The sequence below is a fragment of the Carcharhinus amblyrhynchos genome, chromosome 4 (genome assembly GCF_965287045.1).
Source record: "Carcharhinus amblyrhynchos chromosome 4, sCarAmb.v2.hapA, whole genome shotgun sequence".
Classification (NCBI taxonomy): domain Eukaryota; kingdom Metazoa; phylum Chordata; class Chondrichthyes; order Carcharhiniformes; family Carcharhinidae; genus Carcharhinus; species Carcharhinus amblyrhynchos.
This window is the reverse complement of record NC_137327.1, coordinates 34,246,445-34,318,533: the sequence shown is the minus strand read 5'-3', so window position 1 is coordinate 34,318,533 and position 72,089 is coordinate 34,246,445. Positions and strand designations below refer to the sequence as shown.

Here is a 72,089-nt window from a genome sequence, read left to right as displayed (position 1 = left end):
GGGAAGTTTGCACTTCTGGATAATTGCCGCATAAAGCCTTACTTGGGAGCTTCCAAGAGGGATTCCCCAGTGCATCTTTGAGGTATTCCCTAAATCCAATGCTGGAGAGCCAGGAAGTTTCAGGCCAAAGTTAGTTTTGGGAAAGCAATGAATTTTGCTTTTGGAGTTTTATAGTTCCAACACTGTGAAGAAACAGATAATGAGGACATAGAAGAGGAGGAAGATGTGCCAGCAACACATAAAGAGGCAACACCCAACCCACAGATACCCACACCAGAAGGTCTACAAAGCAAATAGATCAAGGCTGATTTTTTTTGTTAAATGTGTTAGCATTCTGGTTTCCTTCAGATGCAGTTAACTGCCAACTGTTGGCACCACACCTGTAGCTTCTTTCTACTAGGGTGGTCTTGTTAATGATTGTAAAGGTGCATCAAGTGACAAGTGATAAGTTGATCTGCAGTGCATCTAAGAGCCCTGTTTGCGGTTGGGCATGGCTATCATCCAGCTCCCTTGACTGCTGCTTGTCTCCACTTTGTTTAACAAAGTATCTGTTTCGTCCTGATGCTGGCAAATCTGCATCTCACATGTCCTCAGTACAGTTAAATCCAACATCAGCTTCTTTTTATCCAATTCTTTACTTTTCATTTCATTCCAACTTCCTATCACTTGCCTCAAAGTTATGCATGTGGAAGCACACTACCCTAAAAGTTAATAAACTATCCTATTTCAGAGGAGGGATTAGCTTTGTGTTTTCACAGTCTATAACCATTCATAAGCATTTTGATTGGCAGGTCCAGGCTAGTTCAAAGAAGGGATTTGTTTGTTTTTATAGCACTTCATAATCCATTAACTTTTGGAGTGCTTCCTCTTTTGAGCAGATCTAACTGCAGTTTTCTTTCAGGGAACTTTTCTGAACCGCTTTTACCTGATCAGAATGCCTGTACTGAAGATACACTGTGCAAACCAGCTGGCACCACGCAGACATTAAGGTGCAGGCATTTCTCAATGGAGACCATCTTGCAGCCACTGTTGAATTCTCAGGATAAATGTGATGACCATGCCTGGGGGCTCAGAGGTAATTGTAGTCCTCATTTGGTCAAGTATATGGCTGGGCAGTACTCTTGCATAATGTCTGGGGTTAGGGTGTTGGCAGGTCATTAACTTAGCTATGTTTCCTGCTAGATAACACAGAAATTAGCAATATTCTGGGACATTTTTGCCTTAGATCTTTTTCTTATGTCTCTAGAGTGAGACTTGAACCCACAACTTTCTGATGAGAGGCAGAAGTGTTACCAACTAAGCACAAGTGACATGTGAAATTGGCAATAGTGATCTGGAAGCTAACCTTGTAGAATGTTTCTTGTGACAGTTTCCTGGAACAATACATTGTGGGATCAACTAGAACTAAAGCTATTTTAGATCTAATTAGATTAGTGTCTGGGATGAGAGATCCTGTAACGGGAAACTGAATAAACTGGGCCTATAATCTCTGGAGTTAAGAATGAGACCTGATCCCATTGAAACAGTTGTGAAGGGACGAAGTGGGGTGTAGACAAAGAGGTTGCTTTCCTAGGCTGGGGAATCAAGAATATGTGGGCATAGCCTCAGGATAAAGAGTTTGTCATTTAAGACCGAGATAGGGAAAAATTTATCCACTCAAATGTCAATATTTTGTATTCTCTACCACAAATTATGGGTGCTCCATCATTAAGAATATTCAGGGCTTCTGGTAATATATCAGCAATTGTATTCTTTTGTAATTACACTGTTAAGCTAATTGCATTGTTAAAACAGGTGATGTTTATTGGCTCAATCCCCAAAAGAATACAAATGGACACAGCTGGGACAGTTAGAGTTGGAAGAGGAATCATAAGAAGTTTTAAAACTCCACTGGACTGTACAAAGAATAGACTTGCTGAAGGTAAAAGACAATCTGTTGCATTGTTCTTCTAACATATACTCTTATTGATCTTAAAAGCTGGGATACATGTTTAGGTTCTTGGGGAACTAAGCAAAATGAAGAGAGAGTCAGGGAATTGAAGCACACTGGCTGTGATTGTACCGAATGATGAAGTAGATCCATGGAGCTGTATGATCTACTGCTCTTCCTCCTTATACTCTTATGGCTGAACACACCTTTCTTTCAGCTGAGGACAATGAGCATCAATTGGGTCAACACAGTATCAGCTCTTTAGTAAGTCTACCATCAGTGTTATAAAGTTCTAGTTTAGGTCAAGGCAGGAGCTGCATTGCCCCAAAAATATAAAAACATCAAAGTCATAAGCCAGTAACTTTTGACCTCTGTATTAGCAGCATGATAAGCATGAGGTGCCCCAAATGATACACTGGGGGACAGCCTAGATGTCCCACTCAAAGACTGCATGAGGATTGCATAGAAAGTTCAAACTTCTGATGGAAATTATCTTGCACTGGGAACCATCTGATACTCCAATTTAAATCAGAGACTTTGGTTATTCTGAATGTCTTAGCTGAACAGTAATCCAGGGAATGTTAAAATGATTAAAAATACTTCTAACTGCTGGGTAACTATTGTACTGACACCATCTTCCCACCTTACTGACCACCCATCACCAAAGACTCACTCCACCCTTCACACTGGCCATCTGCCCCACATCTCCTACTTCATCATACTGACCACCTGACCTAGCCTGGATCTCCAGCCCCAGATCTCCCCAACCACGCACCCAATGGTCACTTAAGGGCCTTCTCTTAATACTGCTGGGCTTTTCTCTGTGTTGGGAGAGACCAGCAGCAAGTGTGCTATCCTTCCAGTGAAACCTGGCAGACTGATGGTCAGGTTAGAGGTGGACCTCTTTTCTGGGCCCCTGCACCCATCACCATTCCCCATTGCTCTGTCTGCCCTAATTCCCTCACCCCCTCATTGGGCCCTGCCAATCTGGCCATCGTTTCTCTCTGGAACTTCCTGTAATCTCAGCAGTAGCCCAGTGGTGCTACTGGGACAGAGTTTCTTAAGGGGACAGAAATCCCACCTCAGGCCAATTAACAGCACAATGGTAATTGTGGGATGCAGCAGCCAAGCTCACTTGACCCCACCTTGCAAACCAGTGAATGAGAATCCCTTCCCCAGCAAATAATTCAGCCCTTATTTCAGTGTGGATCCAGGAAAATTCAGACTTGATTTCCCTCCCTCTCTAAGAAACAAAAAAAAAGTCTGTCAAATAGGGCCAGAATATTTAACAAGTTAAAATCTTGCCACCTTGGATGCTTCCCATTTTTGCACCAGATGACAATAGCGCTGTATCTGTTAATTCTCAGATACTTCCACTTACTCTGAGGTTTTACCCTTGTGCCCTTATTTGCAAGATGAACAAAGGACAAACACAAGTAAAGGTTCAACAAATTAATTAACCCTTAAGTTACCCATATAAAACAAGAGGATATCCCAGTTTCAAGTATACTACCTGCAAAGATGGTTTGGACACTCTCTCACACAAACAGTCAAGGTTGCCTCCCTCAGAGTGTTCACTCCTGGTGTGTCTGAGATGTGCACCTTTATCCCCCTGCCTGCTTGCCTTTCCAGAAACTTCTCTGGCTAATGAGATCCCAGGAGGGGGTTCCAATACCCAATGGGTTTCTTGATGTCTACCTGACAGGACACCAGGGTCCACCCCCCTCCCCCCCCCCCCCCCCCCCCCCCCCAAACCCGGTGTCCATCTCCATTCTGTTGATTACACGTGACCTGTTATCAGATAAGGTAACTGCAGGAACTCTCAGTGACAGAAAGTCTGGCCCAATCTGGGCTTCTAACAATAGGCCAGTACATTTCAATGGGGTGCAATGATCTCCTGCTAAGTATCAGTAGAGTGCAATGACTTTTGATGGGTCAGGCCTGGACATGTTTGTGTATTTGTACAATTGGCCTGCCTAAGATTTGATTTTGTTTGATTTTAATATGCCCGATTCTTAAAATTGGATATCCTAAATTAATCAGCCTAAAAAATAGGCCCTGATTATATTACCACAATAGTCTCTGATGTGAATTAGAGGCTCTAATCCGAGGAGCACCGAACACAATCAAATGACTTATCCAAAACACTAATGCAACAATCATTCTGCTTCTGCATAACTTATCTCAGGCATTTTCTTCAAGATTGCTAGTACTTGTGTTAAAAATGTGTGACCAAAACAGCATACAAGGTGGGCTCAATAATTTACCAACAAAATTCTAAGTACTACCAGTGCCTTAGAATGTGAAATTGTGAATTCCATGAGTGATGCCTATGGATTATTTCATGCAGGTATGGAATGCAACATTAATGATTTCTAGAATGTCTTTTTCAGAGGTGCTTGGCAGAAAATATGAGTTAGGTATGAAGCATGCAAAAAAGGAATTCAGTAAAGTGTTCAATTTGCTCTTGGTAAGCAGTTTATCTGCTGCAAAATTGTAAGAAATGACGGGGTGAAAGAAACAGAAGGTCACTGGTTCGTTGATTCAACCATGCACGAAGAACATGGGCCTTGAAGAAATCTTACAGCAGGGTGACTGGGAGGGTTTCTGACCATCATTAAAAACATTTGAAGAACATTTGACAGATACTGCCTTAATAGATATAGGCTATAGCACACTGGGGAGTTAATTACTGTAACCACAAGTGAAAATGGCTACACAGCCCATTGCTTTCTGGATAACAGTCACTGACATTAGGAAATTGCCATCTTGCCTTGCCCTAATCAGCATGAAGAATTCTGTTTATTTAACAGATGTCACTTTTATTATAAAATATTCATTCATTAGAAGGATAATGAACAGTAATATAATAAAACAGATACCAAAAAAAATTATTCACTTATTATATGTAGTTTGGTATAATTTCTGGATTAATCCAGTGAAATGCTAAGACAGTTCGAATCTCAAATTATTTATCATGAGCAAATTGCATTTGACGTGGTGCAACAGTCTTTTTTACCGTATGAACCAACAGATTCACAATTGCTTGCTCGCGCTCAGGGCGGCAATCTGTCTAAACTGCATTTGTCAGACTAGTACAGCTGTGCTTGAACGTCTTCATGTAGTTCAGGTTTTGGGTTAACTTGCATCCCCAAAGAAACTGTCCTCCTCACAACCAGCACTCTTGCGTTGACCTTATGTACCACTGCCCATCCCACATTGCTTGGCACCAAACCTGCTCTCTAATCTGCCGACAGGAACATATAGCACTGGGTAACCAATGCAATGTTTCCTGCCCCATGAAATGGCAACTGTGACGAGGGCTCAAATTTAGTTTCCCGCCCAATCAGCAAAAAGTTATCATTTCTGATTGAAAAAAAGGTATTCTCTTACATGATTTACGGGAAATTTGTTAGAATTTATTTTCCTGTAACCTTTCTGAACAGTTATTTGCCAAACCACCAAAGATCAGCGTAACATGAGCTCAAAAGGTAAACTGTCAGAGAACCCCTACAGTGCAGAAGGAGACCATTCAGCCCATTGAGTCTGTACCAACCACAATCCTACCCAGGCCCTATTCCCGTAACCCCACATATTTACCCTGCCAATCCTCCTGACACTAGGGTCAATTTAGCATAGCCAATCAACCTAACCCACATCTTGATTTATTATTGTCACATGTACCAACATACAGTAAAAGAATTGTTTCTTGCGCGCTATACATAGAAAGCATACCATTCATAGAGGAGGAAACGAGAGAGTGCAGAATGTAGTATTACAGTCATAGCTAGGGTGTAGAGAAAGATCAACTTAATGCAAGGTAAATCCATTCAAATGTCTGACAGCAGCAGGGAAGAAGCTGTTCTTGACTCGGTTGGTACGTGACCTCAGACTTTTGTATCATTTTCATGACAGAAGAAGGTGGAAGAGACAACGTCTGGGGTGCATGGTGTCTTTAATTATGCTGGGTGCTTTGCCAAGGCAGCAGGAAGTGTAGACAGAGTCAATGGATTGGAGCCTGGTTTGCATGATGGATTGGGCTACATTCATGACGTTTTGTAATTCCTTGCGGTCTTAGGCAGAGCAGGAGCCATACCAAGCTGTAATACCAACCAAAAAGAATGCTTTCTATGTAAACATGCATCTGTAAACATTAGTGAGAGTCATAGTTGACATGCCAAATTTCCTTAGTCTTCTGAGAAAATAGAGGCTAGTGGGCTTTCTTAACTATAGTGTCAGCATTGGGGGACCAGGACAGGTTGTTGGTGATCTGGACACCTAAAAACTTGAAACTCTTGACCCTTTCTACTCTGTCCCATTGATGTAGACAGGGACATATTCTCCTTTATCCTTCCTGAAATCAGTGACGATCTCCTTCATTTTGTTGACATTGAGAGAGAGATTATTGTTGCCACACCATTCACCAGATTCTCTGTCCCATCATTGTTTGAGATCCGACCCAGAATGGTGGTGTCATCAGCAAACTTGAAAATCCAATTGGACGGGAATTTGACCACACAGTCATAGGTGTACAAGGAGTATAATAGGGGGCTGAGAACACAGCCTTGTGGGACACCGGTGTTAAGGATGATCATGGAGGAGATGTTGTTGCCTATCCTTACTGATTGTGGTTTGTGAGTTAGGAAGTTCAGGATCCAGTCACAGGAGGAGGTGCCGAGGCCCAGGCCAGAGTGTTTGGAGATGAGTTTCATGGGAATAATGGTGTTGAAGTCAATAATGGTGCTGTAGTCAATAAATAGGAGTCTGACATAGGTGTCCTTGTTATTTGGGTGTAGGGCCAGAGAAATGGCATCTGCTGTGGATCTGTTGCGGCGATAGGCAAACTGTAGTGGATCCAGGTAGTCCAGGAGGCTGGAATTGATCCATGCCATGACTAGCCTTTCAAAGCACTTTATAATGATGGATGTCAGAACCACCGGCTGATAGTCATTAAGGCACACTGCTTGGTTTCTCTTAGCTACTGGGATGACGGTCATCTTCACGAAGCAGATCGGGAACTCGAATTGTTGTAAAGAGAGGTTGAAGATGTCTGCGAACACCTCTGCCAGCTGATCCGCACAGGATCTGAGTGCTTGTTCGGGTAACATATCTGGGCCAGTCGCTTTCCGTGGGTTGACCTTCGAGAAGGCTGACCTGACATCCGCAATGGTGACCCCAGATACAGGTTCATCCAGGACTTTGGACTGAGGGAGGAAACTGGAGCACCCAAAGGAAACCCATGCAGACAAACTCCACATAAACAGTGACCTGAAACCATAGAATCATAGAAACCTTAGTGCAGAAAGAGGCCATTCGACTAATCAAGTCTGCACTGACCACAATCCCACCCAGGCCCTACCCCGTATGCCTACATATTTACTCGCTAATGCATCTAGCCTATATTTCTCAGGACACTAAGGGGCAATTTTTAGCATGACTAATTGACCCAACCCACACATCCTTGGAACGTGGGAGGAAACCGGAGCACCCGGAGGAAACCCACACAGACATGAGGAGAATGTGCAAACTCCACACACAGTGACCCAAGCTGGGAACCAAATCCGGGTCCCCAGAGCTGTGAAACAGCAGCGCCAACCACTGTGTTATCATGCTATCCTTGTTAATATAAACCTACTTGTGCCTAATAAGAAAAACTTAAGTGCGTCTGTCTTTCCCAAATCTTTGTACATTTGTTTTCCCATTCTAATGCAAAATCCTGTTTGCCGTTTCTGGCTGCAAATCATCCCATGAGGACAATGACACCAATTCTGTTGAGGTGCAAATCCATTCACCTTGTACAGGTGCCATTTCCCCAGAACTGGTCCCTATATCTCCCAAGAATCTAAAGCTCTCCCTCCTGCACATCCCTCCACACACATTCATCTGCTATTTCCTCAAATTTCTGTACTCATCAGCATATGGAATATTCTGGAGATTCCATCTTTGAGTTCCTGCTAACTATGACACGAGGGCCCTAAAATCATCATGCAGGACCTAATGCTGCTTTATGGTTGGTACCGGTATGGACTATGACCTCTGTTGGCTCATTTACCTTCTCAGAGGGCTATGCAGCCACATTGTGGCATCCTGGACCCTGGCACCATGGAGGTAACATTTCATCCTGGAATCATGTTTGTAGCCATAAAAACATTTGTTTTCTCCCTGAACTATTGAATTATTGATCGCTCTTGCTTTTCTCCTGGCTCCCCATACAACTATGGTGCCATGATCTTGGCTACTGAGAAGGTAGAGGCATTGGTGAGCCTTCTTAACTACTGTGCCAGCATAATTTAAAGTGTGTAGAAAATTACAGCATTGTACAAAAAGTGAAACCAGAAATCATGGAATGTCATGGTAACTAGATAGAAATATGATTTACGGAAAAGCAGATGCCTAAGTTAATGAATCACTTATTTTAAAAGATATCTTCTGTGAAATGGGTTCAAATCTTTCTACATTTTATAAAACTGTCTGTGAAGCCTGTAAAAACTAACAGCCTCACCATGAGCCATTGCATCTATCACTGGCTGGCATACTTCAAGTATCACAGACATCAAGAGCTGGTTAATCATATGTTCCATGTGCCATTCTATGTGGAATATTCCATAGCTAGGAAGTGTCCCAGTAAAGTTATGGCCAGCGATGATGGAACCCATTGCAACAGAGGCCAGCATACTTGATTGCTGAATAGTTCCAGGACATAATTTGTGTTAACTGAGTTGTTAATCTATGCATTCCTGTGATTGTGATTTCAAATACTTTGTGTAAAACAAGAAGATTTTCTTGATTTCTGAAAATACTTAGCTCTAATTTTAGGATATTTCCCCTCCAAATGAAATCATTTCTTTGCATCTAACTTCTCCTGTAATTCTTTCCAACACTCCAATTAGATGACTATTCAATCTTTTATACTCAAAGCAATACAAAGTGTGTGCAAATTTCCCTGATAATTTAACCTTTTTGGTGAATCTGCACCAAGAACAATATATGCTGAGGTTTAGTGCCCAGAACTGAACGTCATTTCAGATGGGGACCTGAGTTTTTAGTCTGCCTAGAATCCAGCAGCCCCAGTGCCCTTTTACAGTCTAATGAGTGATTGTTATAAGGCAAGACTTTCCTCCTCACTCAGGAGGAATTCCCACCAATCAGATTGGCTGGGAGCTTTCCAATTCCTCCAGTCACAGCACTGCAGTGGCTGGAAGAGCCACAGCAGGGAGCTCCCAAGCACTAAGTCCTGGTACCTGAAGGACAGGTAAGTGGTAGCGGTCCCAGGGCAGGGACCATGAGGGACGATCAGTCTCAAGGAATAGGCTGGGAGAGAGACAGAGGTTAGGAGGTCACAAGCCCTTAAAGGGGAGTGTACGCCCGGTTGGAAGGGGCTTTCTGATAGAGCTGTCATCCATCCGCAAGCCCAAAAAATTGAGACCGGGCAAGAAAAGGCCCTTAATTGACCATTCAGTATCCACTTAAGGACTTTAACTGGGGCAAGGCCGGAGTTTCTAATCTTGAGGCCCTGCCCACCCCAGCATGAAATTGCAACAAGATTGGGATGGGCAGGAATCTGGAGGGAAATCTGTCCTGCAATTTCACTCTCCCCTGTGTAAAATTCTAGCCAGAATTTATCAAGCTTGCTGTACAACTGAAGTATAAATCTTTGCTTTAGTATGCCAACTCACATGAGATAAAGGCCAGTGTTCCTTTTGTTTTCATGATTACTTTTTGTATCTCTACACTAGTTTTTAATGATTTTTCCACCTATACACCTAAATCTTTTTGTTCCTTCACAGCTTCTAACCCCTCTCCATTGAAAAGAAATCTGCTTTGTCTTTTCAGAACCCAAGGTGGATTCACTGCATTGAACTCCACCTTTCATACTTAAGCCTTAGTCTATCTTCCCCTTTGGAACTTTCCACTTGCAACTAGATAATTCACTTTGTCTCCTAACAGTGTCATCTGCAAATCTGAATATAGAACTCTATTCCTCATTCAAATAATGAACAGTAAGAAGTTTCACAACACCAGGTTAAGTCCAACAGGTTTATTTGGTGTCACAAGCTTTCAGAGTGCTGCTCCTTCATCAGGTGAGTCTTGAGGACTCACCTGATGAAGGAGCAGCACTCCAAAAGCTTGTGCTACCAAATAAACCCATTGGACTTTAACCTGGTGTTGTGAGACTTTTTATTGTGCCTACCCAATCCAATGCTGGCATCTCCACATCATCAAATAATGAAGATAATGCTGAATTCACTCGATGTAGTTGCATCCAAGTATAACCAGGAGTATAATTACCCCACACTTTGATCTCTTACAAAAGTCCATGGAAATTTTAATCTAGTGAGACCCACATTTGTGTAACATATTCTACATTATAGGAAGGCAGTGGCATAGTGCTATTGCTACTGTATTGGTAATCAAGAGACTCAGGATAATGTTTGGGGGAGCTGAGTTCGATGGCAGATGGTGGAACTTGAATTCAATAAAAATCTGGAATTAAGTCTAATGACCATGCAACTATTGATTGTCATGAAAACTCATCTGGTTCATTAATGTCCTTTAGGGAAGGAAATCTGTTGTCCTACATGAGTCCAGTAATATGGTTGACTCTTAACTGCCCTCAGAAATGGCGAAGCAAGACATTCAGTTGTATCAAAAAAGCTAAAAAAAATCAATACAAAAGAATGAAACCAGATGGACCACCCGCATCAACCTAAGCACTGGAAATGATAAAGGCAAATCCAGCCTTGATGACACTTCAAAGTCCGTCTGACCAATTACTTTGGTCTTATACCAAAATTTGGAGAACTTTCTCACAACTAGTCAATAATCTTAGAATTATACCTTTTGGATAATGTCCCAGATGCTGCTACCATTATTCCTGGGTATGTCCTGTCCCACTGGCAGAACAGGTCCAGCAGAGATGGCAACACAGGTGTATAGTTGGAAGGAATTGCCATGGGGGTCCTCAATGTTGAGTCTGGCCCCCATGAAGTCTCATCAATGGCGGTGGACAATTAAACAACTAACAAGGGGAGAGGATTCCATAAATATCCTCAATGGTGACAGTGCCCAGCATATCAATGTAAAAGGTAAGGATTTGTAACAAATTTGAGCGAGAAGTGTCAGTAGATGATCTGTCTCAGGCTCCTCCTGAGTTCCCCAGCTTCTACCTATTCGATTCAATCCACAAAGTATCAAGAAGCAGCTGAAAACACTAGATATCGCAAAGGCAATGGGCCCTAACAAGATTCCAGCAATAATCCAGAGGGCTTGTTCTCCAGAACTTGTCACACCCCTAGCCAGGCTATACAGATACAACACAGGCATCTACCCTGCAATGTATAAAATTACCCTGGTATGTGCTATACACAAAAAACATGACAAACATAACCCAACCAATTGCCATTCTATTAGTCTATTTTTGATCATCAGTAAATGATGAAAGGGGTCATCAAAGTGACATAAGACATAAGAAATAGGAGCAGGAGTAGGCCATCTAGCCCTTCGAGCCTGCCCTGCCATTCAATAAGATCATGGCTGATCTGTTGTGGCTCAGTTCCACATTCCCGCCCTCTCCCCATAACCCTTAATCCCCTCTCTTATCAAAAACCCATCAACCCGCGTCTTAAAAATATTTAGCGAGGCAGCCTCCACCACTTCAATGGGCAGAGAATTCCAGAGATTCACCACCCTTTGAGTGAAGAAGTTCCTCCTCAACCCTGTTCTAAACCGCCCCCCCTTTATCTTGAGGCTGTGCCCCCTAGTCCTACTATCCTTTCTGAGCGGGAAGAGTCTCTCCACCTCTATCCTATCCATCCCATTCATCATCTTATATGTCTCAATGAGATCTCCCCTCATTCTTCTAAACTCCAACGAGTACAAGCCTAATTTATTCAGCCTCTCCTCATAGCTCAACCCCCTCAACTCCGGCATCAGCCTAGTAAACCTCCTCTGCACTCCCTCCAAGGCCAAAATATCCTTGTGTAAGTACGGCGCCCAAAACTGCACACAGTACTCCAGCTGCGGCCTCACCAACGCCCTATATAGCCGCAACAAGACCTCCCTACTTTTATATTCAATCCCCCTCGCTATGAAGGCCAGCATCCCATTCGCCTTCCTGACCACCTGCTGCACCTGCAAGCTGGGTTTTTGCGACTCCTGCACAAGGACCCCGAGGTCCCTCTGCACCGTCGCCTGCTGCAGTTTTTCGCCACTTAAGTAATAGTCCTTCCTACCATTATTCCTACCAAAGTGGACCACCTCGCACTTGCCAACATTAAATTCCATTTGCCATTTCCTGGCCCATTCGCCCAGCCTATCTAAATCCTTCTGCAGACTCTCCACACCCTCTGCACAATTTGCCGTTCCACCAATCTTGGTGTCGTCAGCAAATTTCGACACCATACACTCGGTTCCCTCCTCCAGATCATCTATATAAATGGTAAATAGCTGAGGCCCCAGCACCGACCCCTGGGGCACTCCACTAGTCACCATCCGCCAATCCGAATAGCACCCATTGACCCCCACTCTCTGCCACCTATTTGACAACCAATCCTCTATCCACGCTAACACCCTACCCCCAACTCCATGCCCCCTGACCTTCTGCAATAACCTCTTGTGAGGTACCTTGTCAAACGCCTTCTGAAAATCAAGAAAGACCACATCCACCGGCTCTCCTCTATCCACCGCCCTAGACACATCCTCATAGAACGCCAGTAAATTTGTCAGACACGACTTCCCTTTAACGAAACCGTGCTGCGTCTGCTCTATCAAGCACTTTCTCTCAAGATGCCTCGCTATTTCCTCCTTGATGACGGATTCTAACATTTTACCTACAACAGACGTTAAACTAACCGGCCTATAATTCCCTGCCTTTTGCCTGGCACCCTTCTTAAACAACGGCGTAACATTAGCCATTTTCCAATCTTCCAGCACTTCCCCGGAATCCAACGACGTCTGGAAAATAACCACCAAGGCATCCACTATCACCTCCGCCATTTCTTTCAGAACCCTCGGATGCATTCCATCCGGTCCTGGCGACTTGTCCACAATCAGCCCCTCCAGTCTGTCGAGCACCGCCTCTCTAGTAACAGTAATGTCATTAAGACCCTCCAGTCCTACCATCTTTCCATCTCTAACACTTGGTAAATTATTCACGTCCTCCTCCGTGAAGACAGAAACAAAAAAGTTATTTAAGACCTCAGCCATATCCCCATCCCCTACCACTAGGTCCCCTTTCTCATCCTCTAAGGGACCAACGTTCACCCTAGCCAGCCTCTTCCTTTTTATATATTTATAAAAACTCTTGCTATCCTTTTTTATATTAAGCGCCAGCCCAGCTTCATAGTTTCTCCCACCCTTCTTTATCAACTTCTTTGTCAATCTTTGTTGACATTTAAACCTCTCCCAATCCTCTTCTCGCCCACTAATCTTAGCTACTCTAAACGCCTCCGCTTTTAATTTAACACTTTCCTCCACCTCCTTCGTTATCCATGGCTTATTACCTCTCCTCCTACGGTCCTTTTTGACCATTGGAATAAATTTCTGCTGAGCACCAAGAAAGATCTCCTTAAAGATCCTCCACTGCTCCTCAGCAGACCTACCTTCCAACGCGCTCCCCCAGTCCACATTCGCCAATTCTTCTCTCATCCTACCATACTCCCCTCTGTTCAAACAAAGGACGCGCGTCCGGGAACCCACTTTCTCCTCCTCCATCTGCACCAGAAACTCCACCATACAATGATCACTCTCCCCAAGAGGATCCTTCACCACAAGGTCCCTAATTCTACCCGCCTCATTACATAACACCAGATCCAAGATAGCTCGCTCCCTCGTTGACTCCAACACACACTGTTCCAGGAAACTATCCCGGCAACATTCCAAGAACTCCTCCTCGAGCCCACCACATCCAACATGGGTCGACCAATCTATATGTAGATTGAAATCCCCCATAACTACGGCCGTCCCATTCCTACACGCCGCACTTATTTGTGTGTTAACAGCCCGCCCCACCTCCAGATCATTATTCGGGGGCCTACAGACGACACCCACCAGCGTCTTCCTCCCTTTGCTGTTCCTAATCTCTACCCACAACGATTCCACTTTCTGCTCCTTGGCTCCAATATCATCCCTTGCTTCCACCCTGATGCTGTCCTTAATCAGCAGAGCTACGCCCCCCCCCTTTTTCCTCCCGCCTATCCTTCCTAAACACTTGATACCCCTGGACATTCAGCTCCCAGTCCCTGTCACCTTGCAGCCACGTCTCTGTAATGGCCACCAGATCATATGCTATCTAGCAGCACTTACTCAGCAATAACCTACTCACTGACATGCAGTTTGGGTTCTGCCAGGGCCACTCAGCTTCTGCCCTCATTGGAACTTTGTTCAAACAGGGACAAAAGAACTGAACTCCAAAGTGAGGTGAGATTGTGTCCATTGCATCAAGGCACTATTTGACTGAGCATGGCATCAAGGAGCCCTAACACAACTGGAGTCCATGGGAATTGGGGGAAACTCCCTGCTGGTAGTTGGAGTTCAACGCCTCAGTTCCAGGACATCACTGCAGGAGTTCATTAAGATAGTTTCCTAAGCCCAACCATTTTCAGCTGCTTTGTCAATGACCTTCCTTCCATCAAAAGGCCAGGAGTGGAGATGTTCACTGATTGCACAATGTCCAGCACTACTCATGATTTCTCAGATATGGAAGCAGTCCATGTCCAAATGTCCAGGCTTGGACTGGCAAATGACACATAATATTTATGCCATATAAATGCCAGGCAATGACCATCTCCAACAAGAGCAGATCTAACCATTGCCCCTTGGCAGTCAATGGCATTTCCATCACTGAGTCCACACTATCAACATAAGAGTTACTATTGACCAGAAACTGTACAAGGACCAGCCATATAAATACTGCGGCTACCAAGCAGTCAGAGGTTGGGAATCCTGTGGTGAGTAACTCATCTCCTTTCTCCACAAAGCCCATCAACTGACTAGAAGGCAAAATTCGGAAGTGCAATGGAATACTTGGATGAGTGCAACTCCAATAACACTCAAAGCTTAACACCATTCAGAACAAAGCATTCTGCAGTCCCACCATCACCAACAAACAGTGGCAGCAGTGTGAACAATCTATATGATGCACTGCAGGAACACTCCTTCAGCAGCACCTTTCAGACCCATGACCACCATCATGTTCAAGGACAAGGCAATGGATGCATGGCAAGACCATCAGCTGGGAGTTCTCCTTCAAGCCACTGGTTCCTTCATCGTTGCTGTATCAAAGTCCTGAAACTCCCTAATGGCACCATGGGTGTACCTACACCACAGGATCTGCAGCAGTTCAAGAAGGCAGCTCACCATCACCTTCTGAAGTGCAATTAGGAATGGGAACAAATGCTAGCCTAACAAACAATGCCCACATCATTTAAAAATGAATTTTTAAAAAAATCATTGTCCTGCATCAGATACAGGTTATAAGTGGTATGTATACAGCCCATGTTTTACTTCTGTGATTAGTTCCAACTTATGAACAATTATCCCAGGAGGAAAAGAAAGCTGAAAGCAGTTCACAACAGAATAATTAGGGTCAACTGGAACCAATTTGAACTGGGGACTGGCTGAAATCGAGCATGCCCCTTACCCCCAGTTCGTTAGGGTCACACTGGGACTCCAATGTGTCCCTACTTCTGATTTAAATATGACTTTTGAGAAGTGAACACTTTCGCACTTACCCTCTCTCTCACAGTCATCCTGACTCACTCACTCTCATTCACGAATACTCACTCACTCTGTCAACCACACTCAAACACTCTCACCCCACTCCACCTATGATGTGTACCCACATCAATTATGAAATATATTGAATGCCCAAACTCAATTTATTTAAGCTGCTCTGAGCCAGAGGAAAGAATCTTTTATCACATAAAAATTTGAATCCATGTACTAGTTATTGGAGCTCTTGTCTCATTGTGCTGCCAAGAACGACATTGTTACATACTATCTGCACTTGGAAATTTAGAATTAAAGTTGTAAAGTGTATAAATCAGCAGCAAACAACATCTTCAAATGAACATTTTTTTATTATTAAATTAAGTGGGAAAAATGTCCAGCTGATAAATGTCCAAAAGTAGTAATTTAAACAAGCTTTGCATAAATAATTGTTGTAATGAAGCATAAAAATCTGTACGTTGGGCGAGTTGCTTCATTCGCACATTTTGGCACAAACGTAAAGTATCTTAAGTTGATTTATTGTCACAAGTAGGCTTGCAACACTGCAATGAAGTTACTGTGAAAATCCTCTAGCTACCACATTCTGGCATTTGTTCAGGTAAACAGAGAACTTAGTATGGCCAATGCACCTAACCAGCGTGTCTTTTGGACTGGGAGGGAACTCAAGCTCCTAGAAAGAATGTGCAAACTCCACACAGACCATAACCCAAGCAGGGGATCAAACTTATGTCTGTGGCACTGTGAAGCAGTAGTGCTAACCACTGTGCCACTCTTGTTATCTATGGTAACATTTTGCTATATTCTCTACTAATACACAACACAAGGAAAGCAAAATGCTTAGAATAATTTGGAACCCTCAATACTGCACCATGAAAACACAACTGCAATTTTATGCCTGTTGATTCCTGATGCTCTTAATATTTCTAATGTTTTTGAAGTATTTGCATTCAGACAGTGTGACTTACAGCAAATCTATTTAATTGGAAAATGTTTGATCCAAACTAATTATCATAGGCAGTAGGCACATGGGGCTGGCAAGTGAATCATTTTAGTTTTTCAAATCTCCTGATGGTTAAAAAATGGTGAAAATGGGAAAGAACATTAGGATGTGTAACAGTATCTGGCATTTGCTGTGTCTGAAGAATCAGTAGAGTGGGCTTTTTACCTTGGAATCTGTTAAATTTCTTATTGTGACTCAGTTGTGTAAGATTAAAATATGCCTTTCATAAACATTTCCAACTTCTTCCCTCAGTTGATTTTTACTTTCATTAAGCTTCCTTCAATTCAACAGTTCAGTGAGCAAATTACTTAATTACAACATTGCCTCTGCTACATTCAGCAAACAAGGAACATAGCTGGAAGCTAAAACACGCTTGTCTCTAAATGCCTGCTGTCGATATTAGTAGATGAATGCTTAAAGCTTTCGTGCAATATTCCCTGTTCACCACTTCTACACAAATATTAATTAGTTTCTTTTAATAAATTACAGACAGTGCTAAACAAAAAAAAAAGGTGGACGAAAGTATTTCCTAAAAAGCAGGACAAATCCAATCCAGCCAATTTTTGCCCCACCATCCTTTTCTCAATCATTAGCAAAGTGATGGACTGTTTCATCAATAATGCTTATCAAGCTGCATGCACCTGATCACAAATTATCTGCTCACTGATCTCAATTTTAATTCTGCCTGAGCCACTTAGCCCCAGAGCCCATTGCAGGCTTATCTCAAACAGAGGCAAAAGAGCAAATTCCAGTAGTAAAGTAAGGCAACTGCCTTTGACATCAAGGGAGCATTAGATTGAGGTGGAATAGAGAGCCCTAGGAAAAAGTCACCGGGGTGGCACTATGGCACAATGGTTAGCACTGCTGACTCTCAGCGTCAGAGATCTGCATTTGATTCCTGGCTTGGGTCATTGTCTGTGTGGAGTTTGCACGTTCTCCCTGGGTCTTCAGATGCTCTGGTTTCCCCTTACAGTCCAAAGACATGCTGGTTAGGTGAATTGGCCATGCTAAATTCTCAGAGTACCTTAACAGGCACCAGATTGTGATGACTAGGGGATTTTCACAGTAACTTCAATGCAGTGTGAATGTAAGCCTACTTGTGACTAATAAATAAACTTTAACTTAAAATAAAGTCAGTGAGGATCAGGGGTAAACTCTCCGCTGGTAGAGACATACCTAGCACAAAGGAACATGGCTGTCATTGTTGTAAACCAATCACTGCAGCCAGAGAATATCGTATAGGAGTTCTACTGGTAGTTCCTAGATTCAGCCATCCTCAGCTGCTTCATCAGTGACTTTCCCTCCAACATAAAGTCAGTGGTGGAAATATTCACTGATTATGTAATATTGAATACCATTTCAGCTTCTCAGCTATAGAAACCATCAATGCTCAATCTGTGCAACGTTTAGCCTTGACCTAATAGCTGGCAGGTAACATACATGCACACATGTGACAAGCAATGACCATCTCCAGCAATAGACTAACCATGTTCCCATGACATTTAATTGCGTTACCATCATTGAATGCCCACACCATCTGGGGATAATCATTGAACAGAAATTTAACTGGACTATCTATATAAATAGTATGGCTGTAATTCATGTCAGAAGCTAAGAATTCTGGTGAGTAACTTTCATTTTGACTTCACAAAGCATGCCTACCAACATTTTTAAATTCAATTTTGCCACATGGGGGTGTCGCTGGCTAGGCCAGCATTTATTGCCCACCCCCCAGTTCTTCTTCAGAAGGCTGTAGTGAGCTGCTCTCAAGCCACGGCAGCTCTGAATTGTAGGTACATCCACAGTGCTGTTGGGAGGGAATTATAGGATTTTGACTAGTAAAGGAAAGGCAATATGTTTCCAAGTCAGGATGGTGGGTGACTTGGAGGGGTCCCTCAAGATGGTGGTGATCCCAGGTATCTGCTGCTCTTGTCTTTCTAGATGTTAGTGGTCATGGTTTTGGAAGATGCTGCCTAAGGAACCTTGGTAAGTTCCTGCAGTGTATCTTGGTGTACACAGTTGTCACTGTTCATCAGTGGGGAGGAACTGAATGCTTGTAGGGAGGATAACAATCAAGTGGATTGCTTTGTTCTGGATGGCGTTAAGCTTCTTGAGTGGTGTTGGAGTTTCACTTATCCATGCAAGTGAAGAGGGTTCCTTTACACCCTTGACTTGTGCTTTGTAGGTGGTGGAGAGGCTTTAGGGGATCATGAGTTGTGTTACTCACCACAGGATTCCTAGCCTTTGACCTACTCTGGTTGCCACATTATTTATATGGCTAGTCCATCTCAGTTTCTGGTCAATGGTAACCCCCAACATGTTGTTAGTGGGAGAATCAGCTATTATAATACCACTGAATGTCAAGGGGCAATGGTTAAATCCTCTCTTGTTGGAGATGCTCATTGCCTGGCACTTCTGTGGTAAAAATCTTTCTTATTGCTTCTCAACCAAAGCCTGGATCTTGTCCAGGTCTTGCTGCATTTGGACATGGACTACTTCAGCATCTGAGAAGTCATGAATGGTGCTGAACATTGTACAGTCTTCCGCGAACATCCCTACTTTTGACCTTATGATGGAACGATGGTCATTGATGAAGCAACTGAAGATGGTTGGGCCAAAGACACAACCCGAAGGAACTGCTGCAGTGATGTCCTGGAGCTGAGATGATTGGTCTCCAACTAACACAGCTATTTTCCTTTGTGCCAGTTGTTCGGCAACCAAAAGTAGTTTGAAGGGATTTATATTTGTATGGGTAAATATTAGAAATAAATTATAGTTTTAGGTGGATTTAATTTAATGTTTGTGCCTGGGTGGGACCTGTAGTTAAATTCCTCCTGGGCAAAGGTGTGAGTATGTGTTGGGAGGGGTTAAGCTCCAACTCTGATGCTATTGTGCTTAGAGAGAGCTACAATGTGAAGAATAAATATAGTTGCTTAGCATCTAGAAGCTCGTAAGAAAAAAAATAACTTTTCGTTGTTCTTTAGTTTTAAGCTGGAAGCTAGGCAGTTGGTGACAGGCAACTAGAGAGGGAACATCTCTCTCAGCTTTGCTGGAGGAAAATCCATGCAATGGAGTAATGCTGAAGAAAGCCAGCCCAGATATCTAAAAACAGCTACTTGAGGAAACCAGAGAAATGAAAAGGAGTTTCCAGCAAGCCTTAAGTTATAAGAGGAACTGGAAGGAGAACAGAGTATGTTCATTTAAATCACAGAATTGAAAGGAGTCCAAATTAGTCCCTGGCACTGTGAGGCAGCAGTACTAGCCACTGTGCCACAGCACTGCCCATGAAAATGCATGATTCTAAACACTACACGCTAATGTTTCCCACTCAATGTTGGAATGGTTAGATTGTGCTATAAACAGGGATTTTGAAGCAAGTACAGGCAGGAAGACTTAAGGCAACAATCAGATCAGCTTTGATCATATCGATTGGTGGGGTAGATATCAGATGGGAATATTAGAAGTTGAGTCAATCCACAGAGCTCCATCTTTGAAGCAACTCTATCAAGACAGAGGCACAGATGGCCCTTGGGAAATGCTGCAAATCATTGGAAGCAGGAGAGAGAAACGGGGCAAAATGACCATAGAAAGCTTAAAACAATGATATACTCAAAGTGAAAGTGATATCTTTTCATATTTTCAGAACATTATTGAGAGATTGTTTGCCTTTAAATCCTGACATTCCTATCGTTTGGCTTGTTTTTAATTCTAACTGTAACATTACCACAGAAAGCATGGCAAGTTTGGGGTCATTTCTATCTTTCCAGATGTGTCACTGCCCTCTGCTGGTCAGTTGCTGTTGCACAACTATATTTGAAATAATATTAAGGTGCAGCTTTTAAAAATAAACAGCAATTAGTTTGCATCATATTACTGGTGATATTTTCCAATCATTTAAAATCTCAATTATGATTTCCAAATGTTTCCCAGATTTTCATAATATTGCAATAAATGAGTAAGTGTTCCAACCATCAGGTTGCAATAACTTACTCGTGAATACTAACAAATTATTATAATTCAGGAGGTATTTTATGTTATTTTAAGTTTCTCATGGTGTGTGAGTGTTGCTAGCAAGACCAAGATTTGTTGCCCATCCCTAATTGCCCTTGTGGTGAGCTGCCTCCTTGATGGCTGCAGTCCATTTGGTGTAGGTAAAATGATGGAATGGGGATATAGTTCCAACTCAAGATAGGGTGCAGTTTTATAAAGGGAGCACGGTGGCACAGTGGTGAGCGCTGCTCCTTCACCAGGGACCCAGAGTTGATTCTTGATTTGAGTCACTGAGGAGTCTGCACATTCTCCCTGTGTCTGTGTGGGTTTCCTCCAGGTGTTCTGGTTTCCTCCCACAGCCCAAAAGACCTGCTGGTTAGGTGCATCAACCATGCTAAATTCCCCCCCCTCAGTGTACCCAAACAGGCAACGGAGTCTGACGACTCGGGGATTTTCACAGTAACATCATTGCAGTGTTAATGTAAGCCTACTTGTGATTAAGAAATAAATAAGATCATAAGATATGGGAGCAGAATTAAGCCACTCGGCCCATCGAGTCTGCTCTGCCATTCAATCATGACTGATATATCTTTCATGCCCATTTTCCTGCCTTTTCCCCATAACCTCGGATCCCCCTTATTAATCAACAACCTGTCTATCTCTGTCTTAGACACTCAATGACCTGGATTCCACAGCCTTCTGTAGCAAAGTGTTCCACAGACTCTCCACTCTCTGGCTGAAGAAATTCTTGCTCATCTCCGTTTTAAAGAGTCATCCCTTTAGCCTAAAAGAATGTTGAACGATGATTCCCTTTGTTTCTGATTTCCTAAACATTTTCCCATTTAGAAAATAGTCTATGCCTCCATTTCTCCTTCCAATGTGCATAACCTCACATTTCTCCACATTGTATTCCATCTGTCACTATTTTGCCCACTCTCCTAACCTGTCCAAGTCCTTTTGCAGCCCCCCTGCTTCCTCAGTACTCCCTGTCCCTCTACATATCTTTGTATCATCTGCAAACTTAGCAACAGTGCCTTCAGTTCTTTCTTTCAAATAATTAATGTATATTGTGAAAAGTTGACTGACCCCTGAGGCACGCAACTAGTCACCAGCTGCCATCCTGAAAATGACCCTTTAATCCCCATCTCTGCTTTCTGCAGTCATCCAATCCTCTATCCGTACCAGAATCTTACCCTTAAAACCATGGGCACTTACTTAATAGTCTCCTATGTGGCACCTTGTCAAAGGCCTTTTGGAAATCTAAATAAATCACATCCACTGGTTATAAATAAACTTTATAAACTGATTACAAACACTGGCATTGAACCAGTTATTATTTCTTGCTTTTTTTTAAATTAATATGGTGTGGGTGCCACTGGCTGGACCAGCATTTATAGCCCATCCTTGATGGCTGGCTAGGCCATTGCTGCATGTCTGAGGTCGCATGTAGAGCAGGCAGGGTAAGAACAGTAGAGTTCCTTCTCTAAAGGACATTATTGAATCAGGGGAGTTTTTGTGACAATCAACAATGGTTATTATTAGAATTTTAATTCCAGCTTTTTAATGAATTCAAATTCTGGTGGGATTTGAACCTGAGTGCCCCAGAGAATTCTCCTGGGTCTCTGGATTACTAGCTCAGTGACAATACTGCTATGCAACTGCCTCCCCTATTAATCTTAAAAATATAAATGATGACTGTTGGTGGCAGTGAAAGTTTTATTAATATTTTTCATTTAAGTATTCAATACTTGAGTATTGATTAACAATGATGGATGTTAAATCTGTTGAATAGTTTCCACGTTGCCTGTAATCTTTTATACGGAAATTTTGCAATGTGTAAAACATTTTAGTTTTACAAATAGAATATCACTGTTTCAGTACTTTATGCTCTATGTATTAGAATATTTCCGTGCACTCTATTTTGGTGAAGTATTGTTATGGGTCAGGTTAGAAACTCCAAAGGACTTTATGGAGGTCACCCAAACCATAAGTTTTGCAAATTGAATTTTGTTAGGATGAGAATAATATGTTTCACTTCAGATATGATTCAACAACCCACTGGGGAGATTTTATCAAACGAAGTTTTTATTTAAGAATGTAGTTAACATATATAGAAAGAAAATTAGCAATAACTTTTATCAATTACAAACAAAAAAAAACAAAGCGAACAACCACAACAAGATATTAACCCTTAATTGAATGTTAAAACTGTTCCAACAAACTAAAACCTTTCATGGACAAAACCCTTTTCACATGCTTAAACAGCATAGATTAAAATTTCACTTGACTGGAATTGAGTATTTTCGAAGCTTGCACTTTCCTTCCGGAAGGCAAAAAATTGATTTCAGATAACCAGCAGAATTTCCAAATAGAACAGGGAAACAGAGAGAAAGAAGCAAAAACTTCAGCTTCTTTCTTGCTTGATGCCACCAGCTAAAACTAAAAACTAAACTGTTGCCTCAGAACTCTCAAAACTGAAACCTTAAACTCACTGGAAAAACTGATCTGCTCCACCTTTCTCCAGAACCACATTTTGCAACTTTCTATAATTTGGATGTCCAATTCTTCAAGTCCATCCAGTCTTGAGTAACAAGACACTCCAAATCACATCAATAAGGAAATCCTACTCCATCATATAGGAAGTTGAGTGGCACAGTGGCTCAGTGGTTAGCAGTGCTGCCTCACAGCGCCAGGGACCCAGATTCAATTCCTGGCTTGGATCGCTGTCTGTGTGGAGTCTGCAAGTTCTCCTTGTATCTGCATGGGTTCCTTCCGGGTGCCCCGATTTCCTCCCACAGGCCAAAGATGAGCAGGTTAGGTGAATTGGCCATGCTAAATTCTCCATGTGTACTCAAATGGGACTCTGCGTGTGATGACTAGGGGATTTTTACAGTAACTTCATTGTAGTGTGAATGTAAGCCTACTTGTGACTAAGAAATAAACTTTAACTTTACCTTAAGTCTGTTTACACAGTGCTGATTTATCTGCAGCAGGAAGCTCCATACTGAGAATGCAGAATAATTGGTTTTAGATCATGGAGTATTTGTTTTAATCTGGATTCACGCATTTTTGTTTATTTTTGGTTTTTCCTCTGGGGTTTCAGAGTAGGGTTTTGATTAGGTTGATTGACAAAATAGTCATGTGAATGGGGAGGAGTTGTTACAGGGAAAAGCAGGCAGTTTCTGCTTCTGAAAGAAGCAAAAGGTGTCCTTGTTTCTCTCTCTCTCTGGAGGCTGCTGTTTTTGAGCTGTCAAAAGACAGGTGTCTCTCTCTCTTTCCTGACGTGTTCAGAGGCCCTAACAATTATAATTAACCCCGATTGAAATAAGTAAGCCTGTGACATTTGCTAACTGATTTTGAAGAGGAGTTTAAGTTATGATGAATATTGCTTAACTTGGAACTAAGAAATAAATTAGCAGTTAAGAATTATATCTTGTCATGTTTAAGTATTTCAGTTGGTAAAAGTTAAATTAATTCATTCATTATAGTTAAACTGTATTGTTAAATAAAGTTTGTTTTGACAAAAGCTCCCTAGTGTGTCAATAGAATCACCTTATTCTCACACTCGTGCCAAAATAGAAAAACTGTTGGGATTTAGTTGGGCTTTGTCACATACTTTGGGGTTTCTGCTCTGGTACCCTAACACCATAATCCCTACATTCCAGGAGGATGACGATGACTTGCAGTGGGGTCAGTGCAAGATTTCTGAGTTTCTGTGAATGCGATCACTGTCACTAGAAAGGTAGTGCTCAATAGGCTAGCGGGACTGATGGTGGACAAGTCCCCAGGACCGGATGGAATGCACCCCAGGGTTCTGAAGGAAATGGCAGAGGTGATAGTGGATGCCTTAGTGATTATTTACCAAACTTTGCTGGATTCCAGAGAAGTGCCGGAAGATTGGAAAACAGCTAATGTTACGCCACTGTTTAAAAAGGGTAGCAGGCAAAAGGCAGGAAATTATAGGCCGGTTAGTTTAACGTCTGTTGTAGGAAAAATGCTTGAATCCGTCATCAAAGAAGAAATAGCGAGGCACCTTGAGGAAAATTGTTTGATAGAGCAGACGCAGCACGGATTCGTTAAGGGGAAGTCGTGTCTGACGAATTTATTAGAATTCTATGAGGATGTGTCTAGTGCAGTGGACGGAGGGGAATCGGTGGATGTGGTGTTTCTCGATTTTCAGAAGGCGTTTGATAAGGTGCCGCACAAAAGGTTGTTACAGAAGGTTAGGGGGCATGGAGTTGGGGGTAAGGTGTTAGCGTGGATAGAGGATTGGCTGTCAAATAGGAGGCAGAGAGTAGGTGTCAATGGGTGCTATTCGGATTGGCAGTTGGTGACTAGCGGAGTGCCCCAGGGATTGGTGCTGGGGCCTCAGCTATTTACCATTTATATAGATGATCTGGAGGAGGGAGCTGAGTGTAGGGTGTTGAAATTTGCTGATGACACAAAGATAAGTGGAAAAGCAAATTCTGCAGAGGGATCTAGATAGGCTAAGCGAGTGGGTGAGGACCTGGCAGATGGAATACAATGTTGGCAAGTGTGAGGTTATCCACTTTGGCAGGAATAATAGTAGGAGGGACTACTATTTAAAGGGCAAAAAGCTGCAGCATGCTACGGTGCAGAGGGACCTGGGGGTCCTTGTGCATGAGTTGCAAAAACCCAGTCTGCAGGTGCAGCAGGTGATCAGGAAGGCGAATGGGATGCTGGCCTTCATAGCGAGGGGGATTGAATATAAAAGTAGGGAGGTCTTGCTGCGACTGTACAGGGCACTGGTGAGGCTGCAGCTGGAGTACTGTGTGCAGTTCTGGTCGCCGCACTTGCGCAAGGATATTTTGGCCTTGGAGGGAGTGCAGAGAAGGTTCACTAGGCTAATGCCGGAGTTGAGGGGGTTGAAATATGAAGAGAGGCTGAATAGACTGGGCTTGTACTCATTGGAGTTTAGAAGGATGAGGGGGGATCTTATTGAGATGTATAAGATGATGAAGGGGATGGATAGGGTAGAGGTAGAGAGATTCTTCCTGCTCAAAGGACAATAGGACTAGAGGGCACAGCCTCAAGATAAGTTGGGGGGGGGGTGGGGGAGTGCAGTTTAGAACGGAGTTGAGGAGGAACTTCTTCACTCAAAGGGTGGTGAATCTCTGGAACTCTCTGCCGTTGATGTGGTAAAAGCTACCTCGCTAAATATATTTAAGACACGGGTGGATAGGTTTTTGGTAGGCAAGGGGATTAAGGGTTATGGGGAGAAAGCGGGAAAGTGGAACTGAACCACTTCAGATCAGCCATGATCTTATTGAATGGCGGGGCAGGCTCGAGGGGCTAGATGGCCTACTCCTGCTCCTACTTCTTATGTTCTTATGTTTGACTCCTGTCTGACTTATGGCAGCTCGCCTGCTCTCAATACCTAGGGTCATATCACAGCAATGCAGTGGGCAATATTTCACCTCTTCTGATCTTATGGCATCCTTTGTGATGTGTACCCTTGAGATTGAGTGTCACTGGAGACTGAGGCAGATGGGATCGGGGAGCCAGTCATCCTCAAAAGGTTCAGAGACCACATCATAGATAATGACTGGAATGAGCAGTGCGGGCCCTATACATTGTGGGAGACGTTTTCATTCCCTATAAGGTACAGGCATGACAGATGAATTCAGTCACTCTGACAGAATGCCACCAATGTGCTGGTAACCTTGCACAGAGCAGATGGAGGAAGCTCTGGATTGAGCACCTTGCCAATTACAGGAACATAACTCATCAGAACAAGGAGCCATGGAAAGGGTGCAATTAGAGAGAGTTTATTTCCAGAAATGAACATTATGTACATGTGCTTAACAACATGTCCACATTGTGAAAGTAGATCTTAACTTTTCTAACCCTGCCATTACATCTTGGGATAGTAGAGGCAGCCTGCTGATTGCTGTGCCCTGTCGTCTATGATGACCTTGGTGGATATTCTTTCGAGGCCAAGACCTGGGGGCTCCAGCCTGCTTTCAGGGTCCTGCTGTGTGGCCTGTGGAGCTGAAACTGATGAGGTCACAGAAAGAGGGGACTTGAATGGGCAGGACATGCCCAGAATCACCTGGATAGATGTTGCTGGCATGTGCACCATCTGACTCTGACTCCGAGTGCCCGATGGTCCCTGGCTTCCTCCTTGGAATAGAGAGGCAGCTGCAGTGAGCTTAAGAAGCCCCACTGACCTCTGGAGTTGGCAATGATGGATCCCAGCAAGTACTTCCAACATGAATGCATTACCTGAAGCAATGCAGGACAAAAATCTTGCACCAAGGTCTCCATGAGGCCACCATCCTAGTTATGTTGACCTCATTATATTGCAGTGTAAGCACAATCACCTCAAATATAAGGCGGACTGAATCCTCCATGCAGCCTTTCAACCTGAGGAGTGTAGGAGATTTTCCTGAGTTTGCCTTTGGATCTCCTGCACCAGATGCATGATTGAGTCCAGAGGCTTGTCACCTGACTGGGATTCAGCAGATTGCTGGGCTCTGGCAATCCTGAGTACCAGCATCCTGGGATGTCCCTGCTTCCATCTGCCATGGATCTGATAGTGTGACATGCTCGCCAGATTGTGACTCCAAGGCTACCATAGAAATAGGTCCCACCGAACTGTATGTGCCTGTGCTGGTGCAGGCTATGGGTAAGTGCTGTGATGGTTCTTCTGTTTCAGAGTCCATCAATTCTTCCTCTGTGCTGCTGTCGGGACTGGAGTTGAGGACCTTGCAAGTGGACTCCTTTTTTTTAGTTTTTAATTTCAGGTGGTGTTAGTTTTCCTGAATGCAGTACAATAATGTGAAACCCTATCCATATTGGCAGAGAGCGCCACTATTCCAGTCATCTGTCACTTTATCATAGGAGAGGCTATCCAGAACATCCATGAGTGTTAATGACTCTGCTAAGCAACTTTCATTCCATGCCAGGTTCTCAAAGATCACCATCCTCATTTACACTGTCCACACTTCCCACTGCCTTGGAAAAACAGCCAGCATAATTAAGGACCCAGTCAGCCCAGACATAATCTCTTCCCCCTTCTTCCATCAGGAAAAATATACAAATGTCTGACGATATGTACCAACCAACTCAAGAACAGCTTCTTCCTTGCTGTCATCAGACTTTTCAATGGACTTGCCTCACATTAAGTTGATTTTTCCCTATAGCCTAACTATGACTGTAACACTGCATTCTGCACTCTCTCCTTTCCTTCTCTATGAACAGTATGTTTTGTCTGTATAGTGCGCAAGAATCAATACTTTTCACTGTATATTAGTACAGGTGACAATAATAAATCAAATATATTTTGGACTGTGGGAGGAAACTCACACAGACACAGGGAGAACATGCAGACAAAAGAAGCATTCCATAATCAATATGCATATGTTTAAGTTCAGAAAGACAGATTAAATTCATATCTTATGGTTAACGTATACCAAGAATTGCCCCACTGAGCTTGGTTAAACTTGGTGCTTATGTCTTTGAAGTATGTCTGTCGTACATCCAGCAACATTTAGCGCCGATTGTCTGCCTGTCAAGTGCTTTGTGAATCGTCTTATTTCTTAGAGTTTATAAAAAATGTATATTTAGAAAAGAAAATCTGAAAGCTTTTAGATAGTCTCAAAAAACTTCATGGCCAAAGGGTTGAAAAGTAGCAAACTAAATCAAAGGAGAAATCCCATATGTCAGCATGAGTCTGCAAACAAATGACACAGCAGCCAAGCACTGGGTCCATAGTTTGACGGTTGCTCAAATAAAAGTGGCTCTTTATTAAAGGCTTAAAAAACTAAAAATGTGGTTGTGCTTGTTTTCAGATGAGAAGATCACAACTTGTGGTGAGCCTACACCCATGTAATTAAGGCAAAGCAACCAGGTAGAAAACTTCATATGAGTGACGTCAGATGGACATCATTGAATGGACCTACTTCACATTAAGTTGATTTTTCTCTACACCCTAGCTATCTGTAACACCACAATCTGCACTCTCTCCTTTCCTTCTCTATGAATGGCATACTTTGTAAAGAGCACAAGAAACAATGCTTTTCACTCTATATTAATATAAATGACAATAATAAATCAAATGTCTTTCGGACTGTAGGAGGAAACTGGAGCATCTGGAGTAAACCCACACAAACATGGGGAGAACGTACAGACAGTGACCCAACCGGGAATCAAACCCAGCTGATGTCAGATGGATAATACAAATGAGAATCAAACAGAATAGATAAACCTAAAAGGGATGTGAAAAATGTCATAAGAGAGGTAAAGAGAAAGTGAGAAGAAACTGGCACTCATGAATACAAAAGTTCTCTTTAGGAACATAAATATTTAAAAGCTAGTAAGAAGAGGGGCAGAGTCAATTAGGGACAAAATTAGAGGTCTTCAGAAGAAGACAGAAGGCAGGACTAAGATACCAAATGAGTACTTTGCATTTATCTTTACCTTGGAAGAAGCTGCTGCCAAAGGCACAGTTATTTTCTAAAATTAAGAGAAGTATACAATTGAGTCCCAGGGACCAGTAGTAGGGCCACTAATTTCCTTAATGTAGATTAGTGACTTACTTTTGACACTAATAAATAAAGACTAAGCTTACATAACCACTGCAATGAAGTTATTGTGAAAATCCCCTAGTTGCCACACTCCAGCACGTGTTCAGGTACACTGAGGGAGAATTTCTGTTAGATTGTGGGAGGAAACTGGAGCACCCAGAGGACACCTACACAGGCATGGGGAGAATGTGCAGGCTTCTCACAGGCAGTGACCCAACCAGGAATCGAACCCAGGTCCCCGGCGCTGTGAAGCAGCAGTGCTGACCACTGTGCCATGTACAGGACACAACTGCAACAATTGGTGGCACAAAAGTATTGTGAAGTGTGGGCAGGATAGTCAGATTTCAAGGTGACATAGACAGGGTGGTGCATTGGCAACCCTGCCAGGGGGCTTGATGTAATTTCAAAGTGCATGGAGGAGCTGGTTCAAAATCACAGTACAGGGCTTTATATAGAGCTTGGACCCTATCCTTCCCAGCATGAAAGTGCCAGCCAACTCTACACTTGTGGACTCACTCATGATGCAGCAGCGAGTGGTCAATGTCTCAGCTTCCACCACAGCACAGACAGAAGCTGCAGAGAAAGTTCAGCCTGAGGCATGTGATCCATGCTTGGTTCCATGTGAGCCTAGCTTGTTTTCATGTGGGGCCAGAAAGAGTCATGCTGCAGTTACCAGTTGTGGAAAGGATGCAAGCTCTCACTACAGTCCAGCAATCTATGCTCAAACATACTATTTGGATTGCTAAGGCAAAATGCGGAGGAATGATTCAATGATTTGTGGACATGCTGACCTCACTCAGTAGGACTGCACTTGTGTTCCACCCGATGCCATTCCATCACTATCATTACTGTTGCCATGTCCAGTCCAATGGCACCAATGGGAAGTGGTGGAGCAGGAGGCCAAGCCCTCAAGGTCTCACAGCTTGAGGGCATCCTGCAGTCTCCCTCACTGAAAGTTAGCCACCTTTCGCTAGCTATGTTGCAGTCACTGAGGTAGCGTAGAATGGGAGCACAAAGACAGGGCAAAGGGAGACACAAGACAGACACTAAGAGAATGCACATGGTGATTAGTTCAATTTTGTACATACAGTAAAGTCTCATTGTTCAGAGAGGAGATGGCCTTATAGTTATATTGATAGGTTATTAATCCATAACTCAACTAATATTCTGGGAACCCAGGTTTGAATCCTGCTACTGGTGGAATTTGAATTCAATAAAAAAACTATCTGGAACTAAGAATCTATTGATGACCATGAAACCATTGTGGATTGTCAGAAAAACCCATTTGGTTTGCTAACGTCCTTTAGGGAAAGAAATCTGTTGCCCTTACTTGGTCTAGTCTACATGTGACTCCAAAGCTACAGCAATGCCCTCCAAGGTCAACTAGCGATGGGCAATAAAAGCTGGCCAGCCAGCGAAGTCCATGTCCCACGAATGAATCAAAAGAATTGTGGGGTTACATTCTTATGAAACCAAGCACACGGCAAAATCTCAGACATCAGGGGATGCAAAGACTTCCTAACCTTCCTATCTTTGAGATGAATATTCCCTGACGAAGCCAGGAAAACTTGAGCTAATAACTAATTACTGTCATTTTTGAACAGTAATAGAAACTGAAATAGTCAGATGATCGTGGTACAGTCAAAAACCTTTAACTGGTAATGTTTTCATTGTTCGGGAAAGAATGTGAGACCTTTTCTGAAAATCTCTCAGCAGATGAGATGTACCCCATTTCTTTTACTAGGGATGGCAAGACTTGCCATGAAACACAGGAAGAATACAACAATAATACAGTTCAGTACTCAGACAAACCATGTTTAAAATGAAACTTTTTTAATTGGGGGGAATGACATTGAAATATTACAGTTTAATTTATGTTACTTAATTAAAAAAATAAATAAAACTATTTGCAAACAGTTTGTGAAGAAAATACTTGTGGGAAAGGCTTTTGTATATCTGCATCCTGCAACATTTCTCAGTCATTGAGAAAAGTGTTCAATAATCATTATTATGGAGATGCTGCTGTTGGACTGCGGTAAACACAGTAAGAAGTCTCACAACACCAGGTTAAAGTCCAACAAGTTTATTTGATAGTAAATCCACAAGCTTTCGGAATGCTGTTCCTTCGTCAGTGAGTGGATAGTTCTGATCAGAAACGGGGCATATAAGGGTGAGTCACCTGATGAAGGGGCAAACCCCGAAAGCTAGTGAGTTTACTATCAAATAAACTTGTACTTTAATCTGGTGTTGAGACCTCTTGGTGTGTTCACTAATCATTATGTGGAGATGCTGGCGTTGTTCCTTCGTCAGGTGTGTAGAAAGTTCTTTACGCTTTACACAAGAACTTCACACACAGAAGGAACAGCATTTCCGAAAGCTTGTGGGTTTACTTTCAAATAAACTGGTTGGACTTTAACATGGTTTTGTGAGACTTCTTACTGTGTCTAATAATCATTGCCAGCATTTGCAATGCCCTGAAACGTCTGCAGGTGACGCTGCACCTCCATTTACTGTGCTTAACTGCACCACCAGCTGGAAGCTAGTAGAACTGCAGTCTTCATTTCGTGGCATGTTGGAGTGTCAATTTTGCAGGCCCAAAATTGGGGGGTGTGAAATACAAAAGTAGGCACAAACATGGAAGAAAAATTGATGGTGTCTGCAAGTATTTGACTCTCAAATTGTTAGCAGCATCAAAATAGGACTTTCTTCTTTCTGACTTTTCAGTTTCATTCTTCTGGCTTGAACATTTTTTATTCACCATATAAAGTGAATGGTCAAAGACTAAAGCAAAATACTGTGGATACTGGAAATCTGAAATGAAACCGGAACGTGCTGGCAGTACTGAGATCAGGAAGCATCTTTTTTATTCCTTCATGGGACGTGAGTGTCTCTGTCTCTGGCTGGCCAGCATTATTGCCAATCCCTAGTTGCCGTTGAGAAGGTGGTGGTGAGCTGCCGCCTTGAATCGCTGTAGTCCTTGTGCTGTGGATTAACCCACAATGCCATTAGGGAGGGAATTCCAGGATTTTAAACCAGCAACTGTGAAGAAACGGCAATTGTTTACAAGTCAGGATGGTGAGTGGTTTGGAGGGGAACTTGCCGGTGGTTGTGTTCCCATTTATCTGCTGCCCTTGTCCTTCTGGATGGAAGTGGTTGTGGGTTTGAAAGGTGCTACTTAAGGATCTTTGGTGAATTGTTGCAGTACATCTTGTAGATAATACACACTGCTGCTACAGAGCATTGGTGGTGGAAGGTTTGAATGTTTGCAGATGTGGTCCCAATCAAGTGAGCTGTTTTGCCTTGGATGCTGTCAAGCTACTTGAGTGTTGTTGGAGCTGCATCCATCCAGGCAAGTGGGCAGTATTCCATCACACTCCTGAATTATGCTTGTAGATGGTGGACAGACTTTGGGGGAGTCAGGAGTTTAGTTACTTATTGTTAGCAGGAGAGAATCTCAAAGAAATCACTCAATGCTCAGGGTTGGTCCTCGCATCAAAGTTTATTTTTGCTGACGGGGAGATGGCTTCTGTTAAACCCAGTGCCTCTCTCCGACGAGCAAAGGAAAAACATCCATTCTTATACATTTTTCAAACATCTACACAGCTCATCATGGCTGGACCTTATCCAATAATATTGATTACAGATTACATACATTAGTCACATATCCAATGAAAAAGGCATTATGTAAGGCGGGCTTGTGCATGTTTAGCTCGTGATCTCTGGGACACGGTTCTTGTGGTACCTTATTAATTTTATCATCTTTTCTCTCATCTTGAGTCCTTGAGCTTACAATCCTGTGGGCCTGGGAAACTGCTCCAGCCTAGCTACCCATGAACGAATTTACTCCCTTAAATGGCAGGCTTATGATTAAACTTTGTTTTCGTGTATCCAAAAACAGATAAGAGAAGTTGCCTTTCTGTACTCCATTATGTTTAAAAGAATTTGGTCTGTCTACCACTGTTTCCCATCAGTTGGCCAAGGCACACAATATCTTCCAATACTCCTTGTCTTGTTTCCCATCCAATGACCTTGGGCCATTATGCTAACACCAGCTGCCAGTATCTCTGTGAACACTCCTCCTCTCTGTGGTAGCTGTCCCTGCTGCTGTACACAAGCTTATGATTATCCCAGCTAATTGTGTTCAGGAATGTGGCTAACCCAGCTAGTATCTACTTTGTGTCTTTTAATGTTATGTACTCCTGTTTAACATGGTGGAGCTTATATGCATGTCTTCTGTGATCATAAAACAATAAAATTCATACATATTTATTATATACTATTTATCAATACCAATATAAATTGCTATACAGGTACTTATGAATATAAATTCTTATATAGGCACCTAAACCAATGATATTATTCCCTCTAAACTATTCTCTACATCTCCCTTAAACACTCGCTATAGTATTTCTAGCCCCTGACCTGCTCTTGTAGCCACTGTTTATGTGGTGAGTACTCTTTGTTGAGTTTCTGGTTAATGGTATCCCCAAGGATGTTGGCAGTTGTGGATTCAGTGATGGTGACACCATTGAATGTCAAGGGGCAGTGGTTAGAGTATCTTTGGAAGGATGAATAAAATTCTGACATGGTCATCAATCTAAAATAAATTTTAACTGTTTCTCTCTACGCACTGTCCAGCCTGCTGAGCATTTCTAGTATCTTCTGGTTTTAATCGAAGTTTTTCAATCTCATAGGGGTGATTTTCCAGATCTGTTTGATGCATGCACATGGTGACACAGTGGTTAGCACAGCTGCCTCACAGCACCAGGGTCCCACATTCAATTCCAGCCTTGACTGTCTGTATGGAGTTTGCACATTCTCCCATGTCGTCTGTGTGCATTTCCTCCAGGTACTCCAGTTTCCTCCCACACTCCAAAGATATACAGCTTAGATGGATTGGCCACTCAAAATTACTGTCCCAAGATATATAGGTTAGGGGAATTTAGCGGGGTAAATATTTATATGTGTAGTCATGGGATAAGTCTTGGAAGAGTCAGTGTAGACTTGATGGGCTGAATGGCCTCCTTCTGCATTGTAGGCATTCTATGATTCTATGAAACCCCGGCAAGGATGTGAACCTGATTACCATTCATTTAAATATATTTAAATATTCAAGACCAGCTTAACGCTGAATCTTCCAGGAAGGTCATATGTTAAATTGATTGTCACTGTAATTCTTAGCAAAGTCAGGATTATTTAGCAAATGTAGAATCACATGTAATTTTGGACACTGTTTTGAGTTTTGCAAGCATGGGTTGGCTGGGTACAGTCTATACATTGCCTGTTGCAAACAGCCTAAGGAATATGCTGTTTGATACAATCCACCAATCTTTGGGATGTCCAGCCTACACACCAGTCCTGAAATTCATATATCATGTCACTCATCTGTGTGACAGGCTGAACATGTTTTCAGCTTGACGACAGTCACCAGTTAATGATGAATCACTCATGTTGCTACTACAAAATAACAGAAAAATGGCTAGCTTCACCTGCTCAAATTCTTGTGATATATTACCTTTCCAGGATAATCTGAGGGCACTTTTCAAAATAGACAGTGGTGGCCTGAGGCCAATTCATGAGTTTGTGTGACATGCAGCCAGCAATGATCTGATCAAGGTAACCATTATCTCGCAGGATGGCTTTGATGGGGCCTTATTTCAGCATCAAGTTTGCCTAATGAGCAAATGTCTCGGGTTTTTTTACGAGGTTGCCAATAAAACCAATAGTATAGCATGCGGAGCTGGAGGAATCACAACACTGTATATAGACCAGTGAAGTAGGCTTGTGGTAGAGAACTCATTGGCAGATTTTTCAATCAGCACGTTGAGAAAATGAAACGTTGAGAAACAACTGCTCCATTTCAAAGGTGAATTTGAGCACAGAACAGCACCCATTAAAGTATTTAAAGAAATTCTTACATGCAGCTGCAGAATGAAATAGAGTAAATATATCATCTACATATTGGAAATATACAAGGGTTGGGCAGTTGTGTTATTCCAATGAAGATCCATTTCTTGTGGAACCCAATAAAGATGTTTGCGAGAACTGGGCCCTGAGGGGATCCCATGGCAACACTATCCATTTGGACATACATAATGGTCTTGAAACTGAACACAGCTGTTGTGTTGCTGAATTCGTAAGTTCAATGAATACTAATTCACATAATGGCGTGGGTGTAAGTCGCCATGATATAGTGCGGCAGTGTAAATGTCCGTGGCTTTTTGATGCATTGGTGAATCGACTAACAGTACTGAATGAGCACATCAAACATGGCATCGCCATCAACATGCAAGTCCTGTTCAGTCTTCACATTTGTGAAGGAATCCTTCACCATGTATGTGGAATCTCCTTCTCAAAACTGGTTGTAGCAATTCGTCTAACCACTTGGCCAATTTATGTTGTGCAGAATATGCTACGGTACAGTCATCCTTGACGAGCATGACCCTGTTAACAAAATGTATGTTAAATTTAATGACGAGTCTGTAACAGGGGGTTCAGAAATAATCTGCAGCTAAAAGAAGAACAAATTAGAATAGATTAAGTTAGAATTAAGTCACAAGGTGCCTGAAATATATTTTACAGAGGTACCTGTTTGCAAAGAGACAAATAAATCAACTGTTAGAAAACTTAGACATGTATTTCTGAATATTTTGTATTAAAAGCATATACCTTAGTCAATGGTACAATACTCTAAGTCATGATGGGACTTATTTAAGTAAGAAGAGCCACATTCTTTGGAACAATGCAGCTTTTATCAGTGTGGATTCAGACAGTCTAAGCAATCCCAGACAAGTTAAGGAACAGGGCATACAGTTTCCAGATAAGGAGTTGCTAGAAGACTGAGAAAGGCTTTCAAGATCCATGAACATATGTGATCCCATGCTGTCAGAGAATAAATATTAATGGCCATGGTAAATAATCCTCACACCCACTGGGGTGAGGAGAGGGTGGGCAAGTGACTTCTGAAAATTATATAATTGTAATACTGAAAGGATGTACTTTTAGTTTTAGATCACCACCAAAATCACCTTTCTTTGCTGCGTTGAACTAGGTCTGAGAAATAAAGAAACATCTTTAACCAGAATACCGTCTCCGAGTCTTTGTATTAGCTGAGAAAGCCAGCTTACTACTTGTCTCCAAAGATAGGCTTCAGCCAGGTCCAAGTTCACATTCAATAGGCCTACTGCTCAGTCTCACATGAAAGCCAGCTTAAAAAATGCTTGTTGGACTTGTGTAAAAGAAATGAATTGCTAAGTGATATATATGATAGGCGTTGTCCTCATGGCTCACCTCAACCACATACGTGTGGATTGCCCAAGACTCACAAACGTGATGTTCCTTTGCACCCATCTTACTTATGACCTGTTCTACACAGCCTCATTTCCCTATGTTTTCCATAGTCTTTAAAAATGTAATTTTCATTTTTTTGTTTTCTTTTTTAAAAGCTATCATGAATTCTGTTTCCATTAATAATTCTGGTACGTCCATCTCTGTTTTAATATCTATGCAAAACAAACTATTTCCTTTTGTTATGAGTTGAAATTCATCTCCAATTACTTATATGTACAATCTCACCATGTCACTTATGGTTCCATTAACACTAGTACTCTCAACTCTGAGAAAAAAATCTGTGGGTTTAAGTCCTACTTGTGGGCTTGAGCACAATAATGTAGACTGACACTCCAGTGCAGTTCAGAGGGAGTGTTGTGCTTTCAGAGGTACTGGCCTGAGGCCAACAGGGAATTCCGTTCTGTGGAGCGGGCATGGCAGTAAAATTCCAGCTACTACCTTTTGGATGAGATGTTAAACCAAAGATCTGTCAGGTATCATGTTACAATTGCTGTAGAGCTTAGGTTAACTCATCCCCTGACTCTGACTCCCCATCCACAATCTACAAAGCACAAGTTAGGAGAATGGTGGAATACTCTCTCTTTGCCCAGATGAGTGCAGCTCCAACAACATTCAAGAACTTGCATCCTGACTTGTGCCTTGTAGATGGTGGCTGAGTTTGGGGATTCAATAGGTGAGTTACTCACTGGAAAATTCCCACCCTTTGAACCTACTTTTGTCGCCACAGTATTTATATGATTGGTCCAGTTCAGTTTCTAGTCAACGGTAACCCCCAGCATGTTGATAGTGAAGGTTTCAGAGATGGTAATGCTATTGAATGTCAAAGGGAGATGGCTAAATTATCTGTCGTTAGAGGTGGTCATTGCTTGACACTTGTGTGATGCAAACGTTACTTGCTTCTCAGGCCTAAATGTTGTCCAGGTGTGTATGGACAAGAACTGCTTCTGAGGAGTCACAAATTTGTTGAACATTGTGTAATCATGAACAATCATCGCCATTTCCCTTATGATGAAGGGAAGATCATTGATGAAGCAATTGAAGATAGTTGGGTCTAGTACACTGTCTTGAGGAACTCCTGCAGTGATGTCCTGCAACTGGGATGATTGATCTCCAACAACAACCATCTTCCTTTGTGCCAGGTATGATTCCAACCATCAATAATCACTACCATCAAAATGCTCTCCAAATGAATGATATCCCTTCCTTGGTCCTGCTTTATTTCCCTAAAATAGATCCACAGTTGCCACTTCTCTTGTTGGGCTTGCCACATTCTGGCAAAAAAATGTTCTCATGAATGCATTTTAAGAACTCTGCACCGTCTATACCCTTTGCACTGATCTCACTCCAGTTAATATTAGGATAGTTGAAATCCCCAACTATTATTGTCATGTTGTTTCTGTACTTCTTAGAAACTTTGGCTGCAAATTTATTGTTCCATCTAGTTCTGATTGTTTGGAGGGGTCTATGGTCTGCTCCCAGTAGTATGAATGCCCTTTTTATTGTTCCTCTGTGAAATCCACATATGGCCTCATTTGATAGTCATCCTATCATAACATTCCTCCACCCTGCCCTTAGTCGATTTTCTTAACTATTATCATGAACCTTTTTTTATGCCCCATTCAGTCCAAAAATCTGGTAACTGGATATGTTGCCACATCTCCTCCTTTCAGCGAATTTTCAGTAAAAATTATGATATCACTTCCAAGTTTCTATCTTTGATTTGATTTATTATTGTCACATGTACAGGTATATAGTGACAAGTGTTGTTTCTTGCGCGCTACACAAAACATACTGTATGAGGAGTACATAACGGGGAAGGAAAGGAGAGAGTGCAGAATGTAGTGTTAAGAGTCATAGCTACGGTGCAGACAAAGATCAATATACTATATATGGTAGGTCCATTCAAAAGTCTGGCAGCAAGGAAGAAGCTGTTCTTGAGTTGATTGATTGCGTGATCTCAGACTTCTGTACTTTTTAACAAAGAACAACCCAGCACGGGAAACAGGCCCTTCGGCCCAACGAGCCCGCGCCGCCGCATCCTCCTACACCTACCCTGCCCTGCGTGTCTGCAAGTGGAACCCCTAACTTAGCCAGATTCAGGGGAGAATAGTGTCAATTTGGTAAACCAATCAGCCTAAGAGCACATCTTTGGGGTGTGGGAGGAAACCGGAGCGCCCGGAGGAAACCCACGCAACCACAGGGAGAATGCACAAACTCCCACAGACACAGGCCCAAATCCATGTATCTGCACAGCTAGCAGTGCTAGTCACCGAGCTGTTGTGGCGCCCGTCTACCGGTCCAGGATCAAGCACACACACCGACACGAAGTACTAGGCCACTCCCGGAACCTCCAGGAGCAACCCACGCACGACCCACCGTGTGCATGCCCCTCGTTTGACAACAAGGTGGACCTCCACCTGCGGAATAAAAAGACAAAAACGTTAACTTACAAGTCTGCATTTCCGGTGGCTCCCGAGGCTCTGACCCTATTTAATACCCCCTACTATAACCCTCCATCCTTGTTTCGCTCATGTGCCTATCTAAGTAAACCTTAAACAAGTCCAACGTTCCTGCCTCCACCACCCTACTCAGTAGCGCGTTCCACACCCCCACGACCCTCTGTGTGAAGAACCTTCCTCTCACATCCAAATTATACTTCTCCCCCCTCACCCTTAGATCATGACCTCTCGTAATTGTATCCAGTCTAGGGAGCAGCCTCTCACTATTGACTCTATCTATTCCCTTCAGTATCTTATATACCTCTATCATGTCTCCCCTCAATCTCCATCTTTCCAAGGAGAAAAGTCCCAGTTTCTCCAACCTTTCCTCGTAACTCAGTCCTTCCATGCCAGGCAACATCCTGGTAAACCTCCTCTGCACCCTCTCCAGAGTCTCCACGTCCTTCCGGTAGTGAGGTGACCAGAACTGGACGCAGTACTCCAAATGCGGTCTAACCAACGTTCTGTACAACTGAAACATTAGACGGCAGCTCCTATACTCTACACCCCTTCCTATAAAGGCTAGCATTCCATAAGCTTTCCTCACAACCTTCTCCACTTGTGTCGCAACCTTCATAGACTTGTGAACCTGCACTCCCAGGTCCCTCTGTATTTCTATACTCCTAATCGGTCTACCTTTTATCACGTAGCTCCTCTCTGCATTATTCCTTCCAAAATGCATCACCTCGCATTTGTCAGGATTAAATTCCATCTGCCACCTATCTGCCCAATGTACCAACCTATCTATATCCTGCTGTATCACCTGACATTCCACCTCAGTATCCGCCAACCCTGCCATCTTGGTGTCAACCGCAAACTTGCTGATCACACCACGTACGCTCTCTTCCAAGTCGTTTATGTATACTACAAAGAGGAGAGGTCCCAGTACTGAGCCCTGCGGCACACCACTGGTCACTGGCCTCCAGCCCGAAAAGGTCCCCTCAACAACTACCCCCTGTCTCCTATTGCCCAGCCAGTTCTCAATCCACCGAGCTACCTGTCCTCGTATCCCATGCGCCTTAACCTTTTCTACCAGCCTACCATGAGGGACTTTGTCAAACGCCTTACTGAAATCCATATAGATGACATCAACGGCTCTCCCATCGTCAACCGTTTTTGTCACCTCCTCAAAGAATTCTACCAGATTCGTAAGGCAAGACCTCCCTCTAACAAAGCCATGTTGCGTATCCCTAATCAGATCGCAACGCTCCAAATGCTCATACATCCTACCCCTAAGTATTTTTTCCATTAATTTCCCTACCACCGATGTCAAACTCACCGGTCTATAATTTCCAGGGTTTTCCTGACTGAAGAAGGTGGAAGAGGCGATGTCCCAGTTGTATGATTATGCTGGCTCTTTTCTGAGGCAGCGGGAAGTGTAAACAGTGAATGGATGGGAGGCTGGTTTGCATGATGGATTGGGTTACGTTCACAATCCTTTTTGTAGTTTCTTGCAATCTCGGTCAGGACATCTGTGCCTTACTCACTAAATAACTTGCGCTGAAGTACAGTCAAGTGTATATATATTATAAATACTTGACTAATGGGCGATCTCATGCAAAGACTAACTCCTAATGTTTGACCAAAAAATCCAATCTCCTTGAATTTGCCGCCTAATCACCAATGAAGTTAAACCTGGCAAAAATCTACTGACTCATAGAATCACAGAAAAGCATACCACTGAAGGTGGTTGTGCAGTTTCTCATGTCTGTGCATGCCAATACATGATGCTAAGGCTACTACTTAACTGGTGCGCTCTGTATCCGTGTCAATTCCGCCCTCTAATATGACAACATGGTATCAGAAGGAACAGGTACACAGCCCAGTTCAAATTTAAAAGTTCTCGAGTTCACACAGCAAACATATAATTGTGCAGGAGCTAGTGAGTTCAGGATATTGGAGAAGGTTAGGGATTGGAGGAGGCTCTCCTTAAGCACCTTAAGCAGGTGCCTAAGTATAAATGTGCAAGCAGAGAAAAGTTTAGCATATGGCCAGCGGTGGAAAACTAAATTGCAAAATATGTCATTGAAAATCACCAGAAGGGGCTCTCTTTCTTAAAGACCTTTCTGAATCTTAGTTCTGAGACAAGCAAGAAAATTAGGCATCACAGATTTCAAAGACAAACCCTGGATGGTGAACAAGGTTTGCGGGGGAAAAAAAACCATTTTGTCCTGCAACAGAAGACAAGGCTTGAATTTTCCAACCATTCATGCCAGTGGGATTTTCCTATCCCACTGTCGCCAAATTCTCCGTCTTTGCTGCAGCGCGACCATGACGTGAACTGGCAGTAAGATCGCGCCCTTGATTTTTGCAGTATCTCCCTGCAGAACCTGATGACAGCTTATCGCATTTCAGTTGCATGTAATCAAACGTCAACAAAAAAATGGATACAGATCGGCTTTTGTTGAGAACTGGATGAGACTCCCATGAATTTTGACATCCCAACCAGTGAGCAAAGTTGGAGAGAAAACAGTGAAGAAAACTAGATGTGAAAAAATCTGAATGAAATTGTATAAATCCAAATATATAGCTTTTACCTCTGATCAGTTTGATTAATTTTGACTGTTAGTTGAAGAGGAAGACAGCGCAGGCTATGGAGGGATGTGGAGCAAGAATGGAACTAAGCTCTTTCAGATAGCAGGTGCAGACATGACTGGCCGAATGACCTCCTTCTGCAGTAACAATTCTGTGATTCTGAATTTAATGTACACAAATTAATGTCTGTATGCATGGAGGTTATTATTTATTTATTATTAAAAGTCAATATGTTTTGGCTCTTTACATGACTTTTGGGGGTGAGGCTGGTGAACACTCCTGACCTAGCCACTCTGCAGTAAGTGTGACGATGGGAGAGGGTGGATTTCAATCCCTGGAGTTGAGGAAGAACTTCTTCACTCAAAGGGTGGTGAATCTCTGGAATTCTCTGCCCGTTGAAGTGGTGGAGGCTACCTCGCTAAATATTTTTAAGACGCGGGTTGATGGGTTTTTGATAAGAGAGGGGATTAAGGGTTATGGGGAGAGGGCGGGAATGTGGAACTGAGCCACGACAGATCAGCCATGATCTTATTGAATGGCGGGGCAGGCTCGAAGGGCCAGCTGGCCTACTCCTGCTCCTATTTCTTATGTTCTTAAAATATTACCTGTGCAAAAGTCAATCCCCTAAAGTTTAAAGTTTATTTATTACTGTCATAAATAGGCTTACATTAACACTGCAGTGAAAATCCCCTAGTTGCCACTCTCCAGCACCTGTTTGGGTACACTGAGAGAGAATTTAGCACGGCCGATGCATCTAACCTGTATGTCTTTTGGACTGTGGGAGGAAACCAGAATTTTCCTCAGAACCTGTTCCATTGCGCCAAGAATCTAAAGCTTCCCCTCTTGCCACATTGCCCAAACCACACATCCTGCATCTTTGGGGAATGGTGATTCAGAAAGGAAAGGAGTTTGGGTATTCAGGAAAAAAGAATGTAATTGGAGGAAGAGAGAGTGAGACTGGAGAACAGGTTCAACATGGGAATCCGTATTCTCTGCTGAGCCAAGGACAGCAGCATTCTGATGAATGGGAGCAATAGCATGAGAGGAAAAACCAGGAATGGGATGCGTAACTCAGAACTGTATCATATTACTGTTAGTTATGAGGAAATTCTGAGTTTTACCAGGATGATTAACAGTAGGTTATTATTAGTTAGAAGTGAAATTAAAGGTCCTTTGCACCTCTGGTTTCTCCTGCGTATCGTTCCCCCACGTTTGGTTTCCCTTGACCACATGCTTGTGGGTGGTATCCTGGTTCTAGTCTTCTCACATGACAGCTGCTGCCACAAACAATGAGCAGATATTAATTATAGGGAACCCAACGCAGTAAGGTGAATGCAGCAACAGTTGCAGATGTGGTGGGGATGTGTTAGAGACGATGGTAGAACAGTTATGTTGTACTGGATCAGTAATCCAAAAATCCAGATTAAGGCTCTGGGGATGAGTTCAAATCATATTGTAGCAGTTGGGGGAATTTACATTCAATTAATTCATAAATCTGAAATAAAATGCTAGCCTTTTTAATAATGATCTACTGGATTGTTGTAAAACAAAACCGCTTAACTAATGGCCTTCAGGGGAGGAAATTGGCCATCCTTACCAAGACCAGATGCGCAATAATATAGTTGATTCTTAACTCTGAAATGGCCTAGCAAGCCACTCAGTTATAAGCAACTCATTACCAAGGTACTCAAGGTAGGCAGTAAATATTGGTTTTATTTCTCTGCGTTTAGCTAAGATCAAGCCAAGATAGGGCATAATGTCTTATTTTGTCAGCTCTGATTTTGTTTGTCTCTTGTGGGGATCATGAATTGGACTTTGAATTTGACTTTTGGAGCAAGCAAGGAATAGATTTGGGTTTGGCCAGTTCACTGACCATTGGCTTTACAACTTTAAGAATGGAGGAAGAATTTTTTAAATAAATACCGGTCTAACCAGCATTATGCATATCCCAAGAGTTAACAATAAAAAGTATAAAACCTCAAAGAATGCCCGCACCAGAATTGGTTCGTGGCATAAATTGCAACAAAAACATTTTTTCTGAAGGTGGAGTCTCCTTTTGATAATTATCACGCTCCAAATGATGTTGCTTATTTCCTCGTGACATACCCTGTCATTAGTAAATTTATTCCTGTTTGCATGTCTAATACATTGAAAAAGTCCCTGCCATGTCACTGTCATGCACTACCCTGACTGGAAAGTCCCACTTGTTGTTCTTGCTTGTCCCCTGGGGGCGCTCGTGCACGATGATATCATTTCCGGGGAACGGGAGGAGGGAGGAGAGCTGGAGGGGGGGAAGAGATCAGCGAGAAAACGTCACAGGAGCGGCACAGCGCGGTGACATCGAGGTGGCGCGAGGACGCTCTTGGCGTGGTGACATCACGATGTTTTGTGGTACTGGGACGCCCTCAGGATGAGGACTCCGGGGAGATGCACGCAGCGCGGTGACGTCAGAGTCGAGGGGACGCTGTCGGCGCGGTGACGTCGTGGAGACGCACGGCGCAATGACGACACGGTCTGGTTGGTTGTAGGGGGGAGGTTCCTGTTTCTTCGTCCCGGAGCAGTGATGTCGGAGTTTAGAGACGGAGGCTGTTGTGAAACGGACGGCCCGGGGAGTACAGCAGCAGCGCCTCACGGTCTCACCACCACTAGCGGCCGTCGACTGTTCTTGTAGTCTCGCCGGCTCCCACCTATCGATCCAGTTATGGCCGGCGTGGCGGCCTCGAGCGGGCACCGACATAAAGCGCAACCCCGTAGGCCTCTGGCTGCATCCGCGGCCCCTGTTCCCCCGGCCGCCTGGCCAGCGCAGAGCGGCGGCCCGGGCCACATCAGCGACGAGTTCGCGGTTTGCAGCGACAAGCAGAGTTATCTGGAGAGCAGCAAGGCCGCCATCCAGGAACTTTTCAAAGTGGTCCTGGCTATCTCGGTGCCTCTGTCGATGGTTCATTACCTGACCGAGTCTCCCAGCTCTCAGCAAATCTGGGTCCAGCTGAAGGGGAAACGTGAACAAGTTAGGAAAGCCAAGGTAGGTGTTTGGGGTGGGGGAGGAGAATGACCCTGGACCTAGAGCAGAGTCTGTCCTCGCTCTGTACAAAAAGCTCAGCAGGTCCGGAATTGTCTCAATGCGATAGGTCAGTTTAAAAGTAAACAGTTCGAGAAGAAGCTTTTCCCCTTTTCTGGTGTTGTGGAGTAATTGTTGTTTCGAGCAGGAAACTGGACTTGGTGTTTCCCAGAGTTTGGGGTGCTGTCTGTTGGGGATTTTTTGTGGAAAGAATTAATTTTGGGGGTGGGGGACATTAATGACAGAATCACTCCATTTTGATTGTAGATTATTTTTCAGAATATTGAGGGGGAGGTGAAGCCATGTCGCTTAAACCAATTTGCTCCAAAATGTAACCAAAAGATATCTTGTATTTTTGTTAATGGTGTTTTTGTGGATGTCAACATCTGAACTGGGACGTTTGAGCAACAAGTTGCCCCTCTGGCTGTCATTGCCTTTTTTTCAACCTGGGGATCATTTTAAGTTCCAGTATAGACATTATATATATTCGATTGTAAAAACAGATTTTTTGTGACCTGTATAATTTTTATTGTGGGACAAATTTTGATTGTAACATTGTACTTACTGAACTGAACTCCAAAAGAAAAGTCCCAAGTCTCTAATAAGGTAATGAGAAATGTTGCTGAATGCTTTTCAAGTCTTACGTCAAATGTGTTGCTATGGAATTTGCATTGGATCACTAGATAGTGACAGAAAAATTCCATGGTTGCAACATTTGAAAGCCAAGGTCATATCCTCATTTGGCTGCTGTAGAAGAGCATAGGATGTAGACTGTTGGAGGTCTTAATGTCTCTTAACCAGCCAGCTGCTGTAAATTTATTTGTTAAAGTTAAGTTAAAGTTCATTTATTAGTCACAAGTAAAGCTTACATTAACACTATAATGAAGTTACTGTGAAATTCCCCTAGTCACACTGTGCGGCGCCCGTTTGGGCTAGGTACCTTAAGTTGCAACACAAGTCATTTTGTTAAATTCCCATGGATTATGCTATAATGTGCCATTCTGCTTTTGACATGAGCATTCAGTTGCACATATTTTAGAAAGTGTACATTATTAAGCGTAGAACGTGCATTTATTTTGGGAATAGTTTTTGAAATTTAACACTCATTTGAGGTACAAATGTCAAGAGCAATAGGCAATTGGATTATTAATACTATATTTAATTTGTCATTGAGATAGATGAGTGAATGAATATCGCTTTTCAACAAGTGAAATCATTTGAATCAGAACTCTTATCAGTGCAAATTATAATTACATATTTGCAGAGTACATTTGGCTTGGGATATGCCATCCGATTCAATGCCCTTGTCCGCAGGTGCAAAAGTGGCAAGTCATCCTGAGTTGGTCGGTTGAATTTGCAATTATCACCCCACCTATCCACATACAGTTCACGAGAAGCTTTTTCAGTACTTATTTGATTTCTCCCTCTCCCCCACCACCCCGCCTCTTTGAACATGAGTAAGAAAATTGTAGATTTGATAACACAATTAATAAGCACATTTAAATTTTGTTATCGATTAATACTTCTAATATCTTCTTTTACATTTCATAGGAATATATCAAGGGTGTTTGTAATCCAGAATTTCGCCAAATTGAGTGTTACCCAAAGGATATGCATTGCATTTTTGCAGGAGCTAAAGGCTCGTTTCTCAGGTGTCTCATCCAGGATACCTGTGCTGACATCTCCATGGCGAGCGCTGGAGTGATTGCCATTACAGGAGGTACGGAGGCAGTGATTATGGCAAAAACTCGAATACAGCAGTTTGTGCAACTCTTCAAAGATAACCAAAGCTTACCAAACAAACGGGAATCTTCAATTAAGAGAAACTTCAAACGTTTTGTCGAATTGCATGCTGATAAATATACAATGGATCTGCTGCTGTTGCCCAGTTCTGTAAAAGAGGAACTTTTGAATCTTGCTCAAGATGTACTTCATCATGAAGAACTTGTAGATCTTACTTTGGAACCTGATGATAATTCACAAATCATTAATAATGATGCATTTAACTCCACCCAAGACACTCAGAATTCTGAGGCACAATCTAAAGATCTGCCTTCCATTGATGAAGCCAGAAAACAGGCTGGAACACCTATATCTGAACTTGCTCAACAAATGGACACAATGCTTACACAAGAAACTCCGAATTTATTTGCTGCAGAAACGGAGCAAACATGTTGCGAGGCATCTTCAGGAAGAGAGAGACAGTCATGCAAAAGAAGATCATCTTCTAATGAGGACAGGCACACAAAGCGTCAGTTTTCAGGAGATATTGATGAATTTTCAGCAGGTATCACAACAACTAAAGTGCCTTGTAATAGCTTGGTCACCGATGATCCCAATGAATGTAACTTAGTTGAACAACAAGGAAGTCAAATTGAAGAAGACTCACCAGATACTACTCCAGAAATGGAGTTCAACATGCTTGTGGATTTTTTTAGAACAATGGGTTATCCTACTGATATTATAAAAAGAGTTGTTATTGAACTGGGACAAAATGAAGAGCCTATGTTACTGCTTAAAAGAATTGTCGAGGAAAGTAAACATTTGGAAGAAGAGCAAACTGCTGGCGTAAATCAGGCAGCTGTTCCAAGTAGCTCTCATGCAAGTTCAATGAATGAACCAAAGAAAAATCCATCAAGTGAGAGACCAGGAAGTTGTACTGTAAGAACTGCTAAAGGTGAAGGAATTAAACCAGTAACCAATTACTTACAAGACCATTGGAAAAATGAGACACTTCATGATGCAGTATTGGTCAGTAATGCCCAGGGCAACAAAGATGAAGTTGTAAAAGCACCTGCTACAACCAGATTATTTAATGACACTGAGATTTTTTACCCAGTCAGGCAAAGCAACAATGACTTAGTCACTGAGCGAAGATTGCTATGTGAAAGTGATATTGTAGCAAGAGGCAGTTCTGAACAGCCACTGCTGCCTGTGTCTTCTAATCGACAAGTGGGTCCTTCAGTGACTGGAGTTCAACGGTTCCATGACTTACTGAAAAGCCCTTACAAACTAACCCTAACAAGCAATCCAGGAGATCCAAATTTAAAACATATCATAATTGATGGAAGTAATATTGCTATGGCGTGAGTATTGTTAAATTACCTTCAAATGTGTGCATTACATAGAATGTGGCAAAATGTTGGACAACTGATAGCTTTGGCTCAGTTATGGTGCTCTTCTTTGAATAAGCTTGAATAATACTCTGATAAAATCACTCAATCTCTACTCCAGCATTTAATCATTTTAATGCAGTACTTACTGAATGTTACCTTGCTAGAAGGGATGTTTTCAGGAGCAGACTTGAGTTCTGTTTGTTCCTCTGGCCAACGTGGCTCCCTTAACCAAGCACCACAAAAGGAGTTAACTGATCATTCTTTGTCATTTGAGATCTTGTGTACGAAATGACTGAAGCAAAATGTCTAAATATTGATTTATTGCCTGCAAAGTGCTTTGAGTTGTTTGAAAAGTATAGTGTGTTAGATAAATATAGACTTTGCTTTGAAGATTATACCACTATATACTAGCCCTATGCTGATTTGAAATGGTTTAGAAAATTGAATACATTTCTGAGCCACAGTGAGCCATTTGGCATATGGGCATAATTGAAATAACTATCTATGTTTGAAAAATAAATACAATTGATTGACTTAAGTTTATTAGTCGAGATTAAGCTTACTGGTTAAATAATCATTATACATGGTCTTTGCTATTAGCTGTTATATCTTGCTAACGAATCACATTTCCAATTGATTCAGTTTCAATCATTCAATTTCTAACTTTGAACAATTGAACAAAAACCTGGTCCAACTTATTTACATGTAAAATTTATTATCTCTAGCAGACATGTTTGTATTTATAAGTAAAACAGATAGCTACCTTCAACTTGATTAAAATGGTGAGTGCTCGAACCTCAAAGAACCAAGTGATTAAATTAATATTTTCAAAGGCTATGACTATTCAGTTACACTAAGCATTTTAATATAATTCTCAGACCCTCAGACAAACACCTTTGGGAAAATATACAAGATTATTTAAAATGATTTTAAATTTCCATCATGAAAGAGAAGTATATTGCTAAATTAGGGTATAACACAGATGGTTTTGGGCTCGGCCTCGAAATTAACAATATACATGGCAATTTCTGTAATTTAAAACAAAAAATAATTGTGTTGCTGGGAACTGGAAACCATCATGAAGTGAAAAAGTACAGGTTTCATTTTCCCATTCTCCCTGATTGCTTTGGAGGAAATGAGAAGAGAATATGCCAAGGCTTTGGGAGCAGTCAGTGATTATCTAGTAATGATTAAGTTATTGATCTGTGGTCTGTAGCCATGTGGAGATGCTGGCGTTGGACTGGGATAAGCACCATAAGAAGTCTCAACACCAGGTTAAAGTCCAGCAGGTTTATTTGTACAAGCTTTCAGAGCTTTACTCCTTCAGGTGAGTGAAGAGTTGTGTTCGTAAACAGAGCATACATAGACACAAACTCAGTTTACAAGATAATGGTTGGAATGCGAGCCTTCACAGGTAATCAAGTATTTACAGATGCTGACAACGTGAGTGGAGAGAAGGTTAAGCACAGGTCAAAGAGGTGTGAGTTGTTGCCAGCTAGGACAGTTAGTGAGATTTTGCAAGCCCAGGCACACCTCTTTAATCTGCGCTTAACCCTCTCTTCACTCACATTGTCCGCATCTGTAAAGACTTGATTACCTGTAAAGACTCGCATTCCAATCATTATCTTGTAAATTGAGTCTGTGTCTACGTGTGCCCTGTTTGTGAACACAATTCTTCACTCACCTGAAGAAGGAGCAATGCTCCAAAAGCTTGTGCTACCGAATAAACCTGTTGGACTTTAACTTGGTTTTGTGAAACTTCTTACTGTAGCCAGGTAATTAGCTCAAAGGATAGCAAATAGATTTTAATATAGAATAATATATCCCATTGCCTGCTTTTAAAGGAAATGTTTGTTCAGTATATGGCCCAGATTTCACAGTCAGCAACAAAACAACAATACTTGCTATTGCAGCCCATTGTCATTAATTTTTGTTTTTTTAACCAGACTGCACTAGCTTTCATTAGGAAATTGTTAGACAGTCATGAGTACTTTGTCCATTGTTCATTTTTAATATTTTCATTTCATTTCTAATTTAATTTGAGTTTTTCTGCCCTGTATTAAAATGGAGCATAAACATGCTTTGTCCTGGGATATCCCATTCAAAAGTGTGAAGTATAGATTATGATAGCTGCACCCCATATTCAAGCTAATAGTGCATGTTATTGTGTATGGAAAAGGAGTAAGAACATGTTACCCTGCAAGCCTATCTTGCCATTCAATTAGATCATGGTTGATCTGTATCTTAGCTTTATCTTACGTGCCTTCCTTCTGTAACCTTTATTATTCTCGTATAAAACACCTATCAGTCTCAGTTTCAACATTTATAATTAACCACTTTTTTGAGGGAGAGGAAATTTTTTAACCCTTTTTGTGAAGTGCTTCCTGGTATCCTTCCGACCTAGCTCTAATTTTAAAATTATGACCCAGGTGGACTTTCCATTCAGAGGAAATGGTCTCTCTCTCTCTCTCTCTCTCTGTCTCTCTCTCTCTCTCTCTCCCTCTCTCTGTCTCTCTCTCTCTCCCGCTCTCTGTTTTACTCTATCTCTCATTGTTTCTCTCATTTGTATGTGTGTGTGTTTCTCCCTGCATTCACATCGTGTATGTCTTTCTCTCTGCCTTCATCTCCATCTCTCTCCTTCTGCATTCACACTATTTTGCATTCATATGTCCCTCAGAAGAAGAAAAAAACATGGCTGAGGGGCACAAAAGTTGACGTCTGAAGTCAGAGATAATTGTTATGGTTCGGTTAGCTCAGTTGGCTGGACAGCTGGTTCATGACACAAGGCAATGACAGCAGTGTTGGTTTAATTCCCATACTGGCTGCGGTTTTTCATGAAGGTCTCACCTTCTCAACCTTGACTCTCAGCTGAGGTGTGATGATCCTCAGGTTAAAATCACCACTAGTCAGCTCTCCCCTTTGGTAGGGGAGAGCAGCCTATGGTGATCTGGGACAATGATGATTCAGAGAACTGGAAGACATTTCTGGTTTGATAAGGATCTACTTCCTAACTCAACAACAGTAACAGAATTAGTTAGTCTCCCTGGTCAACACAGATTCAGAGACTTGGTAGCTTATTTGCTGCTGGTGCTGAATTGAGTAAACAGATACGTCTGACCTGAAAGCACTGCTGATCACCTTCCCAATTCCCATGTCAGCAAACCAACAAGGCATCTGTCACGAAAAGGATTGCCTCTGCTTTTTTAAATAATTAAGTAAGCGTGAAACAAACGCAAAATGTGCTGGGAACATGGGAATAGAAGTAGGCCATTCAGCTCCTAGAGCTTGTCCCACCATTTAATTATATAATGACTGATGTGTAACTCAACTTTTCGACATACTGTGCTCCATATTCTCCAGTACCTCTGTTTGATAAGAATGTATCAATCTCCATTTTGACCTAGAAATCCCTTAGCCATTTGTAACGTCTTTCTGTTCATTACAACTGCTAGAACAGTTTGCAGCTATTCAGCTGAGGTCAAGTCACGTGGACTTGTAAGGTTAACTCTGTTTTACTGTCCACAGGTATTGCCAGACCTATTGAGTTTTTCCAGTATTTTCTGTTTTTATTACAGTAGGTAGTTACTGTTTCTATTCCGGGCATTGGATTTAAAAATACAGTTTCAGTTTTATGGAATTTATGATCAAAATTGACATGTGGAACACCTTGCCTAACAGTATGAAGGCTATAAGAGACTTCTGGTTCCAGATGCTGAGTTTAGTCAACTGATAAAATTCTTCCCCACTTTTAGAAAGGTTTTGTTTTAATAATAGCTGAAGTGCCTCATGAGCTTCACTTTCACATTTGCAGCTAACTTCATTCCAAAGGGTCGGTATCGTAACAAAACCTGTCCTTACACTACAGAAAAGAAAAGCAGATTGTCTATGTCTAGGCATATCTATTTGGTTAGCTTCCTGTTTGGTGTATCGAACAAGCAGCAGCAGCGTTCGAGATGCCAAACAGATCTAACTTTAAACGTTTTTGATCATCCAATTTTTATTTGGAAATAGAACTCTTAAATTTAATCTCCTGTTAACATTCCTAATAGTTCTAATATTTTGTGTCATTCTAGGTGAGACATATAACATGATAACACTTGACTTGATTTCCAAGCGTCATGCATGATATCTGTTCGAGCTTTTTATTATGGCATATGATTGGCTTACAATATAAACAGCTGTCTGATGGTTCTGGGGTCTCTGGTTTGTTAATATGCCTACTATTGTGTTTTCATATTATTTGAGGAAGTTTTGATCTAGGTTTTCAAGCAGAAGTTAGAATGCTAAAACTGTAATTTACGATATACATCATGGCTTATGTTTCATAAAATTATCACCCATTAAATCAGCTGATTAATCTGGCCCATTTACATTTGGCCCAGGGACGATCAACCTGAGCTATCGAGAACCTCAAAATCTAATTTTACATCTTTGATCCTATTGTCACCATAGCCTTCGATATTTTAAATTTCAAATTTTTTTTTGTAAGCAGATTTGTAATATCCCAACAATGGCATCATGGAGTTTTAGAAAGAGAAAGTGGGCATGAATTTGGAAGAGCCAGTGTAAAATTATTTTCTAGAAAAGAGCTGGCACGAGCTCTTGATCCCACTCATCAGTGAATCTCAACTCCTATGATATTCCTCGCACCATCTACTTGTGACTGTTTCATTCACTCAACGTATAGTGGCTGAATTTATACTTTAATACTTAGATCAAAAAGATACATTTAAGTTTCAGAAACCTGTGATAGTCTAAACCATCCAAGCCATAGCTAAAGTTGAGAATCCAAAGAAAACTGCAATCTGTAATCAGATGGATTCTCTTAAGAGATAGTTGACATATTTAAAGGTCAATTTAACACCTGCAAGCAAAAAAGACCCCATGATGAAACTACTTGTCTTGTCAAAGCAAATAAGGACTAAGAAGTAAATAGCAAAAAGCCATCTTTAGAATTTTCTAAGTTAATGGAAATATCTGGTGCTGTTTTTGTTTTAGGTGTGTTAAATATCTCCTCTCTCACAACTTCAACTTTAAGAAGTAATGATTTATTTTCATTTGGATTTTGTTCTGTGTTGCATTAAGTTTTCCTGGTAAGCTGATTAAGTCAACATTTTAAGAACCTGAGTGTTTGTGAAAATCAGCCAGCTTTGAGATGAACAGAAATCTGTAATATACTGTTCTCTTACATATTTTCCACAGCTTACAGAAACAAATTGGTATTTAATTTTTTAAGTTTCTCACAAGCAAAATATTTGCACTTATTCACAATCTGCACTGTATTAATTACTGGAATTCGAAACTTGATTCTTTTCTATAATTTTGCAGACCATAGTCAGAGTATCCCTGTGCAGCTGTCAATGCTTTATCTGAGAGTTGGATTTACCATTGTCATTTTTGGCCCAAACCAAAGGGATTCTCAATTGCTTAATTAAAGATTGTATTTAAGGCTAGAACGAGATACAAGACTGCCCTTTAAACAAATGTTTCAGTGACCACAGTATGACTAACTTTTTTTCCCCTTCCACTCTACATACTTGTGAAGAAGTGGTGTAGGCTTTCACTCGAGAATATTAGTTTATACGTAGATGAAATATTCGCAGTAATAAAAACTGATCGTCATGTCACTCTGAATCATAACTAGATTCTTTGTGTCACATATAATTGTGTAGTGCAGGTGCAAAGTATATTCTATTTGGTATTCTGTGGAATGAGTCAGTTAATCACCAGTTGTGTTCTGATTGGGGGATTCCCGTATTACTACATTACCATAAACATCGCTGCTTTGCAGTAACCTTTGGTGTTCTGTACTTTCCTCCCTATAACTGTGTGAATAAACTTTTGACAATTGCTTTCGTAGGTTGTAGCTTCGTGAGAAATTTTTCCAAATCCTTAATTTAGTAACACAGTTCTTACCACTACCCTCAAGAATGTAGAAATCTTTTTGTTAATATCCTAGCATGAAGCTTCTGGGAAGTTAACATGTTTTGTTTTATTAGGGACAGTGAGTTCCAAATTGGAAAGATTTACAAAATTTGCAAAAAGATTTTTCCCAATCAGACTTGTGTATTTTTTCTATGAAAGTTATGTTTTTAAAAGGCAGATTTTGCCTAAAGTAAACCCAGATAACACTCGACAATCTGATTGAATGATGTGCAGCTGCAGTTCATATCTGTCCATTAGAACAAGGAACAATGGAAAGGGACGTTGAGATACCATTGGTCAGAGGTATCGCTATCATTTCTTGACAATATAACATGCACAAGTTTTAATTGGACAATATATCCTTATGTATGCATGATGTAACCATAACAGTGATTAGATAGAGATAAATCCTATTCTTTTATTGGTATATGCTAATTACTTGCAATCAATGCTGAGGCTTTAATTACCTTTGTATTTCTGAATTTTTCATTTAATGCCCTCAATGGACATTGAGAGTCCTGTAGTGGCTATATCGTAACAGCCCCTAACACTTCCTGTACCTGGAAAAACACATCTATGTATGTTCATTTTATGGACAGTTTGTCAATAATGTAATGAAATTGTTGGCTATTTTGGGGATAGAAGGATTCACGGCACTTTTGGATTAAATGAAATTTTTGATACCAAAATAAGATTTTTTAAAAAAAATACTCTAATTCACAGGAATTTTTATTAATTGAATTGTTTCTGTTTGCTTTAACATTCTCATTGATCTGTTAATTTTAAGATGCTAAGCATTCTTGAAAGCATGGAAATTTTGTCCTGAGTAGCTGAATGTTTTAATTTAAGACCGATTCTGAAATCTTGAACATGTAGAATGGACACAATTTCCCAACTTATCGCAATAACATTTAAATAGTATTTCTATCTGTCTCTAGTAGAAACTTTGCTGTTCAAAATTGTTTGATATAAAGGTAGAGAACAAGTCTCACTAGCTTCATTCAGGTAAAACTTGTATTGAGTTTTTAAAAAAAGTGTTGTTGTCAAGCAGATACACAGAGACAGTATTTGGCCTCACTGTAAATAAATGTCTATTCAGTTTAAAAAAACTTCAAACTTGAAAGCAAACAAAGCCTTGAGATGAAGATTCACAATGGTATGACATTAGATTTAATGTTGAGAGTTATCTTTGGTATAAATCAGTGTTGCCATTGAGTCACACCTTGCTTCCTCATCCCCCAGCAATGCTGTTTTTGATCCATGCTTTCCTGCTCCCTTTGTTCCTGACAGGTTTGAACAGTGAGTCTTTTCCAACATTCCACTTCTGCGCTGCTCCACCTCAGAAGCTCCATTAGAAGTGCTGCTGAATTTAATGACTGCCCCCACCCACCCCACCAATGTGTTATCCAAGACCATTCTGCAGAATCATCCAAATCTTTGATTGGTAATAGTACAACTAAAGCCCATTCTCCTTGCATACTACTACAAAACAACAGATTTGTAATTCCAGCTACTTTGCATACTCACTTGCTGTATGTTCTTAACATTGACATTAATAAGGCATAAAATGATAACTTAAATAAAATAATGTAACTAAATAACCAAAATAAAATAAGCCTATCTTTCATTGGCTTCCAGATAAGAAGTTAGGATCAAATACAATATTCAATACCAGGAGGATTAGTTAGAAGGTGAAGGAAAATGGAGTGCGGAGGGGTGGGGGGCATTCTTCTGCTGCATATTGCCTCAGGGGTGAGAGTGAGTGCTGGTCTGCTGGGATTGCTCAAGGTAGGTGTTTACTGTATGAGATCTGAATAGATGCAGGGGTTGCTCAGGGTAAGGGTTTGCTGTATTAAAATGCTGAATTGGGGCCAGGATTGTTTGACAGAGGTTGCTCAACAGTGATTTGTTGTTTAAGATGCTGAATTGTTGAGGATTGTTAGGTTCCAATTTACGAAGGATTAGAACATAGAACAGTACAGCATAGTTCAGGCCCTTCAGCCCTCGATGTTGTGCCAAGCTATATCCGAAACCAAGATCAAGCTATCCCATGCCCTATCATTCTGGTGTGCTCCATGTGCCTATCCAATAACTGCTTGAAAGTTCCTAAAGTGTCTGACTCCACCATCACAGCAGGCAGTCCATTCCACACCCCAACCACTCTCTGAATAAAGAATCTACCTCAGACAATCCTCCTATATCTTCCACTATGAACCTTATAGTTATGCCCCCTAGTAACAGCTGCATCCACCCGAGGAAATAGTCTCTGAACGTCCACTCTATCTATCTATCGCCCTCATCATCTTATAAACCTCTAAGTCGCCTCTCATCCTCTTCCACTCTGAAGAGAAAAGCCCTAGCTCCCTCAACCTTTTCTCATAAGACCTACCCTCCAAACCCTTGGTAGGAACATTTTTTTCATTTGTTTGTAGGAAGAGGGAGACCATGGCCTTGTGTTATTATCACTAGACTATTAATCCAGAAACTCAGCTAATGTTCTAGGGACCCGAGTTCAAATCCCACCACAGCAGATGGTGGAATTTGAATTCAATAAAAAAAAATCTGGAATTGAGAATCTACCGATGACCATGGAACCGATTGTTGGAAAAACTCATCTGGTTCTCTATTGCCCTTTAGGGAAGGGAAGGCAAGCTGCTGTCCTTACCCAGTCTGGCCTACACATGACTCCAGAGCCACACAATGCAGTTGACTCTCAACTGCTTTCCAAGGACAACGAGGTATGGGCAATAAATGCTGGCCAGCCAGCTACACCCATGTCCCATGAAGGAATAAAAAAAAATTGTAAATATCATTGGCATTGCAGCATTTATTGTCCATCCCAAATTGTTTTTGTGGCTCACCATCACTTTCTCAATGTCATCATGGAGGGTTGGGGATCAGTTTGGTTGTTGTGAGGCAGGAGGAGGTTGTGTGTTATTGGAAAGATGCGTGAAGGTTGTGGAATAGTTCATTTATGTGGACATCTAAATTTGGTAAAAATGAGCAAAGCAGGATTTTTATACTCTCATCAGCAATGTTAACAATTAATTACCTGAAATAAATTAGTAAATTGACATTTGTTTTAAAGTGGATATAGACTTTGTTGAAGATTATGCAGTTAAGGATGGTGACTGTGAAACCAGCCTCTCTCTCTCTCTCCATGCTTTTGAGAAAACATGTTGCTATCACTAAACGGCTAACTTCTATGTGAAACCCTGGTTAATTTTTGATGAATGTTAGACTGGAACAGTTCAAGAAGCAGCTTATCACCACCCTCGCTGGGGCAGTTTGGGGAGTGCTGGCCTTGCCAACAAGGCTCCCATCCCAAAATCAAATACAATTTGTTAATGATGGTTCCAAATAATGTGCATGTTCCCCAGACCAATTTCTATTCTTTGTATATATTTACTTGCTTGTCTTTTCTTTCAAAAGAATGGAAATTTGAGGAACAAGCAGTAGATGATCTGGAAACTAACCTTTTGAAAGCTGAATAAGGATTGCAATGTTTAGGTGTGTCCATAGGAACATTTCATGGACCATATGGAAAGTTGAAATTGCCTACTATAAGTTTATTTTTACAGCAACAAAGAGACTTTCCAGTGTTCAGCTTACGGGGAATTGCAAGGTAAAAAAAGTCTCACTCATCAGAAAAGGGGGGAAGAAGAATACAATCATATTTGAGGTTGGAATCACCAGTTCTGCCAAAGGGTCACCAACCCAAAATGTTAATTCTGTTTCTCCCTGCACAGATCTGCCAAACTGCTGAATATTTCCAACATTCGCTATTTTGCACCAGTTCCCGTGGATTTTCCAGTCTCTTCTTTGTAATTACAGTTCCCCTTCCCTGACATCATTTGTTTTAACATCCTTTCTATAATGGGACATCAAAACGTCACAAGTGCATTCTGAAGCAATCAGTGTTTGTGAAAATTCATTATTACTACTTTGCTGTTTTACTGTTGGCCTCTTTTAGTAAAATCTAAAATTCTGTTGATGTTTTTAATGGTTTTATTTACCATTGTCCTCAAGCCATGGGTGGCTGTGTTCATTTAGTCCCCAGTGTATTTTCGTTTGAGGGGATAGTTGTATTTCTTGTTTTATCTCTCAAAAAGTATTATCTCATACTTAGCCATGTTAGTTAGACTTAGCATTTGACTAACCATGTCTGTCTTTTACTGACTCTTCTCTTTTGACAAGCCTCCAACTTTTGTCATCTAAATGCAAGATTATGAATATACCAAGTTATTCCTTGTGTACACCGCTTTCATGCTGCCTCCTTTCCAAGTAAAGCCTATTTACCATAAGATTTTACTGTGCATCAACTGACTCACTATCCATGCAGTTACATGTCTGAACAAGTAGGCGATCCAAGAGAAAACGTGACAGTGTGCGTGCAAGCTACGAAACTAGTGCTAGAAAATGGGATTAGAATAGATAGGTGCTTGATGGGGCGAAAGGCCTCTTTTTATTCTATAAAACTCTTTGACTCTAGAAACTCAGTTGATGTACAGTGAACAAATTTTTTGTAAGATGTTTTATGATTTTCAAAGACATATATTGCATCTTTTGCAATGCTTTGAATTGGTCACTCTTTCAAAATAAAAAAAATTGATCAAGAACAACTTGCCTTTTAACAACTCTATGCCAACTAATCTTACTGAAACATAAGATTCCAAGGGGACTTTACAAGGTGGATGCTGAAAGGATGCTTCCTTTTGTGGGGGACACAGTTTAAAAGTGAGGGGTCTCCCGATTAAGGCAAAGAAGATTTTTTTTTCTGTGAGGGTTGTGGATCTTTAAAACTCCTTAGAGAATGGTGGATCAATGAATGTTTCAAAGGCAAAGGTAGCTAGATCTTTGACTAGTAAGGGTGTCAAAGGTTATCAGAGGTAAACAGAATGTGGAATTGAGGCTACTGTCAGATCAGCATGATCTTATCAAATTGTGGAGCAAGCTCAAGAGACTGACTGACTGGCTTACTCTTCCTCCTAATTCATCTGTATCTTTGTATGTAATCCTTTTATTTCAAAGTTTGTTACCTCAAATTGATTCTGAATTTATGTAACCTTGATAACTTAACAAATCAGTGGTTACTAGACATGATCTTCAGCCTAACTGCAGTTTAGAAAATTAATGAGGGTGTAACAATTTTGTCCAGTGCCTTGGTTTCTTCCTTGTTTCATCTGCCAAGAATGCATGTCATCATCTGTGACTTATCTATCTAAAGTTTTATTTTTTTGAAATATCGATTCCTTTTCTCTAGTTGTTCCATATCCTCTGGTGCACTACGTTCTCACTTCCACCATCACTTGTAAAATCTCAAAGAACAATACAGCACAGGAACAGGCCCTTCGGCCCTCCAAGCCTGCACCGATCATGTGTTCCTAACTAGACCATCCGTTTGTATTCCTCTATTCCCAGTCTGTTCATGTGGCTATCTAGATAAGTCTTAAATGATCCTAGCATGTCTGCCTCAACCACCCTGCTTGGTAGTGCATTCCAGGTCCCCACGAGCCTCAGGGTAAAATACATCCCCCACATATCAATATTGAACCTTATGATCTCTTGTGTTTGTCATTTCCAACCTGGAAAAAAGCTTCCAACTGTTCACCCTATCTATGCCCTACATAATTTTATAAACTTCTATTATCTGCACTCTTTCCAAAGCCTCCACATCCTTCTGGTAATGTGGTGACCAGAACTGGACGCAGTATTCCAAATGTGGCCTAACCAACATTCTGTATAACTGCAACAAAATATGCCAACTTTTATACTCTGTGCCCTGTCCAATAAAGGCAAGCATGCCACATGCCTCCTTCACCACCTTTTCCACCTGTGTTGCCACCTTTAAGGATCTGTAGATCTCGTCGAAAATATTTATTCAGTGTCTGTTCTATACTTTCGTTCTTCAGTTTTAAACTCCCTTCTTCATCCAGATGCCCTCACTATTTCCTTTTATTGTAGCTTGATAACTTTTTTTGGCCTTCTGATCTTTTTTCACCTTCCTTCTATACTTTCAAGTTTGTTTTGGTTTTAATGTGGCTCTTTATCCACTTACCTCTATTTTGTTTTATAATGCACATTTTTGATGCCAAATATTTGCTGTTTTTTTTTCTGGCGGCTTAACTTTTTTATCTCATTGAAGGTTGCCTGTTCCCGTTCAGCATCTTTTACCTTTTTGATACTGTTCCTGTTTTCACGTGGAGCCTGACTGTGTAATACTCACTATTTCTCAATTGTTTTACTAATTTCATCAACTATTTCTATAGAGTCATAGCAGTTTACAGCAAGGGAACAGGCCCTAAGGCCCAACTTGAACTATTTCTCCAATTTTATTTTCCAAAATGAAATTAGCTTTATCATTATATAATTTGTGTAACAAAGCTGTCTTTTTAAAAAAGGCTATAAAATTATAACGAAGTGCAGAGATTCATTTCTAGAGGAATATAATTGAAAAGAGGAAGTGTTATCTTAAACTTGTAAATAAACTTCATTAGACCACATTTTGAGTACTGTGCACAATTCTGATCCCTTTGTATTTAAAAGTACAGAGGCACTGGAGATAGACCTAGTAAATCCTTTCTGCACTATTTATTAGTGCCACAGATAGGCTTACATTAAATTGCAATAAAGCTACTGTGAAAAGAACAAACTGGGGCCATCTTCTCTAGAGAACAAAGAAGTGCTGAAAGACAATCTAATTGATGCCTTTAAAATTATAGAACCATAGAACCCTACAGTGCAGAAAGAGGCCCTTCGGCCCATTGGGACTGCACCAACCACAATCCCACCCAGGTTCTACCCTCATATCCCTACATACTTTACCCACTAATCCCTCTAACCTATGCATCTCAGGACACTAAGGGGCAATTTTTAGCATGGCCAATCAACCTAACTCGCACATCTTTGGACTGTGGGAGGAAACCAGAGCACCCGGAGGAAACCCACGCAGACATGAGGAGAATGTGCAAACTCCACAGACAGTGACCCGAGGCAGGAATTGAACCCAGGTCCCAGGAGCTGTGAAGCAGCAGTGCTAGCCACTGTGCTACTGTGCCACCCCAACTGTGCTACCGTGCCACCCTGCTTAACCACCTTAATACAGTAGATGCAGAGAAGATACTTCCACTACTGTAAAATACAGGATCATTAATAGTCACTAATAAAGCTAACAAGGAACTCCTGAGAAATGTCTTTACTCAGTGGTTTGAATTTGGAACTGACTTGCATATGGAGTAATTGATGTGGATTGCAAAAATACCTTTAAGGTAAAACTAGACAAGAATGAGGGAGAAAGAAATTTTAGGAGATGTGTCAGATAAAATAGTGGACTAAGGCATTGATCAATTGGGTAGAATGACCTGTTTTTATGTGGTAAATTTATGTAATTAATGGGTTAAATTATGAGTAAAATCTCTTGTAAAGGTTTCATTATGTCAAATATTGTGTTACTGTCTTTAATGTCATTACTTTCTTTTAATACAATTCAATTAAGTTTTCTTACAAATGACAATTTGAGACGGTCTTCAAATAATCCTTCTGTGAAGTGATTTTCTAATTCAGGTTGTGCTCTCATTTATGATCCACTTTTTCTTTTGAAATTGCTTGACCATAACTACTCTGCTTACTAAATAACTGGATAATTCAGATATTATGGCAGGAAGCTTCTAAATTACATAAACTATATGAAAACTGAGCTTTGGCATCCAGAGAATCTTCAGGTCTTTATTCTGTCTAACAATCAGTTGTTTTGAAATCATTGCAGTAATTTGTGGTAGTCTTTACATGTCAATGGTTTTATAATTTATCGTGTTATATTTTTAATCTCACAGCCATGGAATGAAAAGAATATTTTCATGTCGGGGTATTGCTATTGCAGTGGAATATTTTTGGAACCGCGGCCACCGAAAAATAACAGCGTTTGTTCCGCAGTGGAGAACCAAACGCGATGCCAAAATCACAGGTATGTTCGAAAAACAAAATCTGCATTAAATGGTTAAAATATTGCTATTTCTGGTCTTGAGCATCAATGTATTTTGTATGCTGAATTAATAAGTGTTACATTCTTGAGGTAAAGAGTTACATACCTGTTTGGCGTTGCTGATGAGAGCAATTCTAAGTACCTCATGAGATTCTTAGTTCTATTTGGATTTACACAAAATGTAAGCTGCTAAACTTTTTTTGGAGCTGCATATTTGTAAGTATGAGTCTGTATAAATTTAGTCAATAAGATTTGGGCTGTGAAAGCCAGAGGATTTTCAGTACAATCATTTCTGCTTGTTAATTTAAGTGCTAGTCTGAAAATTAGAAGGTGAATGTGAAGAACCATCTTTGTTTTTCAAACAGAGCAGCATTTCTTAACTGAACTTGAAGATCTGGGTGTGCTTTCTTTCACACCAGCCAGAACTGTGTGTGGAGTAAGAATTGCATCTCATGATGACAGGTAAACAGCCCACCTTCACTGTATTCTTACTTGAAGGACCATGCAGCTACTCATGCTTCTAATTCATACGTTTGTGTTGCAAGTCAAATTTGGAAGCCAATGCCTGGCAACAAATGTCTTCCTTATAAGTACTTGCATCAGTAAAGTTGTGATGGAATATCAAAAAGTATTGGGAGCGCAAGGTGCTATCTATTCCTTATGGTTTGTGAATGAATTTTATTAATATAGAAGTAATATGACCTAATGAGCCATAACTAGCAAATGACCAAGCTTGCTCAAATTTCTATACTGTTTCTATTCCCAATTTGAAGTTTATTTATTAGTGTCACAAGTAGGCTTACATTAACACTGCAATTAAGTTACTGTGAAAATCCCCTAGTCCCTACACTCCGCCTATTCAGGTACACTGAGGGAGAATTTAGCGTAGCCAGTGCACCTAACCAGCACTTCTTTCGAACTGTGGGAGGAAACTGGAGCACCCAGAGGAAATGTTTGCAGAGACAGGGAGAACGTGCAAACTCCGCACAGTGACTCAAGCCGGGAATCGAACCCGGGTCCCTGGCACTGAGATGCAGCAGAGCTAACCACTGTACTGCCCTGCCACCACCATGCTGCCCAATGTATGTAATGATTTTAATTCGTATTGTACCTTTAATGTAGCAAAATGTTGCAAGAGAATCTGGCACCAAGCTGATGAGAGATGACCATAAGCTTGTAATTAAGGATGGGAAAAAGAGCTTAGTGTGGAGTTTGGTATCGGCGGCAGGGTTGGGATAGGCCTGTTTATTAGGAATTCAGGCCTGTGATAATGACAAAAAGTAGGAAATTGGAGAAATTGAGATGGGCTAGATCTGGATTGGCAAAGTGAAAAATGTGAAAGCACTTCCCACCTCCACTACTGAACTGTAAATGACAGTCTAATATTTCCAAACTATTTTTGTGCACACATGCACTCTTGCAGGTTTCTTTTGCACCTTGCTGAGAAAACTGGTGGAATTATTGTCACTAATGACAACCTGAAGGAATTTGTATGCGAATCTCCAACCTGGAAAACAATAATTCAAGACAGGTAAGTAATTAAATGACAGTTTTCTTGTTTCAGCAGTATCCATTTACCATATTGGGCATGCCATGAAATAAAGGCTGTATTTGTAGTGTATGTCAGGGCATTTCCTGATATCAGGAGTGACAGAGGGGGAATCTGGGAGTTTTGGTGGGTATTAGCATTACGAAACCAGTCTGAGAAATTGGGGGTAGGTGTAAGTGCTGGGAGTACTGGCAATGCAGTCGAGGAGTTTGAGGACTAATGTGCAAGTCTCAGAAAATAGTCTTCAAATACAGCCAAACCAGGGAGTAATTTTGGAATGTGTACAGTTAAATGCCTTGTGGCATTAATTGGAGTTGCTGAAGTATTGGTAACGCTGAATGGAGCAAGATCTAATGGTCTTGTGGATGGGTGCTGACAGAATAATAGGAGCCAAATTACTATTCACTTTCTAATCAACGGATTCCAACTCCCTCACTTCCTATGTTCCCATTATTGTTCTCCTTCATTCAATCCACCCATTATTTTCTTGGTGCCCTCAGCTGCCCAATCCATCACCTTTCCTGTTAGGAGTCCCTTCTTCATGAATTTTCCTTTGCTACATGTTAGCCAAAAATATTTCTGCCTAAAATAACTGGATGGATTGTGTAATGTCCTGTTGTGCACTCCAAATGTGCTGACAGTACAGAAATAGGCAGTTTAGTGCCTTTCACAGTCATTAATTTATATTTATGGAAATGCATTTAATTCATTTATATAATTTCCATATATCAATATTTGAAAAGGATTCTTGTGCTACAACACTGGCTCGAAAAGATTTAACTAAAATGAATAAAAATATTACTTTTGCAATTGACAGGCTATTTACAATGCTTGCCCTCTTTTTAAAAAAAACAATGCATTTAAATAAATGCCAGTCACATTTAAAGCTTTTCAGAATTTGCCACCTGTTCCTCTCCTTAGAAAAGGCAAATTAAGTTTCTGATCTTCAGTGTGAGAAGTGCCTTCGTACCTTCCAACAAAAGTTTCAAACCTAAATAAGCTCAATGCATAGACAACTGACACTCTTTAACCAAATGTTTTCTCTCAATAACCCTTGACAATTAAAGAAACAGCTTTCTATTGAGTATTATATTGATTTTTGATATTAAATGTTGCAAATATTAAATCAAAAGCAAGGCTCAAATTAGCACATTAAGCTAATTCTGTGCAATATATCAGAGTTAAACATGATTTTCCCCATTTCATTCTTAGTATGGTTCCACAGCCACTAGTAGTCCTCAGACCTTAAAATTCTGTTGAGCCTTCTGTTGAGCTCCACTGATGCTTTATCCATGAAATACAGCACCACCTGGTGACCTAATCATACTAATGCAACTTCCAGCAAGTGTGACTGGCTATTGGGAGCAGAAAACTGCCTATACTTGTTATTTTTTCCAGTTGTAGTGAAATGATCTGAGATTGTATAGAAACTAGGAGCTGGAGGAAGCCATTCAGCTCTGTGCCTGCTACACTATTCAATATGCTCATGGCTGATCCTCTATCTCAATGCCATATTCCTGCTTTCTCCCCATACCCCTTGATGCCATTAAAATCCAAAAAAAAAATCTCTCTTTTGAATACATTGTGATTTGGCCTCCATGGCCTTCTGTGGTAGAGAATTCCACAGATTCACTATCCTTTGTGTAAAGAAAAATTTCTCCAACTCAGTCCTAATTCATTGTGTCCCTTGGTTCTAGATTCGTCAACCAGCAAAAACATTCTCCCTGCATCTACTCTGTCCAGTCCTGTTAGAATTTTATATGTTTCAATCAGATTTCCTCTCATTCTTCTAAACTCAAATGAATGCAGGCCCATTTCTTCTCGTAGGACAGTCCCATCATAACTTGTGTGGACCACCATAACTGAATATCTGGTGCAGCAACAATATTTTGCATTGATTATAGTTGTATAGTGCTGTTCTAAATGGTACATTTACCTGTTTAAGCAATTGAGATTTTTTACCTCTCTAATTAGGATCAGTAAAATCTGGGATCTTCCAGATTTTTGAGTAAAATCCAGTAAAATACTATAATGTTGGAAGTTTAACTTCATATTGAATTTGAGGTTATTCTAATTGGTGATCTAACGCAGATCTGTCCTGTTACATGTTTGACAAACTACATAACGTTGCTCATTCTTCCAGTTTGTACTTTCAAACTACAATTAAAAATGTACCATTACGAAGTTTAGGAGTTGTTGTCAAAACTACAGTGTATATTTATACACATTGAAGAAGTCGTATTCAGGTTCCTAACTTAATAAATTATCTGACTAGATGTAAATTAGTGCTGGAGTTCATAGCTCCTACAATTTGCCACACAGTGATGTTTTAATCTAATTTGATTTCCAATTTAGGCAATGATTGATATCAAATTCAGTTGTGTGTTTTCAGAGACTAAATACTTCAATCTTTTTGGAAGGAGAAATGGACAGTTTTCCACATTCATCTAGAAATCTTGCAATGATTTTCTTTAGTGCACATTTGTTTTGATAAGCTGTAAACTATTTATTTATAAATTAGTTTACTACAGTATACATTTGTTGGAGACATATTCATGATACCAGATGATCCCCTTGGGAGGCATGGACCTGGATTGGAAGCTTTTCTGCATCAAGCGGGTGCTAGCAGGTACTTGTTCCAAGACACCGTTTGTCACATGTTTATTCTGCAGGAATTGCTCATGTTATTTTATGGTTTCTTCCACAGTTCAATTTTTTTTAAATAAGAGTTTTTTGTATTTTTGATTTTTTTTTCCACATGTGGGCTATAGTTGCATGCCTGCTATGAATCTCCAGTATCTTGCTGAAGTTTTTAAAGTTAATTTATTAGTGTCACAAGTAAGCTTGTGATGAAATTACTGTGAAAACCACCTAGTCGCCACAATCCACATGCCTGATCGGGTACACTGAGGGAGAATTTAGCATGGCCAATGCTCTTCACCAGCACATCTTTTGGACTGTGGAAGAAAATCTACGCAAACACGGGGAGAATGTGCAAACTCTACACAGACAGTCACCCAAGCCAAGAATTGAATTCCAGTCCCTGGCACTCTGAGACAGCAGTGCTAACTACAGTGCCGCCTTAAAGTAGTTCTTTATGCTTGAATCTAGGTATTGTCAGCAGCGACAACTGTAGGAGTTGCAATTATGTGTTCACCTGACATCGGTTATGTATTGTAGTAGGGAACACTGAATTTTGTTTTGGCTTCCTTGGGTATTTATTCCAGCTATGGCACTTCTGTTGTCAACAATAGTGAATCAACAGTCTCTGAGGATAAAATATGAAACCTTCATGTGTTTCATTGTTTAGCAGCTAAATACTTCCACCAGCTGAGCCAATATAGAGTTGCTATCCATTTTTGTAATTTATATTTGCTGTATATCCTCAGGTCAGTTAGTATTAAAGATATAGCTAAATCCTGATATAATGTACCATTCAGAACTACATCCTCAGGAGCCAGTGTAGCTTCATGAGTGAACTGCAAAACTACAAAGTACTTTGGGTGTCCTAAATATGTGAACAATTAATGCCAATTATATTTTTTGACAATCTGAATATTCACCTCCTCTGATAACTAGTAATTTTTTTATCTCACTCTCCATTACAAAAAGAACTTGTATAAAACACTTGTATTGCCCCTTTTTCTCAGCCTTTCTAAAATCCTTTTTTTGGAGATTTCCTATATTCTATTCATTTCTACCTTATCTACTGTGTACGTGTTGTGCCTTTTATTTAGTTTAATATGTAATTACCTATTCATATAATAGGTCAGCCTTCAGCTCGTTCGCCTTTATCTTTGCTGAGATATATTTGATTTATATCTTTTACTTCTCTTTAACTAAAAGTTGTTTGAAGGTTTTCATGAAGAAACCGTAACCCAAGTATGGTGATTTAACAATGCACCATGTAAAATTCACTCTGAAGAGAGCAGATGTTATGTTAGGAGTTTCTTAGAAAAACCAGTAAGCCTTTTGTTTTGGGTAGCATACTCTACCTGTTATCTGGAGAAATAATTGGAGCAGGTGAAAGAGGGAACGTATAGTGGAAGATGAGAATATGGGATGGGATGATATTGCTGATTAGTCAGACTATCATGTTTATAATAGTTTTCTGCATGTTAATGTCCTTGCTGCTGATTGTAAAACAGCAGAAAGGGTAGTCATATGTTTCTTGTGTGAAGGTAGCCAGATGTCAGTGATGAGAAGGCAATGGGGTCCTTTACATATTGAAAACTTGGTTTGTGAAGGAATGTTACAGTGAATTAGAACACTTTAAGGAGCTGAGTCTGAATCCAGCCTGTATTCACTTTTGATAAATGCAAATCCTGCTTGGTTGAGAATTTCCAAATTCATTTCAATCTTCCTGAGCATTGTCTTCACTTGCTATGCAGTGGCATCACTGTTGTCAGATTTCTCAGCATCAACATCATGAGGGTCATCACTGATGAGAAAATTAATTGGACCAACGGTATAAATACTGTGGCTACGAGAACAGCTGAGAGGTTGGAGGTTCTGCAACAAGTGATTCACCTCCCAGCTCACCAACCTTTCCACTAACTACAAGGCGTAAGTCAGGAGTGTGATAGAATATTCTCCACTTGCCTGGATGAGTGCAGCTCCAAAAACACTCAAACTCAATAACATCCTGGACAAAGAAGTGTGATTCCATTTCCCTCCTTCATCAGCACAACTTGACTGCTGTGTGTACCATATCCAAGATGCTCTGCAGCAACTCACCAAGGCTTCTTTGAAAATATCTCCCAAATTTGTGACAACAGCTGCTCGGAAGTACAACTGTAGCATGGGAGTGCCACTATTTCCAATTTCCCCTCCTGGTTTTGCTCTATTCTGAATGGGAAACATACCACAAGTTCTGCATTGTTGCTGGGTCAAAATCCAAAACCCCATTTTGTAACTGCACGGATAGTAAATTCACCATGTGGACTGCAGTGGTTTTAAAAAAAAAGCAGTTTATCATCACCACCTCAAGGACAAGTAGGGATAGGAATTAAATGTTGTTCTTGTTAACAATGCCCACATATGTGAATAAATGATGAAAACAGTTTCAAGCTAGAGAAAAGCAGGAGGTAACATCACTTGGAAATCTTTGCCATAGAAGATTCCAAATTAGTGGAAAATTAAATGTATTTTGAAAGTGTGCCTGGCAACAGTCATATTTTCCAAATTAAGCTAGCTTTTTTTCATACTTTAGAAAACATGCTGACTTGTCTTAATTACTGGTAGTGTTCCAGTGACGAAAATGCCTCCCGCCTGGTAGTGTGTCAGCGGTATTTTAACACAGTGAGTGAAGGGTGGGGAGGGAATTCCTGAAACACTGTCAGCAGTGAGGCAGCTAATAGACATACAGTGGCGGGTTGCATTTTAAATGGTTCCAGAATTCCTGGAGGGGCCACAGAGCTGAATCCACTCCAGGAAGAGCAAGCTGGTGATGTGGGGTGAAGTATTCAACAGATATGTTCCTGAACCTTAAGGTTAATTTTCAGTTGAAAGGAAGCTGGATGTTTTCATTCACCAGTCATATCCCTGTTCTCTATATCAGACAGGCTTTGAAGAGTTCCATGCATTCCAATTGACAGGCTATTGATGGACTTTACATTCAGAAATGTGAAAGGGGTTCATAGCGTTGCAGTTTTGATGGTGGCTCTGATTACAAACCAAATTGAAAAGAGGTCTTCAACTGAAAGAGTTGGAGAATAACTGTCTTAATCCTGTTCGTGTTTCTATATGATATATGGTGATATAATCCATTACATAGAAATTGCATTTCCAGCAATTCTTTGAACTGAACTAATGTCTTTTCGTACTACTTTTTCTTGCCTTTTTAGGTCTGTACCAGAGAGGGCAAATTTAATGCCTGGTCCAAATTTACCATTTACAGCATCATCTGCCATTTTTCCATTCATCCTGAGACAACCTGGGATCCCCCCTTTACGATCGGAAGAAGAAACCGAACAGCTAAAACAAGAGTTGTTGAAGATATTTCCTGAGTTCCGACAAAGGCAGAAAATTGATCAGATTCTAGTAGCACACCCCCACATGAGAGACCCAAATGCACTGTCTGCAATGGTGCTGGATCAAGAGGAAATTGCACCGTAATGAATCTTGAAGTGTTGTAATGTTAGAATATTACTGGTCATTTTTGTGTACCAAATCTAATTTCACAGTCGACCTGTTATAGAGGGATAAGGCTCTTCTCCAAAGCACCATCATTCCTTGTCTCAGAGTTGGGACAGAAGATGAGCTTTTAACCAAAAATATTGAGGTTTTGCCCAATCAGTTATTGGGAGTATTTCTATGGGACAAAAACTGCCACACTCTTGTCTCAATGCAGCTTGCATGTCCTCCTTCTGTGACAACTGGAGTAATGCTGAGTCAAACGTTATTTCATTTTATCTGCCTCTTTTCAGTTACAGACTTGTGATGATGGAGATAGCTTGAAGAACAGGGTGGGGAAGATGTGGTGTTCTTCGATTCTCCTTACACTTTACGTGAAGTAACATTGAAAGATCTAAAGGGAATACATAGTAAATAGGATTTTAGTAATAGATTTGCAAATACTGAATTTTTGTTGAATCTTCGTTAATAGACGAGCCAGTGTATAAACTGGGTGACGTTTTATTTAATTACTGGCTACAAGAACATGTAAATAGTACAAAAAAGTATATATTTTTGTTGACATATTCAAGTGTAAATTTCAAAAGCAAATTCTTGGATTGGTTAACAACACTTTTTGAGAATGTATTTTGTTAAACAGAAACTAGCTGGTAAAACTAGCTGTAAGCATTGAACAAAAGTACTGAAAAGACTTCAAATCGATCACTACTGAAATGCTTAAAACAAGATTAAATTTATACTTTAATACTTTGTTTTCTAGTATGCTACTCCTTATTTCTCAACAAGTTTCTAAAATGTAGCATTTCCCAGTATTCTTGTCAATAGACTGTAGGAAAACTGGCAATCAAATTAAGGGATTCCCTGATCATTCTGCACATCTAACCATTGAGAAGAGCCGTACAGACTATGATAACCTAGAAGTTTGATCCCTGATCATTGCTGCATTAACTGATCACATCTGTGGGCGAATGTAAATAATGGCCATTCTATGTGGTAATGGAGAGTGGGTAATTGTGTGAATTGTAGCTGGAAAAGGAAAGCTCCTTAAAAATGATGGGGGATGGGAGGAGAAAACTGGCAATGTCTTGAAAAATTATCTGCCATTTCAACTTGTGTATTTTTTTTCTTTTAAGAAGGTGAGCAATGTGTATTGGATTATCACTTTATTTTTCTGGAGCAGACTGATTATTGAGATATCATGTGGATTTAATATCATTTGCATCTAATAGGATGCTAGTCTTAATTGTTTTTATACAGCATTTTGTATGCCTTTCATCAATTGTAAAATTGATACTTAAAAGTTTGTAAATAATTTTTAAGCACTGCTTTTCCTATCAACTAAAGCCAGTGCTAAAAGTAGAACCATTTTAAAGTCTTTTTTTCAGTAACTTGTATGAAAACAATGCTGTTGTTTCATATAATAGCCTGTGATCTGGCTGTCCAATTTTCATGTGTATTTGATCTGAAACTGAAGCATTCAACAACATTTTTATCTTTAAATTTAAAATTTCACTGCTAATTTTGCAGTCTTGTACAATTTACAATTCAAGTTTAACTTGTATCCTCCATGGGTAAAGTAAACTTAACCTATTTGAGTAAAATCCAGTGCTTCCTTCTCTGTATTTTAGCTGGGTTGCTGGATGCTCCTTTAAGAACAGTTCTGCCACAAACTTTATTAGGAATTTACTGAATTCAACCAAACAAAATTCCATTCATCTCAAAATATTGCATGGCATTTATTGAGTGTTCATTCCTACGTGCCAACCCAAATCTTCCAATACTATCTATACGGAATGCCTCATTGTGCTGTATTGGGCCAAGAAACAAACTTTGCTGCTGCTTTTAAGATTTTTCTATTGTTGCTGCTCTCATCTTCAAATAATAATTGAAAGAAGTTGTCACAACTGAGATGTAATGAGTTGCTTTTTGTAAATCCAGCTAATTGACTTCACGAATTTGGCAGTTCAGTATTTTATACACTTAATTACTGCTTTTTAAAATATAAATCCAAAGATAATTAACAATCAAAAATTTAATATCACAAGAACGGTAGTTATATTCAACCAGTTCCATGTGTGATGAAACTCAATTTGAACACAGGACATGGTTACAGTACATTTACAAATTGCAATGTAATTTGTTTAATGTCTGAATTTCACCATTGATATAACTTGGATGATCCAGATGTGCAAATTCCGATCATATTTTGACTAACTGGTGCAAAGAAACAGCAGGCTTGTCCAACAAGTGGCTCACAGGCCTCTACCTAGCCAACCAGGCCTCTATTCAGTCCATGTACCCATGTTCAGAATGTCAGTAAGTAAGTTTGAAGATGTATCAAAGAACTGCTCCTTCAATCACAGGGCATTTGGCTTCTGCATTTGTTGCTAGGATCATTAGTGAGCAAATCAGCAGCAAACCTGGGAGAGATCCAGTCTATGAAGGAGCAGTTTTCCTCACTCTTGAGGCCCAGAATTTGGCACAATGGCAGTCGCAAGTCTGCTCAGGAGAGAGGGAAATTTTCAGGGTTGGGAGGGAAGTTGGCTACTGGGTGGGAATGGTGTGGCAGTACATGGCTCACCCCCAGTCTCAGAGTTCCCACTCACCCTCATCCCCACACACCAACATAGTCATAAGACTTAGACAAATAAGTCACATCTCGGCTTCATCTCCACTTTACTGCCTGCTGCTCATAACCCTTCACCCTGGTAATAATTTAAAACCAGTCTACCTCAAATATGTTTA

At 40.9% G+C, this 72,089-nt stretch overlaps 1 protein-coding gene across 1 annotated transcript; it reads left to right on the top strand.

Annotated features, from left to right (window-relative positions):
* The first annotated feature begins 44,091 nt into the window (after positions 1 to 44,091).
* Positions 44,092 to 70,096, top strand: n4bp1 (nedd4 binding protein 1). Its single transcript, XM_080186959.1, has 7 exons — positions 44,092 to 44,602; positions 46,190 to 47,724; positions 61,512 to 61,642; positions 62,026 to 62,122; positions 63,084 to 63,191; positions 65,731 to 65,838; positions 69,056 to 70,096. Exons 1-7 carry the CDS (start codon positions 44,282 to 44,284, stop codon positions 69,324 to 69,326), a joined length of 2,571 nt encoding a protein of 856 aa, XP_080043085.1. The 5' UTR covers positions 44,092 to 44,281; the 3' UTR covers positions 69,327 to 70,096.
* Positions 70,097 to 72,089: the final 1,993 nt, after the last annotated feature.

Coding starts and splice junctions, on each gene's coding strand:
- n4bp1 (XM_080186959.1), top strand. CDS start 44,282: ATGGCCGGCGTGGCGGCCTCGAGCGGGCACCGACATAAAGCGCAACCC. Junction 63,192..65,730: donor AAAACAATAATTCAAGACAG/GTAAGTAATTAA, acceptor TTTATAAATTAG/TTTACTACAGTATACATTTG. Junction 65,839..69,055: donor CATCAAGCGGGTGCTAGCAG/GTACTTGTTCCA, acceptor TTGCCTTTTTAG/GTCTGTACCAGAGAGGGCAA.